This window comes from Cornus florida, unplaced genomic scaffold (genome assembly GCF_030987335.1).
Source record: "Cornus florida cultivar Cherokee Brave unplaced genomic scaffold, ASM3098733v1 CherokeeBrave_3.0.0_Hap2_Chr11, whole genome shotgun sequence".
NCBI lineage: Eukaryota > Viridiplantae > Streptophyta > Magnoliopsida > Cornales > Cornaceae > Cornus > Cornus florida.
In genome coordinates, this window is record NW_026775581.1 from 125,783,798 (window position 1) to 125,853,907 (window position 70,110).

Genomic DNA, 70,110 nt, shown 5'->3' on the forward strand with positions numbered 1-70,110 from the left:
CATACAAGTACATATCACATGCTTCCATTCGACAACAATTCTAGCATAGTAAGCATGCAAAACATGAATTATATTTCATACAAACATACTTGATCACAACATATCAATTAACACATAATCACACATTACATATACAACATTTAAGCCATTTTGCAAGAATTTATACAAATTAAACATACTAGATAACAATTTATACAAGAATAACTCACAAAAGCACCAAAAGTTGTGTATAGAGACTTCTACCTCTTAATTGAAGAAAAACCCCAAAATCTCCAAATCCAAACCCTAATTTCAAAAATTCCAAGGTTGGCCAAATGGAGATTGGCTTTGATCAAAACAAAGATCTCAACGAGCTTTCCAACTTTGCCTAAAGTGATGCTAGCAATTTTTCAAAGATGAGAGAAAAATCAAAACTTAAAGCTTTGTAGAAAAAGAAAAGAAAAAAAAAAAAAAGAAAAAAAAAGAGGGAGAGAAAGAGAGAGCTTAACGTGAGGGAGAGGAGAAATGAGAGTTGATAAGCCAAGAATGGCTTTAAGGCCACAAAAATCCAAACATGTGGGTCCCACTACAAAAATCCCACTTTCTTTTTAATGTAAATATATGTACTCAAAATAAATCACCACCACATCATTAATCATTTAATTAAATAAATATACACAATGGAATAATGCATGATATGTAATGAACTCGTGACACAACTCTCATGTACAACAATCCCGGTAGCGGGTCCCACCTGGGACCTCTGGGCCTGAAAAATAGAAAAATGCTAAAATAGCAACCAATATATTTTCGAGAGTCCTGAACTCAGGGAAATATCCCGCGTAACTCCCTGACATATCCGGTGCACCTCACGGTGTCCGGTACACAAAACGAGAAAAGACGAAAATACCTTCGTAAAATCAGAAAATTTCAAAAAATGAAAAATGACAAAAATCAGGAACATTACAACGCCGCACTGTTCGGAGATGACACCACAATTGCGACGGCGTCAAGTTCACGTCAAAGCCCATCGCCCCCATGTTTCCTGATAAGCCCCCATCTGAACTCCCTATTGCTAACCCACAAAAAAATTAATTTAAACCCAGTTGTCTCGAGCTACCACACATCCGTAAAGCTATTCACTGGATCCCATCAAACATCCACTAGTCTTACATCAAACGAAGTAACATGATGTGGCTTTAAGGTAAGCTCATTCATAATATCAGTCAGATGTTTCACCCCTCTTTCTTTTAGTATTTACATTAATAATATGTATATGTGTGTGTGTGTGTGTGTGTAGTGAGTGTGTTTTATATGTGTGTGTGTGTGTGTGTGTGTGTGTGTATATATATATATATATATATCTTACGACTATAAGAAGGCCATGGGATGGACTGATGGTGAGAGTAGAGGAGATCTTAAGAGGAGTAGGAAATTCTAGAGATAGGGGAAGTTTGGTATGGGCATTTTTGGAAATTTAAAAGGGTAAAATGGGCATTATAACATTAATTTATTTCAAATTTTTTATTTGGGGTTATTTTTGCACAATGTTTAAAGAATAGGGGTATTTTTTACACACCTTTTTAAGGGGTAAAAATGTTACAAAAAGTATACTTCAGGGATGTTTTTTTGCACTTCACCATTATTACTCTTGAATAGGTAAGTAATCTCTACTAATGTGATTCAGTCACAAATACACTAATTGTAAAATTAGAAAAGTAATAAATAGGAAAACTTTTTTTAAAAGGCTAAATTCCTCTTTATTTTCTTTATTTATTACTTTCCTAATTTTGTAGTTATAATTTTTTATTATTTGTTTAACAGAATTTTGTAGTTATGGAGTAAGTGTGTATTTGTGACTGAACTACAACAACAATCAATAGGGATCTCCTATTCACTGTTAAAAATATTGTAACCAAAAAAAAAAAAATGTATATATATTGCAATTATAAAATATACTTTATAAAATGTGCCACCAAACACAACATGCTTTTTACACACTTATTTTGGTGAAACTCTATTAACAAAAAGTTTTTATTCATTAAGGCCCATTTTGTTTTTGTGTGATGACTGTGTCATTTTTTTTTTTTTTTCTTTTTTCGAGTTTATTTTATTTTATTTTCCTTTCTTTTTGCCTTAGGGTTGTGTGGACCCAAAGTAGGGCTAAATGTTCGGGAATAGCTCCCGACACTTCATGCATTACATTCTAGTACATTTTATCCTCACAACATGATTTAATTGTGTAGCACTTCCATGCTTCTTTTATTGCATTTTGTGGGGTTATTTGTGCTACTTCATTTTGGGAGCATTTTCATTTTTGGGGTCCTTTGTGTGATAAACTTTTTAAGAAATTTTTTTTGGAGCATTAGTGCGAATATCTTTTGAAGATATTTTGTGGAGGGACCTTTTTGCAAGTTGGAAAAGTTAGGACAAATGTTGTTTGTTGATTGAACTAAGTGTTGGAAGCTGGTTGGTGACACGTGGGAGGCTATAGGATGGTGACAAGTGGAAGGGTTAGATGGTGGTGTGTGAGAGAGGTAGTGCTAGGATATGTGCTATTGATATTGTCTAAGGTGAAACTCTAAGCATGATTTGATTATTGTACCTTGACATGTCAATTGCTCATGGAGACTATTATATTGAAAAACAAGTCATGACTAGTATTGAAGACTATAGTGCATAATGTGTGTGAACATTGAAACTTAAGTGTGCTTGTGAGGTGCATCATTTGGGTTGAAAGGTATATTTTATTTCGTGGATTTGGTTGACGATTTTTGGGAGATGCTTGGGACTATGGTACTGTGAGAATATGAGGGTTTGGCTCTCACGGGTGAGCACGGGCTCCCCAATTTATAGTGGCCACTTGGTTAGTTCCCGGCCGGTTAGTAAGCCAAAAATAACTATTATATTTTTCGGTGTGCATTTGTGTATAATATGGGGGGTGTGTGAGTCCAAGTCTTCCCATTGTTTGATTTTGAATTATATTTGCATGTTGACATACATGGTAGTGTAATTTGGGGTGAATTATATTGAGTACATATTTCTTGTCTTGCATATTTCGGAATGGATTCAATTGTTAGATTAGAAGGACTTGTAGAGATCCCCTTGGACTAAACGTTAGGTAGTATATTCTGTATTTGTGTGACTTGCATTATATTTGCGAGACCAAAGAAACTTAGTTTAACTTTATAATGCATCATCATATGGAGTAATGACAATTACTCACTCTTGTCGATTATTGTTTTTTAAGAAATGACGTGTTCTACTCGGATATAACACCCTTTTAGTGGATGCTACTTGCCTTATTTTGGGATATCTTATATGTAATGAGGTGTATAGGACCTTATGTAACCTTTGACATGTTGTCTATGTTTTATGTATAATTTTCCTTTTGAAGAGAGGAAATGGACCGAGAACTTGTTGATCTCTTTCATGAGTTCTCAAGTCATTCTCACTCTAGTGTTTTCTTTTGAATACTTATAAAGACATGTAATGAGGCCAAGAGCCACTTCCTTTCAATGTATGATCAAGGAACTTTTGTAACCTAATGGATGTTTGGGATTTATTTATGAAAATTTAGGGTGTTTTTATACATTTCCATGCTTTATTATTGCTTGGGATAGCCATTGAAGACCTCGGGATCATTTTGAGCAAGAGGGGAAAAATACCAAAAAATCCATTTTTTTAAAACTTGGCTCAAGTACTGTTCACAAGTAGCAAAACTTTATTACCAAGCGCTCGCAGGTCCATCTGAGCACTCGGACCTTACCAAGCCATGCAGGCGGCACTTCATTTGTGCGCACGGAAGGATGTTAGGACAATGTGCGAGTGCTCGCACAGTGTCCTTCAAGTGCTCGCTACCCTTGGGAAGGGTACACTTGGTTTCTTCATTTTATAACCCAATTTTGACCCATTTATTAACCTAGCATGCCTAGACTTGAGCAATGAGACTACAATACACCTCTTTAACGACATTGTCACATCTATACGACCATTTTATCCTTAGTTTCCTCTTCACGACCATATTAATCTTAATTCTTTATTTTGTCCGTTTATAATCTCAGCTTCCGCATTTTTAACTCGTTATCAAGTTGGCTTTCGGACCATTTCAGTTGATGAATTGAATAAGGGGATTTGGGGCGTCAAATTTTGGCATTTTGTTTTTACTAGAAACAGAACAAGTGTTTTGGTGTAGAGTGATTTTAATAGTAATCGGAAGTATGTTTAGTAATGTTCATTTGTTGCAAGATTTATTGAAGCAAAAATATGAAAACATGTCTCGTAAAAAAGTATTGAAAGTTTGAAAAATATAATGATAAGTTTAAAAATGTCATTTAAGATTTTTTACTGTTCATCACTACTGTACCCGTTACTACTATTATGAAACATGTAAAAACACCAAATTGGTGTTTTGATTTTGGACCACTATTCACAAAACATTTTAGCACTATGCAAAACAAAATATTTTTTACCAAATACGTTTTTTTTCCACGGTTCACTGCTATAGTTCCCGACAAAAACAAAAACACAAAAACACAAAAAAAATAAAATAAATAAACAACAACGTGTACCAAACAAATCCTAAACATCTAATATTTTCAAGAGATCTCCAGTAACAAGCATCACGAGTCTCTCCATAATTAACCACTTTTCTAATAGTAGATATTCGGTGTGCCCGATGCACCGAGCACATCAGAGCCTTTCGTGCACATGTGCAGACTTGTTTATTTTTTTTATTTCTATTTTGGAATGTCCTAAAAAAATATGTCCCATCCCAAAATTAGATATACTATTTTTTATAAAAATTTTCAAACTATCTTTTTAACTAAATAAATACACTAATTAGGAAATATTATTTTGTCTTTTAACAAGGGCATTTGAAATTTCCCTCTCATTAATATAATAAAGAATTATTAAAACTCTATTATTATAAAAGTTAAATTCTCACCAAACATGTATTTTAAGACTGAGAGAGCACATATTTTAATCATAGTTAAATATGGAGTGCGGATGCCCAGAGCTGTTGAGTTCCCAAGTAGATTATCTTCATAGCATTGCCTTACTTTTTAATTAAAACTCTCGTTAGAATAACAAAGTGGATTGTTGGTCTCAAAACTACTAACCTACACACTTACTCACACAAGCACTTCTCAGCTTGCGAATTCATCGCTATAAAACTCCTCATCCCCCGCAAAAAACAGAGAGAAAAGATGACGAGCCTTTCTCGCCGGAGAAGCGATGAGAATACATCCCGGTCGAGTTTTCCAGCGAAAGGGGCACATTTTTTCAAGATAATAGTTGACGATCAAAAAATGGTAAGCATAATTTCAATCTTCCTTCAGATATAAATTATACACAAATTCCATGTTCACATCACATCTGTATATAATTTTTTAGTCAGTGCTGTGCTGTTAACCGTACAGGATAAAAAGTTTGTAGTTTCAAAAAAGGGTTTAACTCCTTCATTTTTAATGTTTTACTAATTGTTAAAGGGGTTCATAACAAATTCAAAGTTAAAATCCAGCCCTACCATTTCATTTAAATGGTTTGATGTGTTTCACAGTATTAATCCAGATTTACTTTGTCGTTTTAAAGACTATTTCACAAAAAAAATTTTAATTTTTATTTATTTATTTAATTTTTACTATTTTACAAATCTTTCTGCTACTAGCGGTATTGGGGGGACTTTGCCCCCACCTACATTCCAGTGCAAAGCTCTCCCTCCACACGGATCAGATAAAGCTCGGGCTTTGACCTACGATTTTATGGAATTGTTTGCAATAAGGGGGTCAAACTTTAGACCTAATGCCCAACCAATTTGTCATAGCCCACATATAAATTGAGCTGAGAAGTGGGTTCTATACTTCTATTTGCTCAAATAATTAGCAAGCTCCAAAATGACCCACGATTTTGACTCTTTTATTTTCAAGGCAATCTCAAGCCAAGTTTGAGTAGTTTTGTTTTTGTATGTAGTTATCTGATGGTCTGGAACTTGCTAGTTGAATTCGAGCCTACAAATTTGAATTTATGTTCAACCTTTTCTTGTTCATCTCACAAGTGAGACAAATCAAGGTCAAGTAGCTTGATAATTTGTTTTAGTACCTTAACATTAATTGCGGATGATATATGTTTTCTTCATTAACCTTGTATAGTGATTAGAAGGAACAATGGTAATCCAAGGAATAAGCAAATGTAGTCTGCAATTATGTTCATGGCACTTTAATTAGCAGCATTTAGTGAAAGTACTTAATTTGATGTCACAATGATAGTGTAATACTTAATCTTTCTTTCTTTTATTTTTTTCTTTTTTTTTTCAATCCTTTTGCGGATGATATAATCAAGAACATATAACATTTTCATCATTTTTGTATCTTAGATTAATGGTAGGAGTGAGTTGCATGACGCTTTATCTTGGATTTATTTGTAGGATAATTTGTTTTAGGACATTAACATTAATTGCGGATGATATATGTTTAAAGTACCTTTCTTCATAGAACGAACAATGGTAATCCAAGGAATAAGCAAATGTAGTCTGCAATTATGTTCGTGGCACTTTAGCAGCATTTAGTGAAAGTACTTAATTTAATGTCACAATAATGTGTAATACTTATTTATTTTTTATTTTTCAATCCTTTTTATCTATCAATTATGTTCAAATTTAATTTGAGGTTTATTGCAGAGGATTCCGAAGAACTTTATAAGAAAAAATGGAAACAATCTGTCAAACCCTGTATTCCTCAAGGTTCCAGGTGGTGCTGTATGGACAGTATAATTGGTACATTCCGACGGGGATGTTTGGCTACAAAATGGTTGGCAAGAATTCAAAGTGTATTATTCTATAGGTCATGGACACTTATTGGTATTTAGGTACGATGGAAATTCTCACTTTCATGTTCTTATATTTGATCTGAGTGGGACGGAGATAGAATACCCATTTAGTGATATTCATGTTGAACAAACCAACAACAATGCGGGATACGAAATGCCCAATACAGATGGTATCGAGGTTGATGATTCTGATGAAATTTTGAATGATTTTCCAGCATGCCAGACAAGAGAAATTATAAGTAAGACATTTATTTCTAGTGTTGCTATATAATTTTTTCTTTACGATAAAATTATTATTTAATTTATCTTGATTGTCCTGCAGAAGAATGCATTGGAGGCATGGCTACCACACCAAGGCACCTCCATTCTAAAGCTCCTGAAGGAAGGCGAAGAGGCGGAAGAGCTTCTGCCGAAAAAGATATAGCCTTTCAAAGAGCCAAAGCTTATATCGGAAGATCCTTTCTTCATGGTCTTTATGCAACCATCTTATGTTAGAGCCAGATTCATTCTGGTAAGTCATCAATTGAGAATTTCATGAGCTACATCGTATATAATATGTTATCTTTAATAGACGTATGACATACCTTAGAAGAGAAAGTATGCTTCCAATTAAGAGTTAACATTGAACCTTTTCTTATCAAGACTAGAAAAGAGTTTGTATAAATTTAAATTTTTTTGCAGTGTGTACCATTGGTATTTGCCAGGAAATATTTTGCTGATAAGCAGGACATCGTGCTTCGAGTTTCTGATGGGAGAACATGGTCCGTTAAGTGCAATTTCAGTAAAACAAATGCAAAAATCTCTGGTGGTTGGCAATCATTTGTGGAGGACAACAATCTAAAAGTAGGTGATGTTTGTGTCTTTCAGCTGATTAACGGCATAGAACCTTCGCTGAAAGTCATCATATTTTGAGCAGTCGAATGTGGGAATTGTTGGCTGCTGCTGCAGGATTTGGTAATGTATTGACTTATAGAAGTCCATTTTGTGTTCATGAGATTGAGGAAGACAGCAACATTTTGTTTTGGCAAACTCGTTTGGTCTTTTTCCTGCTAGGTTTTGATCAAAATATGAATGTTTTGTTATTTCAATTCATTCGTTGTGAACTGGGATTGTTCAATTTCTAGTTAAATGATGATTGAACATCGACTAAACTTTTTTCCCTTCTTTAATCTCAAGATAATAAAGTCAAACATATGAAAATTTATGTCAAATTGACTAATATAGCAAGAAAGTAGGTAAAGCCTAGAATTTTGTTCAAGTTTTATATCCCTACATTTGGGATAACGACTTTAAAAGGCCTTATAACCAAAAAAAAAAATTTAAAATTAAATTATTTTTTTTTAATTTTTTTTTTTTAGTTTTGCAGGTCCATCTTCTAATAATTGTACAAGTACTTCTACAAGATATTAAAATCCAACAAAGGGAGGAATAATCATGTTGACGCAACTTATGTATTCAAAAGATAAAAACTCAACAAATACAATTATAAATTTATTGAATAGAAATATTATTGGTTCAAAAACAAATTCAAGTTTATTAGTATTATTCAAATTCGCCCCCACTAAATTAAATTTATCGTTGTGACCCGTTATCTAACATTGTGAAGCTAGAATGTAATGCTAAACCGGATTAGCCAAGATAAACCGGAGGAGGTAGCTGAAAAGCTGACCGAAATTGCCATCAGACATAAATGTTATTAATTAATAACTAATGAATATGAAGCACCAAAGATTAACGCTTCTGATCTCAATCTCACTCACTTATGGCGAGCAGTTCCCGCAGGCGAATTGACGACGGTTCACGCCGGTCAAGTGTTGGATCGAACGGACCACAGTTCTTCAAAATAATTCACAATGGCATAGCTGATGATCGAAAGTTGGTAAGCATAAATTCGATCTCCCTTTTATGTTGTACGTTAAATTTGTACAAAGATGGACATATATCTGTATATTTGTAGTAGTGTACATGAATCACATAATACAAGTAGGAGATTTCGATAAATGGGTTATATTCTTATTTTTTAATATTTATTTTTGGTTCCATAAAAAACTCATTCAAGGTTAACAAACTCATTCCAGTTAATTAACTGATTCGATGTGTTCTGCAATATTAATCCACTTCAGGGTTTATTTTGTAGTCTCAATTTTGGCTTAATTCCAAGCCAATCTTGTGCCAAGTTTGAGTAGGGTATTCTTTTCGGGTTGAATTTGAGCTTTATCTTATTTAATTTAACAAGATGGTGGGACTTGGTCCAAGGGTAAGGTTGCTCCATTGTAAACCAAGCTACTCGATCTTGGTTTACGAAAGGCTAGGTAAAGACTCACTTGTGTGATGAACAACCTTAACATTAATGGTGGGTGATCATAATTAGCCTTGTAAAATGAGTAAACGAATAATGGTAAGCTAAGGAATGAGCTAATGTAGTTTGAAATGATGTCCTTGGCGCTTCAACAGCACCAACTGAAACTCTTTAATTTGATGGCACAACGATGGGTAATCCTTAAAGTTTCTTTTATTTCCATCCTTATTATCTGCCAATTATGTTCAAATTTAATTTGAGGGTTCGTCGCAGAGGATTCCAAGAGAGTTCACAAAAAAGTATGGAAAACATCTGTCGAACCTTGTGTTCCTCAAGGTTCCGACTGGTGCAGTATGGAAAGTAGAATTGGTAGATTCAGATGGTGCTGTTTGGCTACAGAATGGTTGGCAAGAATTCAGGGAGTATTATTCTATAGGTTATGGACACTTTTTGGTGTTTAGGTATGTTGGAAATTCTCATTTTCATGTTCTTATATTTGATATGAGTGCATCAGAGATAGAATACCCTGTAAGTGCTACCCATGGTGAACAAACCAACAATACACGACACAAAGTGCGCAGAACAGATGCTCTTGAGGTAGATGATTCTCTCGAAATCTTGGATGGTACATGTAAAACAGAGAACACTTCTATAGGCATTCAAACTTGTGGCATGAAGCTTGCCAAATCAAATGCAGATTGGGGTTCAAACTGTTTGACCAGAGAGATTAAAAGTAAAAATCTACTTCTACTGTTATATTGTTTCGGTTGGTGTTCTTGTTTTTAATCACTTGCATTAAAAATTAAAATTTATCTTAATTTTCCAGCAGAAGAATGCACTGGGGACACGGTCACTGAAACGAGAGACCTGCATACTAAGAATCCTAAAAGAAGGCGATCAATAAGTGACGACGAAAAATTTAGTGCCCTTCAAAGAGCCAAAGATTATAAATCCGAAGATCCTTTTATTGTGATTTTTATGCAACCATCTTATGTCACAGCCAGAACCAATCTGGTAAGCTATGTTATCTTCAATGAGTGTATGACATATTCCTTTAAAGGCAATTAATAGATTTTGAACCTCCTAATTTTATTTTTCAGTTGAACAATTTTTTTATCAACACAAGAAAAAAGTAATATTTTTTTAAAAAAATTGTTTTTGCAGAGTTTACCATTAGTCTTTGCACAGAAATATTTTGCTCACAAGCAGAACATCATACTTCGTGTTTCCGATGGGAGAACATGGTCTGTTAAGTGCAGTTTGGGAGAAACAAATGCAAAACTCAATTCTGGTTGGAAATCATTTGTGCAGGACAATCATCTTAAAGTAGGTGATGTTTGTGTCTTTCAACTGATTAAGGGCGTAGAACCTTCGCTAAAAGTCATCATATTTTGAGCAGCAGTCGAATGTGCCAAGTGTCGCGTGCTGCTGCAGGATTTTGTAATGTACTTAGAAGTCCATTTTGTGTTCATGAGATTGAGGAAGACAGCAACATCTAGGATTGATGACTTTATTTTGGACCGTTTCTGCTAATGTGTTTAATCCATCTATTAGCTGTTTGTTGTTTCCAACTTTTTTTGCAATGAACTGAATGTATCAGCATTTGGAATTTGTGAATTGAAGTCTTAGTTTTGAATTTGCTTTCCTGTTGTTGGATTATGTAATTTTGTTTCTTATAATGTTTTGGTTTTCTTTTTGCTGGGTCATCTGGTATTGATCAGTAAATTCTCAAGTCCCCATTTTGTCTATCATTTGAAAAGGCACCAACACATTGGCAATATTGGATGTACAAATGTTCATAGGATGTTGAAAATGAAAATTTCCTGCTTCAGAGATAACTTAGCCAAGAAACTAATATGAAACAGGCTTTTGTTGAACATTTGAACCTCTTTATGTGAGTTCTGTTTTATAGTTTTTCTCTCAGAGCTTTTTTAATTCAATTTTCAGCCGTTAAAAATATGTCAAGTCATATTTTATGTGATGACCAAGTTTATTTTTATTTTTAGTCTCCTTTTATATATTTTTTTAATTTCATTTTGTTATGTTGTGGGGCCTAGGTTGACTAGTGGGTGAGATATGTGTGGATGAGAATGTGTGTGACATGTATATGTGTGTGTATAGAGAGATAAAGTGTAAGATAGACCAAAAACCCTCTCATTTCTCTCACTCCACTCTCTCTTCTCTCTCCCATTCTTTTATTTTTCATTTTACTTCAACCATTTCTCCACCATTTCACCTCCAACCTTTGAGATTTTGAGCTTGCATAGAAGGGAAGTTGACGGGGCTACGGGAGGAACAAAACCCCTCAATCAATTTTGGATTTGGAGCACATTTTTCTTTTGGAGTAGCTAGGGTTTGCTCCTAGCTTGAGGTGGGGGTGTATTGTGCTTATAACCTAGGAGTTCTTGGAATTTTATGATCATTGTGTGAGTTATGCATATACTTGTGTGTGTGGGTTTAATTAGAGAGCTTATAATGATTTAATTACATGTCCATAATATTTTATTGAATTTTTATATCAATTTTCATGTGTAATATGTTATTTGTTCCATTGTTGATATTATGGATGTTAATTAAAGTCCTAGATCTTAATGTGTACAATTTCTTATAATTAAAGTGCCTTATGTTTTGTGTTTATTCATGGAATTATCATGTATTTGTTATTTTATGAAGGTTAATTTTGAAGATGTATATTTCTATGATGACGTTATACTTTTACACACTTGAAATTTGATATAATGATAACATGAATTTAAATGACTTTAAAATACCCAATTTGTTGACATTGTATCAAAGAGTATGCCATTATAGTGATTTGGACCATAGGACATGGATTGTGTGATTAGTATAATTTATGTGCGCATGTGAAGTGCAATTTGGGCATATCATGGTATATGGATTATTTTGTGGACTTGTTTGTTAATTTTGGGAAATACTCGGGGGTTATTACTTTGAGAATGTGAGGGCTCGGCACTCGCCGGTGAAACATGAGTTTCCCCACTTTATATTGGCCAATTGGTTAGTTTCCGACGGACTAGTAATCCGAAAATGACTATTTTATTTAGGCGCATAGCATGGCTATGTGACCGAGAGTGTGGGTGTGTTCCGAGTTATCCCGTTAATTGATTTCGACTTTTATTTTCAAGTTGGCATTTATGTGCTATTGCAACTTGTGAATTTATGTACATTACACTATATTATTTATGTTTGTCTTGATGAATGAATTAATATTATTTTTGCTAAACTAGGATGATCCTATTTAGGTTCCCCTTGAGACTAGACATTAGAGAGCATGTTCCTTGTATTGTATGACCATGCAATGTTTGTAGAATTTTGAGAAATCTAGTTTATATTCATGAGACATTCATACGGAGCAATTCGTTGCTTACCCCGTTGATTCTTATATTTTTCAGGAAAGGGCATTGCCCAAGAGGAGGTTCCTCATCCCTAGCTTGATTGGGATCTTGACAACATTTTTGAGCGACCTGTGATAATTGTGACATTCATTGTGTAGCTTACTTTTGGACTTGTATTTTGACACATGGTGTATTTTGGATATTATATTTGATGACATGTTTGTAATATTCTTTTGGAGGAGGAAAATGACGTAGGAACTCACCCATCTATCTTTTAGAGTTCCTATATAATTTCCTCTCTTATCTTTACTCATGTAATCCCTTAACATTATTTCTTACCTTATGGATTGTAATGAGGCCATGGTGGCCATGACTTATATAGTGGGATTGAACAATTATTGTTTAAGTTGTGTACATGTGGGTTCATTTGGATAGTCTAATATAAATGGTTAATTAATCATGCTATTATTTATTTTATGAAACTATTATTATTATTATTATTATTATTATTATTATTTATGTGGTGAATGACACCGGTTTTCTCCAATTAATTATTTATTTACTCAAGTAAATCTAAGTAATTAATTATTTATTTAATTATCTATTATTATTATTATTATTATTATTATTATTATTCATCTATTTTTATTATTATTATTTTTTCTTCGCGACCCGAGTCGTGGAATTCGGGGCGTGACAACGTGGTATCAGAGCATTCGGGTTCGGAAACCTAAGGACGATGGGTTGGGTTTATTTCATGTTCCATGTTTACATAATAATTATTTATTACGTGCTTATGTGCTTAATTGTTTAACACATTTTGTTTTATGACTTAACATGATTTATATGTAGGCTCGCATTATCATGCATTGCGTTTCATGCTTCTATTGAGTGAATTGCATGGGATTGTGAGCACTTCTATTTAATTATTGACTTACATCTATATTCATCCATTTCCATTGTACTTATAGAACCATGCCGCCTAGACGTGAGACTGGAGAGATTTCGTATCCTAACCTTGGGGAGCATGTGGATGAGACACAACTTCTTAGGGATATGGTTCACCCCATGAGGGATAGGAGCAGAGGCGTGGGTGTTGACCTACCACCTACTTCTTTTGATGGCACACAAGTGATGATGGTGATGACACGTGGATTCACAGTGGCCATGGAGGAGATGGTTCGGAGAGTTACCGCAGGATTGAGGCCTCCAGAGCCGATAGTGGCTAACCCGGCTATAGATTACCTTGTGACGTTTCAGAGGCTCAAGCTTGAGCCATTTGCAGGGGGATTTGATCCACTAGTGGCAGAGTTTTGGCTTGACCAGGCGGTCAAGAAACTTGACGGTATAGCGGTGCCCACAGATCGGTTGAGGATTTCACTAATATCCTTCTCATTCACAGGTGATGCCGAGGTTTGGTAGAGATCTATCACCAACACTCATGATATTGAGACGATGACGTGAGAAGTCTTCCAGGGGCTCTTTTATGAAAAATATTTCCCAAGGACCGCAATGAGGGAAATGAGAAAGAAGTTCGATGGCCTCTACCAAGGGAGTATGAGTGTCATGGAGTATGAGAACAAGTTGACGTTTCTTTCTCGCTATGCACCGAACTTGGTGCAGACCGATGAGGATAGGGCCTTGAAGTTTTAAGATGGCCTATACCTTGACATTAGGCCCCCTATTTTAGTTTTGGATTTGAAGGTTTATTCTGAAGTGGTGAGGCGGGCATTGCTTGTGGAGTCAGAGGACAAGGATTCACAGTGGATTAGGGAGTCCAAAAAGCATTTCAGGGGTGAGGCTTCATCTTCAGGGAGTCAATCGAAGAAGTTTAGAAGAGGAGGGGGCAGTTCATACTCACAGGGGTCTCAGCAGCAGGCACGTCCTGCACCCACAGTTCCCTTATCTTTGGGATCCACACGTGAGGTAGTCTGCCACCATTGTCATCAGTCAGGACACATTAAGCCATGTTGCCCACAGCTTCAGACACCTACCACACAGTCTTTTACTGCTTCGACCGGACTTCTGAATACTTGCTTCAGTTGTGGTCAGACAGGACATTTCAAGAAGGAGTGCCCACAGAGGGGGAGTGGATCACGTGGTGGTACGGGATCACAGTACAGGCAGTCACAGTTATCCGTTGTCCAGTCTGGATCTAGAGTTCCACAGACACCACAGCCTGCAGCTTCAGTTCAGGGCCCACGACCTGCTAGGGGCTCTACACCTAGTATGTTTTCATAGCAGTCAGGGTATAAGGGTGGTGGACAGTAGGGTTCAGGAGAGCAGGGTAGAGTTTTTGCTCTTCCTTAAACGGGTACTTCAGTGGGACCTTCAGTTGTTCGAGGTATATTTCTTATGTTCAGTTCTTGGGCTAGAGTTTTGATTGACTCAGGTACATCACATTCATTTATTTCATCATCATTTGCACATTCATTGGGGTTGGAGATCACATCCTTGGATGGGGTTCTTTGTGTTGACACAGCAGTTGGGGGACCAGTTACGTTAAATAGGATTTGTCGGGGTTGTGCTATTGAGTTAGCAGGGCGGACATTGTGGTTCGACTTCATTCCTCTTGAGATGACGGGTTTTGACGTCATTCTTGGGATGGATTGGTTGTTTTTTTTTCAAGCCACCATTGATTGTTTTCGAGGGAGGGTAACCATATGTACTCCCAATAGAGATTGTTTTTACTTTGTGGGAGATCGGAGCGATTCACACACTTTGACCGTTTATGGTATTGGTGATTAGGGTCGTCACAGGTTCTACTTGGCCAGCCTTTTAGTCGAGGAAGAATGGAGTCTGGGTGATAGTTTTCCAGCAGTGGTTGGTGAGTTCGTTGATGTCTTTCCGGAGGAATTGACAGAGTTGCCTCCCATACGGGATGTTGTGTTCGCCATTGACGTCATACCCGGTACTGCGCCCATCTCTATGGCGTCGTATCGCATGGCACCTGCGGAGTTGAATGAGTTGAAGAGTCAGTTGGATGATTTGAAAGCAAAGGGCTTCATTCGCCCTAATGCTTCACCGTGGGGAGCACCGGTTTTTTTTGCGAAGAAGAATGATGGGTCTTTAAGACTTTGCATCGACTATCGCAAGTTGAACCATGCTACGATCAAGAACAAGTATCCTTTGCCAAGGATAGATGACTTGTTTGATCAATTGAAGGGAGCTAAGTGTTTTTCAAAAATAGACTTGAGGTCGGGCTACTATCAGTTGAGAGTCAGGGATGAGGATATCCCTAAGACCGCTTTTCGCACACGGTATGACCATTATGAGTTCCTTATGATGCCATTTGGTTTGACCAATGCTCCAGTAGCTTTTACGGACTTGATGAACCGTGTGTTTAGTACCTATCTTGATGAGTTTGTGGTGGTATTTGTTGATGACATACTCTTGTACTTATCTTCGGAGGAGGAACATGAGTCTCACTTGAGAACAATGTTGCAGACCCTTAGGGATAACTGGTTGTATACCAAGTACGAGAAGTGCGAGTTTTGGCTACCAGAAGTGAAGTTCCTTGGACATGTTGTCTCAGGAGGAGGAGTTTCAGTTAATCCTTCGAAAATTGAAGCAGTAATGGATTGGGAACGTCCGAAGAGTGTATTTGAGATTCGGAGTTTCCTTGGCCTAGCTGGCTATTATCGAAGATTTGCTCAGGATTTCTCTCGTTTAGCGGCACCTATAACTCAACTTACTCGCAAGGGAATCAAGTTTGTATGGAATGAGGCTTGTGAGCTAGCCTTTCAGGAGTTGAAGACTAGATTAACTACGGCTCCAATTTTGGTGATTCTTGAACGTGGTTTGGGTTATGTGATCTATTGTGACGTTTCACGAAATGGTTTGGGTTGCGTCTTAATGCTGACGGAACGGGTGGTTGCTTATGGGTCTAGACAGTTGAAGACTCATAAGCAGAATTATTCGACTCATGATTTGGAGTTGGCGGTAGTGATTTCGCATTGAAAGGATGGAGATATTACTTGTACGGGGAGAAGTTTGAGATTTTCTCCGACCATAAGAGTCTCAAGTATCTTTTCTCATAAAAAGACTTGAACATGAAGCAACGACGATAGGTGGAGTATATGGAGGACTATAATTTTGATTTGCAGTATCAACTAACGTTATGGCAGATGCATTGAGTAGGAAGTCATATGGAAACTTGGCTAGCATTGCCATCCGGGAATGGAAAATAATGGGGGATTTTGCAGAGATGGGTCTGTATTTCAGTGATGATGATGCACCGGCTACTTTGTTTAGTCTTGTAGCTCAACCAACCCTTGTTAACGGGGTAATTGAGGCACAAAAGCAGAATAACGAGGTGGAGTTCATTCGCACACGGATTTCAAGTGGCGAGTTTGTAGATGGTTGGACATTACGTTCAGATGGAGGTCTTAGGTTTAAGGGAAAGATATATGTCCCTTTGCCTTGTCGTGATAGTGTCCTTCAGGACTTTCACCATTCTCGACTTATTGTTCATCCAGGTGATACCAAGATGTATCACAATTTAAGACGTCAGTTTTGGTGGAAGGGTATGAAACAGGATGTTGCACAGTTTGTGGCCAAGTGTCTTACTTGTCAACAAGTGAAGGCCGAGCATCAGAGGCCAGCGGGTTTGTTGCAACCATTGCCATTAGCAGAGTGGAAATGGGAGCACATTACCATGGATTTTGTGATGGGACTTTCGAGGTCAAAGAAGTGGAATGATGCCATTTGGGTCATAGTTAATAGGTTGACAGAGACAGCTCACTTTTTGCCTATGCAAGTATCTGATGATGCAGAGAAGCTCAGTAAGCAGTATGTGGGGTAGATTGTCAGGCTCCATGGGGTTCCGGTGTCTATTGTTTCGAATAGGGATCCACGATTCACTTCACATTTTTGGTAGGGTTTTCAAGAGGCTCTTGACACAGGACTTCATTTTAGCACGGCATTCTATCCTCAAATTGATGGTCAGTCAGAACGTACCATTCAAACATTGGAAGATATGTGACGAACTTGCATCTTAGATTTTGGAGGCAGTTGGGAAGATCACTTGCCTTTGGTGGAGTTTGCCTACAACAACAGTTATCAGGCCAGCACTGAGATGGCACCTTTTGAGCCATTATATGGCAGACCTTGTAGATCTCCAGTTTGTTGGGTCGAGGTGGGAGAGACAGCTGTCTTGGGTCCCGACATTGTTATTGAGACCACGGAGAAAATCAAGTTGATTCGACTGCGGTTGGTCACCGCTCAAAGTAGGCAGAAAAGCTATGCTAACAAGAGGAGAAGACCTTTGTCCTTCGAGGTGGGAGACCATGTTTTTCTCAAGATCGCTCCACGCAAGGGATTAATTCGTTTTGGGCGAAGTGAAAAGTTGTCTCCTAGGTTCATTGGGCCATTCGAGATCTTGGATTGCGTTGGTGAGGTTGCGTATTGCTTGGCGTTACCCCCACATTTGGATAAGGTTCACAATGTATTCCATGTTTCTATGTTAAGGAAGTATGAGCCAGATCCGTCATACATTTTGAGATGGGCCGACATTGAGGTTGACACTAGGGAGCAAGTGTTGAGAAACAAAACCATTCCATTGGTCAATGTTTTATGGAGGCATCACGGAGTTGAGGAGGCTACCTGGGAACGGGAGGAGGAGGTTCGCTCCAAGTACCCGGATTTGTTTACAACTTGAGGTATGACCTGATTTCGGGGACGAAATCCCTTTAAGTTGGGGAGGTTGTGATGACCAAGTTTATTTTTATTTTTATTTTCCTTTTATATTTTTTTTAATTGCATTTTGTTATGTTGTGGGGCCTAGGTTGACTAGTGGGTGAGATATGTGTGGATGAGAATGTGTGTGACATGTATATGTGTGTGTATAGAGAGATAAAGTGTAAGATAGACCAAAAATCCTCTCATTTCTCTCACTCCACCGACACTCTCTCTTCTCTCTCCCATTCTTTTATTTTTCATTTTACTTCAACCATTTCTCCACCATTTCACCTCCAACCTTTGAGATTTTGAGCTTGCATAGAAGGGAAGTTGACGAGGACTATGAGAGGAACAAAACCCCTCAATCAATTTTGGATTTGGAGCACATTTTTCTTTTGGAGTAGCTAAGGTTTGCTCTTAACTTGAGGTAGGGGTGTATTGTGCTTATAACCTAGGAGTTTTTGGAATTTTATGACCATTGTGTGAGTTATGCATATACTTGTGTGTGTGGGTTTAATTAGAGAGCTTATATAATGATTTAATTGCATGTCCAAAATGTTTTATTGAATTTTTATATCAATTTTCATGTGTAATATGTTATTTGTTCCATTGTTGATATTATGGATGTTAATTAAAGTCCTAGATCTTAATGTGTACAATTTCTTGTAATTAAAGTGCCTTATATTTTGTGTTTATTCATGAAATTATCATGTATTTGTTATTTTATGAAGGTTAATTTTGAAGATATATATTTCTATGATGACGTTAAACTTTTACACACTTGAAATTTGATATAATGATAACATGAATTTAAATGACTTTAAAATACCCAATTTGTTGACATTGTATCAAAGAGTATGCCATTATAATGATTTGGACCATAGGACATGGATTGTGTGATTCGTATAATTTATGTGCGCATATAAAGTGCAATTTGGGCATATCATGGTATATGGATTATTTTGTGGACTTGTTTGTTGATTTTGGGAGATACTCGGGGGTTGTTACTTTGAGAATGCGAGGGTTCGGCGCTCGCGGGTGAAACATGAGTTTCCTCACTTTATATTGGCCAATTGGTTAGTTTCCGGCGGACTAGTAATCCGAAAACGACTATTTTATTTAGGTGCATAGCATGGCTATGTGACCGGGAGTGTGGGTGTGTTCCGAGTTATCCCGTTAATTGATTTCGACTTTTATTTTCAAGTTGGCATTTATGTGTTATTGCAACTTGTGAATTTATGTACATTACACTATAATATTTATGTTTGTCTTGATGAATGAATTAATATTATTTTTGCTAGACTAGGATGATCCTATTTAGGTTCCCCATGAGACTAGACATTAGGGAGCATGTTCCTTGTATTGTATGACCATGCAATGTTTGTAGAATTTTGAGAAACCTAGTTTATATTCATGAGACATTCATACGGAACAATTCGTTGCTCACCTCGTTGATTCTTATATTTTTCAGGAAAGGGCATTGCCCAAAAGGAGGTTCCTCATCCCTACCTTGATTGGGATCTTGAAAACATTTTTGAGCTACCTATGATAATTGTGACATCCATTATGTAGCTTACTTTTGGATTTGTATTTTGACACATGGTGTATTTTGAATATTATATTTGATGACATGTTTGTAATATTCTTTTGGAGGAGGGAAATGACGTAGGAACTCACCCATTTATCTTTTGGACTTCTTATGGAATTTTCTCTCTTATCTTTACTCATGTAATCCCTTAACATTATTTCTCACCTTATGGATTGTAATGAAACCATGGTGGCCATGACTTATATAGTGGGATTGAACAATTATTGTTTAAGTTGTGTACATGTGAGTTTATTTGAATAATCTAATATAAATGGTTAATTAATCATGCTATTATTTATTTTATGAAACTATTATTATTATTATTATTTATGTGGTGAATGACACCGATTTTCTCCAATTAATTAATTATTTACTCAAGTGAATCTAATTAATTAATCAATTATCTATTATTATTCATTTATTTTTATTTTTATTTCTTCGCGACCCGAATCGTGGAATTCGGGGCGTGACAAATTAAATTTTGCATAAGGAGTTAATAGAACAGGCGATCATTTTTTTAGAATGTCATTCTCATCCTGTCATCCTCCATGATTAGTTTTTGATTTTTAAAGTGAAAAAAGACTTCATGCACATTTAATATTTTATTATATGTGTAATTAACTAATTATATTATGTCATATAAATAAAAATATTTTATTTTAATAGATATTATCACTATATATCGATTTTTAATAAAATAGCATAACATGTTATCACTACAATCAACGAATCAAATTTTTCCTTTAAAGTGGTGCGCGGAGTTAGGGAGTGGCCCACACAAAATAAAAATTGGCGCACTGTCAGCCATGGCCATGCTAAATGAGTAAATGTGGGAGGCACACATTTATTTTTTTATTTTTATTTATATTTTTTCTCTTCCTTTGGCTGTCTCATAAATAAATTCAAATCTTCTACAGTCCATGCTATCCCAATGCAATTGTTATATTTGTGCAGAGTCATGTCTGCTCCCATTAAACACCGATGTGGCTCTCCATATGCGCGAATATAACCCTTAAAATAATTTTTAAAAAAACTATATTGCCCTAAAAATAGGCTACTTATGGCGTACTCGCTGACTAGTGACTACGACTCTTTTCTTTTGAGAGTTGACATTAATAGTTGCCGAATTTCTAAAATGATGGAGATTTTGTCAAACAAATTTTCTAAGGAAGTGAGTACGCCTTCCAGAGATAATACGCTCATGGGTCACATAATAATTAAAAAATTTTAATCGAATTACAAAACACTCAATTGGTGTCACATCAAAAATTTGACTCGAAGAAGTGTAGATGTACAGGTAAACAGGACGACGCAATCACAATAAGAGCGAGCGTTCTCTCTACCTAGATGCACAGATGAATTACGAAAGAAGTAAACCAAATTTTACCATTAAATTATTGTTATTTTTTAATTTTACATAAAAGAATATTAAAATGGACTAGTTTATTAATATGTAAATTATATATATATATATATATATATATATATATATATATATTTTTCCTGTTTTCACATATAAATGTTCTTAATCGTAGCAATTACAAAAGAATTAAACTAAAAATTACTATTAGATTATTATTAAAATTGACTAGTTTATTAATATATATATATATATATATATATATTATTAATTATAATTGTTATTAATTGGCGTCGTAATGTGACTGATGTATCGGGAGGTGCTTGTTTAGTACCGTATTAATGAGTGTGGAGTGTGATTGATGCATCGGGAGATGCGTGTCCAATACCGTGATTTGTAAGCGTTGTGCCATTAAAATAGCACAAACCACAATTACAATGAGTTATATTACCAATTCTTTCATTGACTTATCAGTGATTGGCTAGTAAACGGTTAGAGCCAGGAGTCATAATATACCTCACAGGAGTCTCATATCCCTTTGATTATCAGTCATTGTTACACAAAGAAACGATGGCGAGTTCTTCCCACTGCAAAAGTGATGATAAGAATTCACTCGAATTGAGTTTTCCAACTAGAGGGCCAAGATTTTTCAAGATAATACATGATGGTATTGTTCACGATCCAAAGTTGGTAAGAATATAATTCACCACCTTACATTATATGAATGAAAATAATACAATATGCAATATATGCATGATAAATAATATACTTATTTATAACCCAAAAAATGATATTTCAACAAACATTATGCCCTTTCTAAGACCTTCTAGTAAAGTTGTGTCTTTTCTGAAAAGAAATGTTTTCAAATTTGAATACCAACATATTCCAACAGTACAAAACTTTCATAAATGAATTTGATTTGATTTTTATATTTATACACAATATACATACATGTATTTTTGTAATCAGTATTGTGCATGCATGATACAAAGTTGGAGTATATACAAAAGTTTGGTCTACTTTAACCAGGATCGTTATCAAGTTGAACAGAGATAGCTGAAAGCGGGTTATATTTGCTCAAAAAATTAGCAAGCTCCAAACTAAATGACCCATGATTCGACTCATTTATTTTAATGCCAATTTCAAGCCAAGTATGAGTTATTTGGTGTATATATAGATTTATATGGATGGTCTTGAAATCACAAGTTCATGAATACCTATATAATCTTACAAATTTGAATTTATGTTCCAACCTTTAATTTCTTGTTCATCTCACAAGTGAGACGTACAAATCAAGCTCAAGTTGCTTGGTAATGTGTCTTAGTTTATTAACATTAAATGCTTATGATATATGTTTAAACTACTTTTCTTCATTAACCTTGTATACTAATTAAAATGAATAATGGTAAGCCAAGTATAAGCAAATGTAGTTTGCAATTATGTTCATGGCACTTTTACTGAAAGTACTTAATTTGATGTCACAATAATGTGTAACCCTTATACTTTCTTTCCTTTCCATTCTTCTTATTTCGAATTTAATTTGAGATTTATTGCAGAGGATTCCAGGAGTGTTTATGAAAAATTATGGAAAAAATCTATCGAACCCTGTATTCCTCAATGTTCCAAGTGGTGCTGAATGGAAAGTAGAACTGGTACATTCTGACGGGAAGGTTTGGCTCCAAAATGGCTGGCAAGAATTCAAAGAGTACTATTCTATAGGTTCTGGACACGTTTTGGTGTTTAGGTATGATGGAAATTCCCATTTTCATGTTCTTATATTTGATATGAGTGCGTCAGAGATAGAATACCCAATTAGTGATACTCATGTTGAACAAACCAACAATAACGAGGGATTCAACATTGAGGTTGATGATTCTGTCGAAATCTTGAACGATTTTCCAACATGCCAGACAAGTGAGCAAATTCATGAATATGAACAAATTGACGAAGATGTCTTTGTTAGAATATCTGATGATTTTCCAACAAGGCGGACCACAAGCAAGTGTTTGAAAACAAAAATAAAAGGTAAGAAATTTACTTCTACTGTTGTTATATTGTATCTTTACGGTAAACCAAAAAATATTTTTGTGCATGCATGCATTATAACTTAATTTATGTTGATTGTCCTGCAGAAGAATGCAGCGGAAGGAAGGCTACAACATCAAGGCACCTGCATACTATGGCTCCTGAAAAAAGGCCTAGAGTGTCTGCTGATGAAAAAGAGAGTGCCGAAGCTTATCAATCAAAAGATCCCTTCTTCCTGGTTTTTATGCAACCATCTTATGTTGGAGGCAGATTCAATTTGGTAAGCCATCAATTGAAATTTTCGTGGGCGACATCATATATATATGTGTGTGTGTGTGTGTTTGATGTTCAATAAATGTATGATATTACCTTAGAAGTGAAATTATTGAAGATGCTCCATTCAAGAGTAAACTTAATTTGGACCTTATAATTTCATTAAAACATTTTATTGTTATTATTATTTTTTGCAGTGTATACCATTTGAATTTGCCAACAAATATTTCACTCATAAGCAGAAAGTGATACTTGGGGTTTCCAGTGGGAGAACATGGTCAGTTGTGTGCGAGTTGGCGTCAGGAGTAGCAAGACTCGATTATGGTTGGAAATCATTTGTGGAGGACAATCATCTCAAAGCAGGTGATGTTTGTGTCTTTCACCTCATTAAGGAGGGCACCGAACCTTCGCTTAAAGTCGTCATATTTTGAGCAGTCGGAGATGCAAGATGTTGCCTACCTCTAACAAGCTGTAGGAACTGAGAGGCGCTTTGCACTAAATCTTCCTTCATGAACCGCATTTGGAAGTAGTTTTTTTTTTTATTTTATGGGAAACTCTTTTAGAAGTTGATGGGACTGTATTTTGGTCTGTTTCCTGCTTGTGGTTTGATCTACTTATGCATGTTTTGGTGTTTGATCTACTCTTTTACTATGAATTGGGCTTATGCATGTTATGGTGTTTTAGCTCTTTCACTATGAACTGAGATCATTCAATTAAAATGACCTTAGGAATAGGTTTTATTTCACAATGTTCTTCTGTTTTATAAAGATTTCAATTTCCTAGAACTCCATAATGAAGTTTTCACTAACACCATTCAATTATATATGTTAACTTGGCAGACTAGGGGACTCGAACAGGCACCGGCTAGGGCCACTGGATAATGCCCTTTCACTTTTAAAAATACTTGGCCCATTATAATGAATTAAGGTGACTTTTGGAATAGGTTTTGTGATTTTGTGCTCCAAAAACTACAATTGCGCTCCAAATCTTGTTCTACTAGAAGGAAATGACGTTGCTGCCCTTTAGAATATTTTTGGGACAAAATCCAGAAATGAGGATGTACTTCATGCATGTACTCTCTTCAACCCTCATCTTCTATGATTTTATAATTTTTCCAAGTTTTATATGCTCTATACTCCTAAATCAATAAACATTAATTAAACCCAAATGAATACTGTACCTTAAAAAGAGGATTTATCCTCAATATTTGTTTTCAAAGGTATATAGATTTTATTGTGAACAAAAAAAAAAATAAAAGAAATAAAAAAAATCAAGTCCTCGGCCACGGTGACAGATTCGGGTTTTGATATTTCAAAAAATCATGGAAGTGTACTATTTCAATTAAAAGATAAACATGGTGCAAAAGAAATATATATATATATATATATATATATATATATATATATCAACATAGAGTTTGAGGATGTTATTCATTTTTTCATGAAGTAACCTTCCTAAGTAAACCAAAGGTGTTTCCCTGAAAACCAGGGCAGGCCGGTATGAATGTAGCTTATTTTTTATTGGTTTTCCACGAACGCTAAATATAAAATAAAAAAGTAGCGATACTTACACTGAAGACTCTAACTTATTTTCTTAGCCGAATCTATATGAGTGTCATGTCATCAAGATTCACACTTATCTTTATTTTTTTATCAAAATTTATGCATTTCTCGATAAATTAATTAAAACAATTACTAGACACGTGGGTCGTCTCTCCCAAAATACGAACAACCCCCATTATCCAAGCATGACAACCATTACTGCTCATAACCCTGCAAATTTATCTTCAAAATATCACAAATTAAACCTTTTTTTCATTAGAAAAACATTTTTTTTTCCTTATTTTTCTTTTCCTTTCCTTTGTTTTTTTTTTTTTAATTCGTACTTGTATTGTATGGAATGGAAAGAGATCTGAGCTGTTCTCATAAGAATCCCACGATTGTAGAAGAAAACACAGTAATAGAGGAGGAGGTCCAGGTAGGTTTTTGTCATCCATTTTGGAAACTCCACATAAATATTTTTTTAATGAGTGTTACTGTGTTAGGTGAGTGTTCACTTTGTTTTGTAAGATTGTACATTAATAAGGTTTGACTGGTTTGGTAGACATCATTCAATCCATCCAATTCCTTTGTCATTATTAAAACACCAGGACAGTAAGTCTCAATCAATTTTGGAAGTTCATTGCACGACAAAGAAAAAGATGGTTAGCACTCGGCAAAGTGATGAGAATTTCGCACAACAAATATGGATGCGCGGGGTGTGCGAGTTTGCACTGAAGTCACTAGAGCATTTTAATGTAAGGATTGACTTTGAATAAAAATAAAGATTTGTTCTCTCAGCCCCAAAAAGAGGATTTATCCTCAATATTTGTTTTCAAAGGTATATAGATTTTATTGTGAACAAAAAAAAAATAAAAGAAAAAAAAAAATCAAGTCATCGGCCACGATGACAGATTCGGGTTTTGATATTTTAAAAAAGAGAAGTGATAGTTCTTTCGACCTCAATTGTCGACTCTTTCTCCGAATATAACGTGATTGGGAATGAGTCGAAAATTAAGAGATGTTTACGAGAATTTTTTTAAGAGTTCCAACAGGATTCAACCACGTTGTATTCGTGGGATAAGTCGGCGATTAAGGTCGGAAGACCTATCATTTCTCTTCAAAAAATCATGGAAGTGTACTATTTTAATTTAAAGATAAACATGATGCAAAAGAAATATATATATATATCAACATAGAGTTTGAGGATGTTACCCAATTTTTCATGAAGTAACCTTCCTAAGTATACAGAGGTGTTTCCCTGAAAATTGGGGCAGGCCGGTATGAATGTAGCTTATTTTTTATTGGTTTTCCATGAACGCTAAATATAAAATAAAAGAGTAGTGATACTTACACTAAAGACTCTAACCTATTTTTTTAACCTAATCTACATGGGTGCTATGTCATCAAGATTCACACTTATCTTTATTTATTTATCAAAATTTACACATTTCTCGATAAATTAATTAAAACAATTACTGAGACACGTGGGTCGTCTCTTCCAAAATATGAACAACCACCATCATCCAAGCATGGTAACCATCACTGCTCATAATGTAATACCCCTAATTTTAAAAGGACAGTTCTGAAATTTAATTATTATATTTAATTGCATTTTATTTTATTATGTGTCATTTTATTGGATTATTTGTTTGATAATTGATTATCTGCTTGTTTGTCCTTTTATTTGAATTAATTGTTTTCTTTTATTAATATTATTGTTTTTGTTATTGGATTATTTTGAATTGGGTTAAGTTAAATGTTAATTTATTTTAGATTAGGATTATATTTCTGTGGAAGTTATTTAAACGTTAAATTATATAATCAAGTTGATTTACGTATATGTCAGTTAGGGTTGGAGTTACTATAGCCGACCTAGGTTGTATTAAGTCGCCGTGTATTATAACTTGGACAATTGCATGGGCCGACTAAGGGTTTGCATTAGGGCTCTAGCTATATACGGATTAGGATTGGAGAATTAAGCCTATAAATATATCTCTTCATGTGGGTTTAGGGTTTAGCAAACAAACATCACACAACCTGCATTCACGTATCAGGTTTTCAGAGAGGGAAAAACAGAGAGTTGTAGAGAGTTTCAGACAGAACCTTTGGGGATTGAAGGAAGAATTCAAGGAGAAGGTTGGGGATTGAATTAGGAGCAGCAGAGGGAGTTGAGACAACCATCGTTGCCGAAGTTGACAGAGGTCTGCAGTTCCACAGTCTGAAACTGAAGGCAAGTTCTGTTTCCACTCTATCTCTTTAATCTGTGTTCTGTACAGGCTTAGAAAGACTCTAAGGATTAAACCAAGATTAAAAACAGATTAATGATTAAATTTATCTTGTATGCATGTTCAAACGGAAATAAATCTCGTGAATCAAACTGTGCAAATTTTTAAAGAACTGTGAACTGATGCATGCTGTGTCTTGGGTTCAAGCTTGGTTAATTGGGATTATTGATTCATGTTGGGGGGTTTCTCATGTAATCTAGAATAGTGTATAAACACTGGAACAAGGTTTTAAAATTCTAAATAGGTTTTGAACTTAGCCGGAGGCGAGGAAGACAACCAGAGAAGGAATTATGGCTCTCCCTTTGAGAGCCGGCTCACCAAAGGAGGGAGCCGGCTCTAGGGGTGTGAGAGCCGGCTCCACAAGGGATTGGAGCCCGCTCCACAAGGGTAGAGCCGGCTCCAATAAGGGAGGAGCTGGCTCCACCAAGAAGGGAGGCGGCTCCAGCTTCTTTTCTTACTTCTGCGTGATTTTGGGTTATTTCTGGACCTATGGAAGATGACTGGGTTGTTTCAGTGGGTAAAATTGGGATGTATAATAGTTCTAGGGATGTAAAAATGGTTGGAAGTATTGTTAATGGTATTGGGTTGAACCTTGAAGCAACCTAAGGTTAAATGAAGAAACTGCATATGTGAAGTTGTCTTTGAAATCTTTGTAAACTGTTTACTGCTTTGAGCAAAGTTTTGGGTTCTTTTGCATGTTTAAATTTATCAAGCATGTTCAAATATGTTATAAGCATATGTTTATCTATCTAGAAGATTAAGTATGCTTAAATGGAATTAATGGATGTTTTAAATTTATCAACTATTGCATCTGATATGGTTGTGCAGGAGGAGTGGTAGGTTTCAGTCTTACTTAATAAAATGGGATTGCAAAAGGGATTTCTAAACCTTATGTAGGATGATTAATGTGTTGTACACATGTTAAATTGTTTATATGCAAATCTTGAAGTATGGTGGATTGGTATTTATTACTGTTCCGTCAACTATATTAACTGGAGGAACTACATGTACAGTTTTATCATATATATATAAAGCACTGTAATGTGATATTTAAATGGTATATTGGATGCATGAATTGGTTGAAAATATGTTAAACTATATTTATGTTTCTTTTGGAAATTAGTTGATACATGTTTATGCTGTGTTATTAACTATGGAACTGGAGGATTGTATGCACCGGTATGGGACGGTGGCATACTAGGTATGGATTAGTACAAACACTAAGTCCTACCTAATTTGGAATGAGTTGGATTAACCATAAAGAGGTTAAGTCCTACTTATATGGATGTATATGAACCGGTATGGGATGGTGTCATATTAGGGATGGCTTAGTTCAAAACTCTAAGACCTACCTATATTGGGAAGGGATTAGTTCAAAACACTAAGTCTGACCCAATTTGGATTAAGGTATGGATTAACCATAAATGTTAAGTCCATCACCTATTTGTGTCATGTCAATCAAATAAAGTGATTGACCTACTATGGTTTCAGGATGAATTTGTGCTACATATATCAGACCACTATACAGATGAATGATATTTTGTATTAGGAGTACGGACTTTATATATTTATTTTATGTGCCATGGTATGAGCTTGAGTCTCAAGACCATGGTTAGGGTGCGTATATCACTTGGGATGGATAACTGAACATAGGTATTATTCCCTAGTAGGTCTAGGTACTCATGCCCACCTTAGGGTGCGTATTTGCATGTTGCCTTCTATTCAGGCTGAGACAAACCTATTGGACTAGCGAGCGTCCTATTAGTGTGCACTATATACATATATGGACTACTCTAGATATGGTTGAGTCTTCCTAGGATGTATCTGCATATCGGATTACTGTTTGGATTGTGTAGATCAGGACTTGCATGTGGGCTTGACCCACTTCTTTATTTTTCAGGTGTTCGTCAGTTTCAGGGTTAGAGCTTGGACGTGCAGAGCAGATACAGATATTCATTCGTCCGACTATGTAGGATTCTTCTCTATGTTAGCTATAGAATTTATTTCTATGATTTAAACTCCTATTTGAGAAATTTTATAAGGGGTCCAATAGATTGATTCCCGAGTTGTAAACTTACAGAGATTTTGAAGCTTGGATTTTTATAATTATATTTGGAAGATATTTATTTCTAGTTCCTTTCAACTTTTAAATTTTTATTTCTTAAATCAAATCAATTTTGTATTCCGTGTTCGATTTAAAATATTAATTGTCTGATATCCCTCGGGTTTGGGCCTGGGCTTGATCAACCCGTGTCTCGGATCCGAGGGGTATCACAGTTGGTATCAGAGCACTCCAGGTTCAAGTGTCTCTAGGGTGTTTCGTATTAAGTCTTCCACGTAGCGTTTTCTCTTGATTAGAGCTTAAGTTTAGGATTCGGTGAATTCCTTTACGGTTCGTTTAGAAGGTACTGATGTCAAGTTTATTCTGTAATTTTAGAATGGTTGGCACTAGGAAGAGGATAGGGTCCGTGATGAAAGCAAAGACGGGCCCAAGGCCGAGGAAGGTTACTCCGGCGATTCCCCTGAGAAGGTCGATCAAGAAGGAAGAATTGGAAAATAAGGAATTGATTCCAATGGGTGTTGCTTCGGAGTACACGTTAAGGAAGGTTTCTGGTGTGCGAGATTGGCCACCATACTGTGGACCTAACACAACTTCGGTGGTGCTCAAAGCTGAGCCAAGCGGAGAGGAAGACCCCGAAGAAGATCCAGATGGAGAAGACACCGGAGCATCCACGAAGGAGAGCACCGGAGTTCAAGGATAAATGCTCTTTTAAGAGTACTATGATTTTATCTACTAGTAGGAGTATAAGTATTGTTTAAAGAATAGTACTGTTTACACTAGTTTTGGTTTTAAAGAATTTAAGACAATTATTCTTTTGGAGGTTTATGGATTTGAAAATGTTTTAATAATGTAAACTAGTGGTTTTGGTTATCTTCATTGTGTTTTACGATAGTATTTTTGGGATATAAATATACATGTGGGTTTGTTAAACTATATTGGTATGTGTATAGTACGATAATGGAGGATTCTTACAATGGAGTGATTGGTTTTGGACAAACAAACAAATATTTGTTTACGTGTATGATGTGTTAAGACAGGACGATTACCAAGGAGTTTATAAATGAACTAGTGTAAGTCGATAGGGTAATTTTGTTTCCGAATGTTGAATCCCCAGGATAGTATGATGGTTTAAAAGGGAATAGCGGCAGTTTTGGTGGGCAAGTATAGAGAGAGACATTGCTCTTTTCGTTTTTCAGTATAGTACTTGTCAGATGGTCAAGATTGATCATCAGAGGTCGCCAGGAACTCTACAGCCACTGCCGATACCGGAGTGAAATTTAGCGAGAGCAGATTCTTGGGTCTTGAGTTCATCAAGGATACTTCTGAGAGGATAGTTTTTCTTAGGGATCGCTTGCGTCCGCCCAGGGTAGGCAGACGAGTTGTGCAGATCATTGCACACGTGCTTTGGAAATTTCAGGTTGGGGATCAGGTTTTACTTAGAGTGTAGCCTATGAAAGGTGTCATGCACTTTGGGAAGAAAGGGAAGTTGTCACCGTAATTTATCGGTTCATAAATTACGGATCACGTTGGAGCTGTCGCTTATAAGTTGGCACTTCCAGATAATTTAGATCACGTCCACAATGTGTCCCATGTTTTCATGTTGTGGAATTATCAGCGAGATGAGAGGCGGTATCAACATATCAATGTTGGGAAGTTTGAGTTGTAGCCGGATGCAACTTATGTGGAGCCACCGTGTCGTATTGTCGACCGTCGGGATCAGATCCTTCGTAATAAGGTTATTCCTTTAGTTCGTGTGCAGTGGAGTCATCACAATGAGGCTGAATCCACTTGGGAACGGGAGGATGTCATTCGCTCGCAGTTTCCTGGATTACTGGAAGAAAGTAAGAGTGAATTCCGAGGACGGAATTCCTTTTGTTAGGGGGAAAGAATGTAATACCCCTAATTTTAAAAGGACAGTTCTGGAATTTAATTATTGTATTTAATTGCATTTTATTTTATTATGTGTCATTTTATTGGATTATTTGTTTGATAATTGATTATCTGCTTGTTTGTCCTTTTATTTGAATTAATTGTTTTCTTTTATTAATATTATTGTTTTTGTTATTGGATTATTTTGAATTGGGTTAAGTTAAATGTTAATTTAATTTAGATTAGGATTATATTCTGTGGAAGTTATTTAAACGTTAAATTATATAATCAAGTTGATTTACGTATATGTCAGTTAGGGTTGGAGTTACTGTAGCTGACCTAGGTTGTATTAAGTCGCCGTGTATTATAACTTGGACAATTGCATGGGCCGACTAAGGGTTTGCATTAGGGCTCTAGCTATATACGGATTAGGGTTGGAGAATTAAGCCTATAAATATATTTCTTCATGTGGGTTTAGGGTTTAGCAAACAAACATCACACAACCTGCATTCACGTATCAGGTTTTCAGAGAGGGAAAAACAGAGAGTTGTAGAGAGTTTCAGAGAGAACCTTTGGGGATTGAAGGAAGAATTCAAGGAGAAGGTCGGGGATTGAATTAGGAGCAGCAGAGGGAGTTGAGACAACCATCGTTGCCGGAGTTGACAGAGGTCTGCAGTTCCACAGTCTGAAACTGAAGGCAAGTTCTGTTTCCACTCTATCTCTTTAATCTGTGTTCTGTACAGGCTTAGAAAGACTCTAAAGATTAAACCAAGATTAAAAACAGATTAATGATTAAATTTATCTTGTATGCATGTTCAAACGAAAATAAATCTCGTGAATCAAACTGTGCAAATTTTTAAAGAACTGTGAACTGATGCATGCTGTGTCTTGGGTTCAAGCTTGGTTAATTGGGATTATTGATGCATGTTGGGGGGATTCTCATGTAATCTAGGATAGTGTATAAACACTGGAACAAGGTTTTAAAATTCTAAATAGGTTTTGAACTTAGCCGGAGGCGAGGAAGACAACCAGAGAAGGAATTACGGCTCTCAAAGGAGGAGAGCCGGCTCACCAAAGGAGGGAGCCTGCTCTAGGGGTGTGAGAGCCGGCTCCACAAGGGATTGGAGCCGGCTCCACAAGGGTAGAGCCGGCTCCAATAAGGGAGGAGCGTAGGGCTCTAGCTATATACGGATTAGGGTTGGAGAATTAAGCCTATAAATATATTTCTTCATGTGGGTTTAGGGTTTAGCAAACAAACATCACACAACCTGCATTCACGTATCAGGTTTTCAGAGAGGGAAAAACAGAGAGTTGTAGAGAGTTTCAGAGAGAACCTTTGGGGATTGAAGGAAGAATTCAAGGAGAAGGTTGGGGATTGAATTAGGAGCAGCAGAGGGAGTTGAGACAACCATCGTTGCCGGAGTTGACAGAGGTCTGCAGTTCCACAGTCTGAAACTGAAGGCAAGTTCTGTTTCCACTCTATCTCTTTAATCTGTGTTCTGTACAGGCTTAGAAAGACTCTAAGGATTAAACCAAGATTAAAAACAGATTAATGATTAAATTTATCTTGTATGCATGTTCAAACGGAAATAAATCTCGTGAATCAAACTGTGCAAATTTTTAAAGAACTGTGAACTGATGCATGCTGTGTCTTGGGTTCAAGCTTGGTTAATTGGGATTATTGATGCATGTTGGGGGGTTTCTCATGTAATCTAGGATAGTGTATAAACACTGGAACAAGGTTTTAAAATTCTAAATAGGTTTTGAACTTAGTCGGAGGCGAGGAAGACAACCAGAGAAGGAATTACGGCTCTCAAAGGAGGAGAACCGGCTCACCAAAGGAGGGAGCCGGCTCTAGGGGTGTGAGAGCCGGCTCCACAAGGGTAGAGCCGACTCCAATAAGGGAGGAGCCGGCTCCACCAAGAAGGGAGGCGGCTCCAGCTTCTTTTCTTGCTTCTGCGTGATTTTGGGTTGTTTCTGGACCTATGGAAGATGACTGGGTTGTTTCAGTGGGTAAAATTGGGATGTATAATAGTTCTAGGGATATAAAAATGGTTGGAAGTATTGTTAATGGTATTGGGTTGAACCTTGAAGCAACCTAAGGTTAAACGAAGAAACTGCATATGTGAAGTTGTCTTTGAAATCTTTGTAAACTGTTTACTGCTTTGAGCAAAGTTTTGGGTTCTTTTGCATGTTTAAATTTATCAAGTATGTTCAAATATGTTATAAGCATATGTTTATCTATCTAGAAGATTAAGTATGCTTAAATGGAATTAATGGATGTTTTAAATTTATCAACTATTGCATCAGATATGGTTGTGCAGGAGGAGTGGTAGGTTTCAGTCTTACTTAATAAAATGGGACTGGAAAGGGATTTCTAAACCTTATGTAGGATGATTAATGTGTTGTACACATGTTAAACTGTTTATATGCAAATCTTGAAGTATGGTGGATTGGTATTTATTACTGTTCCGTCAACTATATTAATTGGAGGAACTACATGTACAGTCTTTTCATATATATATAAAGCACTGTAATGTGATATTTAAATGGTATATTGGATGCATGAATTGGTTGTAAATATGTTAAACTATATTTATGTTTCTTTTGGAAATTAGTTGATACATGTTTATGCTGTGTTATTAACTATGGAACTGGAGGATTGTATGCACCGGTATGGGACGGTGGCATACTAGGTATGGATTAGTACAAACACTAAGTCCTACCAAATTTGGAATGAGTTGGATTAACCATAAAGAGGTTAAGTCATACTTATATGGATGTATATGAACCGGTATGGGACGGTGTCATATTAGGGATGGCTTAGTTCAAAACACTAAGACCTACCTATATTGTGAAGGGATTAGTTCAAAACACTAAGTCCGACCCAATTTGAATTAAGGTATGGATTAACCATAAATGTTAAGTCCATCACCTACTTGTGTCATGTCAATCAAATAAAGTGAATGACCTACTATGGTTTCAGGATGAATTTGTGCTACATATATCAGACCACTATACAGATGGATAATATTTTGTATTAGGAGTACGGACTTTATATATTTATTTTATGTGCCATGGTATGAGCTTGAGTCTCAGGACCATGGTTAGGGCGCGTATATCGCTTGGGATGGATAACTGGACATAGGTATTGTTCCCTGGTAGGTCTAGGTACTCATGCCCACCTTAGGGTGCGTATTTGCATGTTGCCTTTTATTCAGGCTGAGACAAACCTATTAGACTAGCGAGCGTCCTATTAGTGTGCACTATATATATATATGGACTACTCTAGATATGGTTGAGTCTTCCTAGTATGTATCTGCGTATCGGATTACTGTTTGGATTGTGTAGATCAGGACTTGCATGTGGGCCTGACCCACTCCTTTATTTTCCAGGTGTTCGTCAGTTTCAGGGTTAGAGCTTGGACGTGCAGAGCAGATACAAATATTCATTCCTCCGACTATGTAGGAATCTTCTCTATGTTAGCTGTAGAATTTATTTCTATGATTTAAACTCCTATTTGAGAAATTTTATAAAGGGTCCAATAGATGGATTCCCGAGTTGTAAACTTACATAGGTTTTGAAGTTTGGATTTTTATAATTATATTTGGAAGATATTTATTTCCAGTTCCTTTCAGCTTTTAAATTTTTATTTCTTAAATCAAATCAATTTTGTATTCCGTGTTTGATTTAAAATATTAATTATCTGATATCTTTCGGGTTTGGGCCTGGGCCTGGGCCTGATCAACCTGTGTCTCGGATCCAAGGGGTATCACACATAACCATGCAAATTTATCCTCAAAATATCACAAATTAAACCTTTTTTTCATTAGAAAAACCTTCTTTTTTTTATTCCTTATTTTTCTTTTCCTTTCCTTTGTTTTTTTTTTTTTTAATTCGTACTTGTATTGTATGGAATGGAAAAGAGATCTGAGCTGTTCTCATAAGAATCCCACGATTGTAGAAGAAAACACAGTAACAGAGGAGGAGGTCCTGGTAGGTTTTTGTCATCCATTTTGGAAACTCGACATAAATATTTTATTAATGAGTGTTACTGTGTTAGGTGAGTGTTCACTTTGTTTTGTAAGATTGTACATTAATAAGGTTTGACTGGTTTGGTAGACATCATTCAATCCATCCAATTCATTTGTCATTATTAAAACACTAGGACAGTAAGTCTCAATCAATTTTGGAAGTTCATTGCACAACAAAGAAAAAGATGGTTAGCACTAGGCAAAGTGATGAGAATTTCGCCCAGGGGCTGGCCAAGCAACCAAAGTTTTTCAAGATCATCATTCACGATCAAAAGTTGGTAAGAATATATTCAATCTCCTTTATGTTATATTGTAAAATATGCATTATAGAGATAATAAAAAATATCTTGAATCACCTCTACATTATATTGTTGAAACAAGGTAGACAAAATTAGTAGTTAAAGAAAAATGTGTTTTCAATGCAACAATAATATTCAGAATAATAGGAAACAACATAAACAAAATGAGTTATTAAGGAAAAGAGAGTTTTAGAAGAAGAAGTAATCTCTTACATAATAGGGACTTGGATGAATAACACATGCAACTAGGTTATTTATAACCTAAAAGATGATATTTCTATAAAACATGCATTATGTCTTTTCTAGAAAGATATAAATCTTCCGGTAAAGTTATGTCTGTTTTTGAAAGGAGTCCTTTCAAATTTAAACACTAACATATTAAGTACAAAAACTTTTAAAAGTTAATTTGATTTTGTATATTTCCAACATGTATTTATACACATGTATCTATCTTTATAATCTGTTGGTGCATCTATACACCATACATATACAAAGTTGTGGTTTTAAAAAATGGCCGGGTTTAACTTCTTAATGTTTAATATTTATTGGGTTCCGTTTAAATGAATTGATGTTTTTCAGGGACTATTTCTCAAACCTCTACTAGTACATAGAGTTCTGTTCGTACTCTCGAAAATCAATTTTCTCATTTAAAATTTCATTAGACAATTTAAGATTGTAAAATGAAGATTGTTAAAAAGTTTTTAACTGCTTGTATTTGCTATAAAAATAAAAATAAAAAATGGAAAGCTACTAAATGACTCATGATTTTGAGTCTGTTATTTTAAAACCAATTTCAAGCCAAGTTTGAGTTGTTTGGTGTGTGTGTGTGTGTGTGTATATATAGTTATATGGATGGTCCTGAACTTACAAGTTGAATTTAAACCTGCATGCCTAAATAATCTTAAAAATTTAAATTTATGTTCCAACCTTTTCTTGTTCATCTCAAGACGAATCAAGCTCAAGTCACTTGGTGATTTGTGTTGGAACCGGCCTTAACATTAATTGGAGAGGATATATGTTTAAAGTACCTTTCTTCATTAATTTGTATGGTGATTAACACGAATAATGATAAGCTAAGGAATAAGCAGATGTGGTTTGCAATTATTATGTTCATGGCACTTAACTACTTAAGCAGCATTTGATGAAAGTACTTAATTTGATGTCCCAATGATTTGTAGTAATACTTTTTCTTTCTCAAATGCTTCTTATCTGTCAATCCTGTTCAAATTTAACTCGAGGTTTATTGTAGAGGATTCCAAAAAAGTTTATTACAAGTCATGGAAACAATCTGTCAAATCCTGTATTCCTCAAGGTTCCAACTGGTGCTGTATGGACAATAGAGTTGGTACATTCTGATGGGGATGTTTGGCTGCAAAATGGCTGGAAAGAATTCAAAGAGTACTATTCTATAGATTATGGACACATGTTGGTATTTAAGTACGATGGAAATTCCCATTTTCATGTTCATATATTTGATACGAGTGCATCAGAGATAGAATACCCAAGTGATGCTTATGTTGAACAAACCAACAACAACATGGGATGCCAAATGCCCAATACGGATGCTATTGAGGTTGGTGATTCTGTCGAAATCTTGAATCATTTTCCAACATACCAGACAAGGGAGGAAATTAATGGGGTGAAGTCTGGTAAGTCAAATATTGAAGATGGTGATTCCAACTCTTCGAAAAGAGAAATTAAAAGTAAGAAATTAAGACTTCTTTGTAAACCAAGAAATACTTCTTCTTCTTTTTTCGATAATTAACCAAGAAATACTTTGTGCAAGCATCCTAACTCAATTTGTCTCGATTGTCCTGCAGACGAATGCAGCGGAAGCATGGCTACTATATCAAGGAACCTGCATAACAAGTCTCCTGAAAGAAGGCCTAAAGTGTCTGCTGATGAAAAAAAGAGAGCCCTTGGAAAAGCCAAAGCTTATAAATCGAAAGATCCCTTTTTCGTGGTTGTCATGCAACCATCTTATGTTGAAGGCAGATGCAATTTGGTAAGCCATCAATCGATATTCTCGTGATCGAGCAACTAATTTTTAGTTGATACTTTATTTATTTATTATTTTTTTGCAGAATATACCGGTTGCCTTTGCCAGGAAATATTTGTCTCATAACCAGAGAATCATACTTGGGGATTCCAATGGGACAACATGGTCTGCTGAGTGCTGTTTTGTGTCAGGATGGGCAAAACTCAGTTCTGGTTGGAAATCATTCGCATCGGACAATCATCTTCAAGTAGGTGATGTTTGTGTCTTTCAGCTCACTGAGGGCATCCAAACTACGCTGAAAGTCATCATATTTTGAGATGCAAGGCGCTGCCTGCCGCTAACATTAATATGTGTAGGATTGGTGACTGAAAGGAGCTTTACAGTACTAAATCTTCCTTCATCATGAACTACTCTCTTTCAAGTTTATTTTTATCGTTTGTTTGACAAACTCTTTTGGATGTTGACATAAATGTGGAAGGTCAGGGGTTCGAACCTCAGTGGAGCCAGTATGTGTGAGCACCAACTAAGAAAAAAAAAAAAAAAAAAAATGTGCTTTGGTCTGTTTCCTGCTAGTACTGGTTTGATCAATTTATGCATGTCTTGTCGTTTCACTTATTCTTTCACTATGAACTGGGATCTTTGAATTTGTGGTTAATTATATGATGATGAAACTACTACATTGGTGCCAAATTGCCATATTTTCTGCATTCTTGTCTACCTTTCACAAATTGCCCATATGGTGTTGATTAGAACAAGTTTTGCAATAGGTATTATTTCACACTGTTCTAATATGTTGCAAGATTTCAGTTTCCAAGAATTGCATAATGAAGTTTTCGTTTTTAAAATTACTTGGCAACATTAAAAACCGAAAGGAAAATGATTATTTACAAGATTTTTTTAGGAGAGGTTAACTGTGGTGGAGAAGAGAGAGAAAATAATATAAGAGAGATGAGATAGAATGATTGATTTTTTAATTTATTTTAGAGTATATTTTGTATTATAAAAATATATTAGTATAATTGATTTTTTATAATCTCAAGAGGGGTTGGAGTAATAAATTTCAAATGCTCTATTCATGTGAAATTTGTCCAAATTTTAGGGAAAGTAAGTGCAATTTAAGCGCGGATCATTCCATGCAATTAAAATTAATGTTCATACTTTTTCATAATTTTTTTTTTTTTTTAATAATATCTTGTTACATTTTGTGAATTCAATTTTTTTTTCAAGAGAGTGTTGATTAGAATGACGTGTGACCCAACCACTCGTGCAATCAGTTAATAAGAGGGTCGTAATTCCCGGTCATTTAAAAATTTCTCCAATATTTCGCTGCTGGTGACGTGGCATTCTTATCACAATTACATAAATGGCCTCATACCAAAACATTTCTTATTTGGTTTACTTGCGAAAAATAGGGACTCACCTACTAATTCTTGAATTATGATGTTGACCTGCAAATGCTGCAATGTTCCAAAAATTAATCCAGAGCAAACAAAATTAGGGTTAAGGCATTTACTTTGCCGGCTTTTTGGCTTAAGATCAAACAATGGTGAAGCCTGCCAAAAAGTTCTCTTTCTCTGATAAGTCCCCACAGTTCTTCAAAGTTTATATCCCGGAACAGAGCTCTCAACGACTGGTAAATCTTGCCCTCTTTGCTATATGATTAACAACTTTTTGTTGGGTTTGGGAGCACAAAATACAAATCACGCCTTAAAATTGAAATCTAAGAAATTTTTTTTTTTAAGTTTAAACTAATATTTATTCAATTTCAATCAATACATGTAACTTTTATATATATTTTGCTCTCTCAAGTACAATGCTACCTATATATATCAATCTGTCTTCTACAATCTACCGTGACCAATTGTATTGAATGTTTCAAATTTTGTATTCTTATAGCGAATTCCACCAGCATTCCTTAAGCATTTTGATGGAGTTTTACCTTCCAAGTCTATAATTAGGAGTCATGCAAGCAGATCGTGGCGGGTTGAAGTGAGAAAGGTTGATAACAATCTGTATTTTGAAAAGGGTTGGCATGAATTTGTGGAAGACAATTCATTAGAGTTCGGAGATTTCCTAGTATTTTGTTATGGTGGTGATTCAATCTTTTTTGTTAAAGTATTTGGTAAAAATGGCTGTCACAAGGAGGTTTGCATTCTCACTATGGAAGAAAATCAGATAACTGAAACCGGTGAGTAACTGAGTAATTTAAGTTGTTTGTTCTATTCATCATAAAATTTTACAACTTGTGTCTACTTATCATATATATTTGACACACACACACACACATATATATATATATAATGCAGTGAAGGATGAACAGTTGATTCTTGAAAACGATGGCAAGCTGCAAAAAATTAATAGAACTTCACATCGGAGGGGTTTCATGGCTGTTCAAGAGAATGATAAATCTCTGAAACCTCCTGGGAAGTCTCTCTCTTCATACCCTTCCTTCCAAGTTGTAATGCAGAAAGCTTATGTGGACAAGAGTTTTCTGGTAAGCTTATATATATATATATATATATATATATATATATATATATATATATATATTCTTACTCCATGAGATGTTGATAGAATAAACTTAGTAACAAAGAAGTGAGATGAGGGACTTCCTCTGGCATTAGGTCACAGATAATTAGTCAGATTTTATATTAGTATTTTTCTAAATGGTATTATTAGATACCAAGCATTAGAAACCAGAATACTTATATGCAGCATTTACCAATTGTGATATGGTGCACTAACAAACATGCCTCAAAACTGATAACTGTACATAGAGACTTGCGAATAAAATTTATCATCATGATGTCAATAATCAGGTTTTATGATCATACAAATATAAATTTCAACATTGTGCGAACTTACTGAAAAAGAACTTATACATTGTGCAGCATATACCATTGAGCTTCGTCATGAGCTACATCAAAAAGGGTAGACAGGATGCTATTCTTCGCGTTTCAGCAAAGTCATGGGATGTGAAATTGATTCGTCTTATGAATGGCGTATACAGGATTGGTAGAGGTTGGCGCGCATTTTGTAAGGATAACACACTGCAAGTGGGAGATGTTTGTGTCTTTGAGCTAATTGAGAGAGATGATTTTGTGCTAAAAGTCTCTGTTTCGAGATCTAGTAATTGAGTGATAGTTTGTTACTGCTTTGTTAATTTCATGAGGACACAATAATATCATGAATTGCATGATGGAGATAGCTAATTTTCAGGAGGTGGGTGAAGCTACTCTCTATGCATATGCTTCTGTATCTGAAATTTCTCTGGTCGTAGTGATGTGTTTGATGTTCATTCATTGACAAAGGCTAAAACTGTATATTGTATAATCATTGCCCCCACCCTTAGTCGAGCAATTTTTTTAAACGGTTGCTACTCTTACAGTCTCACTCTCATGCTTGCCCACCCCATATTTAAATTTTGTCGTTCTCCCATTCCTGTGTGACTTAGCACACCGCAGAGAAGGTGATTAGAGTAATTTTGAATAGTTTAAATGAGTTTGGATACCTTTTACTTAAGTAAAGAAGGAAGGGGGAGAATTTTTTAAGACATGCTTGTGCTCATTTGGTAACCATCGAGAGAACTCAGCTGAATCAACAATTGTTACACAGCCCCAGGGTTATTTGTGTATATTATAATTTTTACATGTTGAGCTTTTTGACCAAGGCTATGTTTGGTACGGTGAGAAAGAAAAAAAAAGAATAACATTAATTATGAGGGTAAGGAAAGGAAATGACAGGATAATTTTAATCCTTATCGTATTTAGTTGATTAACGAACAAAAAAAAAGGATAATAATTATCTTTAAAAAAAAGAAAGAAAAGGAAACCGTTTTAATAAATTTATTATTATACCATTTTATATTTTAAAAGATAAATTTATAGGTTTAACGATATAATATAAAAATAAATAATAATTTGATAAAAATATTACTGTTGTTTTGAATTCATGTTATACTTATAGGCAAAAGAAATGTATACTAAATAGGCAAAAGAAATATAACTATTTTAATATAAATGAGTTAAATTAAAAATTATCAATAAAAATAAACAAAAAAGATAAACTAGAGAATTACATGATATTTATGTGACAAATGGATCAAAAATATGAAGAATGCAGAAACATTTCAGCCTCTCCAATCGCCTCCATCTAAAAATTTATAGGCCCATGGATGATGGGCCGCCAGAAATATATATATCTATATATATATATTTAGGGCAAATCATTTCAGCCTCCAAATCGCATCCATCTCTATTCTTGTTCTCAACTCTGAACCTACCCTCTCTCTCTCTCTCTGCAACTGCAAACTACAAAATCAGAAGTTCAAAACCCGCGTCCGTCTCTATTCTCGTTCTCAACTCTGAACCTGCCCTCACTCTCTCTCTCTGCAACTGCAAACTACAAAATCAGAAGTTCCAAACCCGCGTCCGTCTCTATTCTCGTTCTCAACTCTGAACTTGCCCTCTCTCTCTCTCTCTCTCTCTCTCTCTGCAACTGCAAACTACAAAATCAGAAGTTCAAAACCCATATATTTCAGTTTATCTATCTGTCTGCAAGAATCAAAAGTTCAAAACCTATTACCGGCATATCATGTCAGATTGTTCAAAAAATCAAAACCTATATCTTTCAGTTTCCATCCCCCGCTGTTCTAGTTCGGGTTCGCCGTTCGCAAGCTTCAGCCGCTGTCTCTCAACTCTCAAGCTTGCCCGCCTCTCTCTCTCTGCAACTGCTAACTTGTATGTATGGGTTTTCTTTTAATTTTTTTTTTGTCTAAATCAATTAATCAAGGTCTGTAATTCTTGTTTTGCAAACTAAATCCTGTTTGGTGAAATTTTTTATGATCTTTTTTATATAATTTTTTTTTTATTTTATGAATTTTAGTTATAAATATTAGTGAAGATAATGACTGAAACAGGATCTCCCTTTACAGGATTTGAAAGACTAATTGGTAAATTTGGGTAGAACGTGAGACTTGAACAAGCTGAAGGCCCTTATCGTGGATTATAATTTTTACAATTACAGCATCCTACGGTCCTACCATCTTTTAGAGGGCTTTAGTCACTTCAGACTGGTAAGTTATTTCTTCAATTATTCAATATATATATATATATATATATATATATATATATATATATATATATTATTCGAATTTTTTTCATGCTAATAATAAACTGGATGTTAACCGCATAAAGCATAAATCTGTCAATTAATATGGGCGCCCAATTGTATATGAAACAAAGTAGTAACAAAATTTATTAATATATAAACAACAAAATTTATTAATTCTTGTTTTGCAAACTAAAATAAGTGTAATCTTGATCTTGTGTAAGGTAAATTTGGCATCAGAAATAATATATCAAGCCTCTCTTTTCTTTCCCTTCATTTCCTCCCATTTTTGATAAGAAAGTTACTATTTAACCCCTGTGATATCCTTTCAAAATCATCCCTTTCCTTTCTTTTCCTTTCCTTTCCTTCCAACCATTTATGCCAAGCACAATTTTTTAATCACCCTCCATCACATCACCTTTCCTTTCCTCCCTTTTCCATTGCACCAAACTGACCCTAAAGACACCTTAGAGCACGCATGATATATTCAATTTGACATTTTTGGCAATAATCAGAGTTGTTAGGTGGATAATTACAGAGCTCAATCCATATAAAATTTTGCCAATTCAATTTTACCATATTTGAGAAATGCCACTCAAGCTAACAAAGTAGGCCAACTAAACAATGAAATATAACCAATAGGCAAATTCATTTAGGTTTTACATGATATATATATATATATATATATATATATATATATATATATATTCATGGGTGCAGTTTGTGCAGATGTAACCTGCAGAGAGATCACGTACTGTCGGAGAGATAGAGAGGAGATACGGTGAGAGATATCTGTACGAAAGAAGACAAAGGCTTTTTTTGTCTCTCAGTTTTTATTTATTTTTAGTTTTTGGTAGGAATAGAATGGCTATTCACAGCTCAAGAAGACCAATGGTCATTTCAATTTTTTCTTGGAATGAGTGAATTCCTTGAAAGGGTCATTTCAATAATGCTCAATGATGATGTTTTCCACTTCATAAGTGGATGCAATAATGCAATACCTTGCCTTCGGGGGCTTGGATGAGTTGGTAAGGGCTTGGCATTGGCTCCCACTTGGCCAGTGTTTGAACCTTGCTAGCCTCCATTATCACCCCCGACTTACCCGGTGTATCCTTGGGGTAAGGCTCTGCACCACCAGGTTTGTAACCTATGATGGGTCCCGAAGGGGCCCTGCCTAGGGGAGTTCCTGATGCTAACTAAAAAATAATAATAATAATGCAATACCTTGAAATTGCCATTCTACCCTTAAAAAGTAACAAGGTGGAATGACTTTTCCATTCCATTCCAATTTGCCAAACTAGGGGTAAGTACAAAATACTCAAGACTCATCTATTTATTCTTAGACCTATATAACATTGACGTCCACAAAGTAATCAAGCGCTATCCAAAGTGGTGTAGGTATTTTGGAATAAGATCAAACAATGGTGAAACCTCCCAAAAAGTTCTCTTTCTCTGACTCAGTTCTTCAAAGTTTTTATCCCAGAACAGAGCTCTCAACGACTGGTAATTCTCCTCTTTGCTCTATAACTAGTAACTCTTTTGTTGGGTGTGGGAGCATTTAATCAGGATCTTGAAATTGAAATATATTACCATAACCAATTTAATCAGGATCTTGAATGTTTCAATTTTTGTATTCTTATAGCGAATTCCACCAGCGTTCCTTAAGCATTTTGATGGAGTTATACCCTCCAAGTCTATAATTAGGAGCCATGCAAGCAGATCGTGGCAGGTTGAAATGAGAGAAGTTGATAACAATCTGTATTTTGAAAAGTGTTGGCATGAATTTGTGGAAGACAGTTCACTAGAGTTTGGAGATTTCCTAGTATTTTGTTATGGTGGCGATTCAATCTTTTTTGTTCAAGTATATGGGAAAAATGGCTGTCACAAGGAGGTTTGCTTCCCCACTAGGAAGACTGAAAAATCATTTGCATTTGTGCAAGAAAATCAGAAAAAAGAACCCGGTTAGTAATTTACATAAAATTTATGTTCATCATAAAAGTTTTCAACGGTGTGCCTGCTTATCATATATGTTGACACACACACACACATATATATATAATGCAGTGAAGGAAAAACATTTGATGCTTGAAGACAATGGCACGCAGCAAAAAACTAATAGGACTTTACGTCGGAGGGGTCTCATGGCTGTTCAAGAGAATGATGAAGCTCTGAAACCTCCTGGGAAGTTTCTGTCGAAGTTTCTGTCTTCATACCCTTCCTTTGAAGTTGTTATGAAGCCAGCTTATCTGGAAAATAGATATATGGTAAGCTTATGATTGCTCAAATTCAACAATGTATATGTTGGATTGTACTCCTTCAGATGTTGGTAGATTAAAATGAGTAACAAAAGAAGTGAGATGAGGGACTTCCTCGGCATTATTTGGATATGGTACACTGACAAATATGCCTCAAAACTAATAACTGTATGTAGAAAGACTTGTGCATTAAATTTGTTGGAATCATTGTCAATAATCAGGTTTCATAATTTCTGCATTGTGCGAACTTACCAATAGTAAACTGGTACATTGTGCAGTATGTACCAACGAGCTTTGTCAAGAGCTACATGAAACAGGGTACACAGGATGTTATTCTTCGTGTTTCAGCAAAGTCGTGGGATGTGAAATATATTAGCTATATGAATACTCACATGTTCAGTAAAGGTTGGAGCTTATTTTGCAAGGACAACACACTGCAAGTCGGAGATTCTTGTGTCTTTGAGCTGGTTGAGATGGAGGATTTTGTGCTGAAAGTTTCTGTTTTTAGATATGGTAATTGAGTGATAGCACTTGATATCACCAAGTGAATGATGGAGATTTGATAACTAATGTTCAAGAGGTTGGTCAAGCTACTTTCTATGTATATGCTTTTGTATCTGAAAATTATCTAGTCCTTGTGATGTGTTTGAAGAATGTGAAAAGGGTAATTTTGAATATATTGGTATGTTTGGACACATTTTTACTCATTCAAGTAAAAGAAGGAATGGAGATCATTCTTGAAGCATTGCAATTCTGACAGGCTAACCATTGAGATGGAAAAACTGTGAACTCAGTTGATCAACAATTGTCAGAGCAGCAAGAAAACAGAGCTTAAGGGCTTAAGTTGGCCTGTGCCCCTTCTTTGGCCCTTTGAAGGGGTTGTCATGAGCCTTCTTCGCCCATCCGTACCCCGTACTGTCTCTCTCAACTGAACCTCGACCTTTTGTGATGGGGGAGGATAATTCGATTTTTAGATCTCATGGTTCGGTGATGGTTTAGAAAAATAATAATTCGCTATTCGCAGTTCAATTAACGGATTGGACCGTGGAAAAATTGATCCGATCCAATTCGATCTGTTATCTTAATTATATATTAATATATTATATATATAACTATATTTATTATATTTATATATATTTTTTATTCATTATTTAAGACTCTTCACTTTTGGATGATTTATAACTCTATTTTGTTTTTAAAAAGTTAGTTACAGGTTTTTAATTATTAATTTAAGATTTTGATAGGTCATAAAGTGTAATTATATTGGGCTGTTTGAAAAGCCCAATTCGTGGAAGCCGAACCGATTCGTTATTTTACAGATCGGTTTGGTTCGGATTGAAGGTCTCCACAGATCGGTTCGGTTTCAAATTTCACAAATCCGTAATAATCGAATTGGATTGAACTTTATTTCCAAATCGAATCGATCAGTCCTATTTTTTGATGGATGGATTTCTGCCTATGGATTTCTACATTCAGGCTCCATCTTACATGATGGATTCGACCTACCCTCTTTGTCAAATACCAAAAATTAAAAAAATATTTTATTTGAAAAAGAAAATAGAGAGCAAGCTGTTTTTTATTTGTCTTGGATGCATTATAGAGAGCCCAATTGGCCAACCAAATAAATTTAGTGATAAATAGAACAAAATCAAGGAACGGAATCAGGAGCCGAATTGGCCAACCAAATAAATTTAGTGATAAATAGAACAAAATCAAGGAACGGAATCAGGAGCCGAATTGGCCAACCAAATAAATTTAGTGATAAATAGAACAAAATCAAGGAACGGAATCAGGGCTGATATCAAACGATTCACGTGGCTACTGTTTTGGTTACTACATGTTGAATAGTTAATAGTTAATGTGCATTTGGTGTTATTCTTTTTTATTGTTATATATATATATATATATATATGTTTTGGTTACTACTTGTTGAATAGTTAATAGTTAATGTGCATTTGGTGATATATGTTTTGGTTACTACTTGTTGAATAGTTAATAGTTAATGTGCATTTGGTGTTATTCTTTTTTATTGTTATATATATATATATATATATATATATATATATATATGTTTTGGTTACTACATGTTGAATAGTTAATAGTTAATGTGCATTTGGTGTTTTGGTTACTACATGTTGAATAGTTAATAGTTAATGTGCATTTGGTGTTATTCTTTTTTATTGTGTTATATATATATATATATATATATATAAACTATCTTTGATATATTGATAATTCTTCTATTATACAGTGGTCAAGAAAAACAAATATATATATATTAGTACCCTTCTTAAATTCAGTGCTGCGACTTCGTTGATCAGCTAGAAGATATGGAGGTGGCCGTTCCAAGACACAACCCTCGCAAGCTTCAATGTTGCTGTTGTATTCCATGTAGTCAACACCTGCAATTGCTAGAGAGCTTCAATCGACATAGCTTATTTTAACAAATATGTCTGGTACTTGTGATTCTATATAAAAAAAAGTATTGCAAAAGTGACGATTCCGAAGAACTCATCAAAGGGGTATTTATATATGAATGCTTTTTATCTTCTCTTCTATTGATTTACGTTCAGAAAAGAGGAAAGCACAGGGGTGTTGCATGAACAAAATTTACATTGTCATACCCGTGATCTTCTTGACGCCATTGTTTTCCCTTTCTAATGAAATTACTCAGAAAGATTCAAAGATCAATGTCTAGGATTTAATGTTAGTCACAAGTGTAACATGCAATACATGTACAATTGAAGAAATATATATTGTATATGTCATGGAGGATATCATAAATCTGGTTGCTGGAATTGAATTGGTAGCTGAAGATGGCAGGAAAAGAAGTTACTTTTGACAATGCATATGTAGTGTATTACGGCATGATTAAACCACTGATCTAACCTTCACCCTCACAACCATCACGATTAGCTCATTACCCACAATAAAATCAAAAACAAAACCCTCACTTGTCATCATTGTCCGTCGCTTACAACCTCATCGGCGGTGACTATGGGATCCATGATTCAGGCGACCATGGAGGAACGGATTGATTGCGCGGGCTTTTTGTGGCGGCGAGGTTGAAAGATTAGCAAGTGTGGATGTGATTGATGTGCGCCGTACGCAGCGGAAATTACTTAGAAAGTTTTTATTTGTTTTAGAAAACAGATCTATGTCCTTAACAACTTTGCTTATTTTATGTTTTAATAATTAAACAGTTAATCACATGCAAATAAAATAATATAGAGTATAAAGTTAGAGATGACACCAGGATTTTAGCGAGGAAACCCCAGTCGATAAAATACGTCAACTGTGATGGGAAAAACCTCGTAGACTGTGCAGTCCAAAGTAAACCAATCCACTATGCTTGAAACAAAGTATACTAAACTTTGACTCTGGCTCACACCCTATCGTTCTACACCACACCAACCACTGAAGATCCTCTGACTTTGCGACTCCTCGTCCAACAGCAACTTGATCTCAGACTGACACTTGATATTTGTAGAAGAGTAGCAGGTAGATCAGACAACACTCTACGAATGCTCCAACCCATTCAAAAGTGTGATTGCATTTACCTTGTATGATCATAATCAGGATTCGAATTCCACAACTCTAACCTAACTAGGTGAATTTGTGTATGTTCTAGGTAGACATTAGAAAAATCAACTTTGATTTTCTGAAAGGGATTTTCTTCCTAAGGCTTTAAAAATAATGAATCTGTATATCAAAAGCCGTGTCATAAACCTTATGTATGACATGGTTTATATAGAGGTTTGCAAAGTCCTATTCCTCTTGAAAATAAAGGAAATTTCGTATATATGACTTAGAAGGATGTTGGATTAAAAAGGTAACAATTAGAACAGGAAACTAAAAGTTCGAATGCTGTCAGGACTTTTGCTACCGGTTCCCACTAGACAGAATCCAACTGAAACTTGAATTTTCTGTAATTTGGTAACTCTGAACATATACCATATAGGTAATTGTGTCCTAAGTGGGAAATGATGTCCTAATGTGTTATTCTTTCCTTTTTGATGATCAATAGTACTTTCCTCTTCTGTTCAATCTCTGAATCTCGCAGTCGATGTCAAGTCTGATATGGTAACTGAAATTACAACTCGACTAGAACTTGTTTTGTTACCGAAATATGCCAATTTACAAAAATATATCTCACAATTGAGCCTCTCTCTATACAGACACATAAATATAGTTCTTCACTGCCAATTTTTATTTTTATTTTTTTGAGAAGCTCATATATATATGTTTGTAGATAGAAAAAGATTGGTAAAGATTTTAGACATAGAAGTAAAGTAAAAATATACCTGGAGGACTGGAAGAGTTTTGTTTCTCTTTGTATTAAGGTTATATAAGTAATTTTGTATCAAAAAGTGAGGGTGCAATGTCTTTGCAACCTATATATCTAAGGGCAATATGACATTTCACTCTAAAAAAAAAACTGACACCAACAAAAACCGGGGGCTAAATGGTATGACAGAGCTAACTTTGAGGGAGGTCGATGTAATATTTGAAACCATGAGGGTATCGAGTGTAATTAGGTCTAACCTAGAAAGAGGTAAGTGATATTATCCCAATTAAAATTTAAAAGTAAAATAAAATAATTTGTAACAATTTTTATTTCCGTGCATTTTAGTGGTAGTATTATTATTATTATATTTATTATTACCTGAGGTCAGCGCATATTTTCGTCATACGAAGATTTTGATTTTAATTTTTACTTACACTCTAATTTACTTTTTGCCTACGAATTGATTCTTTTGTCCTTAATTTTTTAATACAAAATATATATAATTTTAAATAACAAAAAGACCCCTATGTGTGTGTATATATACTATTTGTATACATAGTCCCCGAGACCACCACGTCATTTATGGCCCACCCTAGCAATTCCAAACGCACGCATCAGCACCCTCTCTCTATTCTCCCTGTAAACCAATCCTCGAGGTCAATGATTTCCCCCCACATTGGCGATTAGAATGTTGGCAAAATTCAATCAACAATTATACAAACATATAATTAAATCTATTTTTGTGAGAAAGGATAATACTTGGGTCCAACCTAAGTGAGATGAAGATCATGCAACTTGATGATGTGGCCCATTTAAATTGTGACATATAAAATTAAATTGGGCATTGCCCAATATAACCCATTCTTTTTTTCCTTTTCCTTCTCATCTCTCTTCTAATCTGTGGACTGGGCGGCCAAAGGGGAGGTTGGGTAGTAGAGGACGTGGGAGAGGTCGTCGTGGCTAGAAATTGAGAGGTTTGAGGATAGTAGCGGAACTGACCCTTTGCCGCCACCGGAATTGACCCAAGAGCCCACGAATAGCAGCTCACCGCCCACTCGCCGGCAGGGAAGTTTGGATCCACCAGTCACACGCAACAGCGGCCACCATCTCCGCCGGACTGAACTTCAAGCACAGACCACCATCGCCAGACTAAACTTCGCTGCCCACTCGCCAACACGCGCTCATGCGAATAGATCTAACGCGTTTTCCACGCGCACATGAGCCCCTTCTTCTCCGACGATTGCAATTCAGGCTCCGAGCTTCGATCGTGATCTTCTTCACGCCCTCTGCCCTAAACTCTTTGCCGTCGTCTAGTGCCGGAACTGGTCTGGCCTCCATTGTACAACTGCCGTCGGAGTGGGTGAATATGTTTATGTATGTGATATGTGTTAGTTTTGGTGACCAATGATGGGGAAATGGGTCAGATAATGGCGTGGTGAAATTTGGATTTGCTTAACTTATCTGAGCGAGTATGTTGACAGACCAAGTGAGCAGGCAGAAAGATACGAGGCAGTCGAAAATGGAGGAGTTGAGAGACTGATAAATTGGGGATGAAGAGATGCGAGGCAACGGGTTATACCCGAAAATTGATGGGCAATGCCCAACTTAAATTTATACACGTGTTGTAATGTGATTGAAACACATAGATGAAGTTCATCTAACCAGGTTGGACCAAATATTATCCTTCCTAGGCAGGGAAGGGGGCTAGTTGGCGGGGGCCATGGTCCCCTTAATTTTTTGGAATTTTTTTTAGTATAGGTAAAAATAAAATAGTATAAACATATATAATATAAAATCTATAATTACACCCTTAAGAAAAAAATATATATTTCTTTAATTAACATTTAATAAAAGATAGTTTATATATAATTTAAAAGAAAGTGATTTAATTGACTATTATAAAACCCGATAAAAATTTAATGTGGCTGTCTTAAATTTTCAATTCAAACATCGTTCTTTCCATAACGTGACTATCTTAAAATCCTTCCAATTCAAGCACGTTCCATAATCTTATTATCATAAAATTCCATCTTATACATTATTCTTTCCATCACTTTTTTTTTTCTTTGTTAAATTTTCAATTGTTACTTTTTTTAAAAAAAAGTTATTTTTGTTTTTGTTTTCTCTTCAGTAAATAAAGAGAGTTATTTAATTGAATTTTTTTATAATTTTGGCATAAATCTTATTTGTGTTTGTTCAGAAAGTTTGATAAAATATTTCTTTGAATAACTAGTTTTTTAATTTAAATAAATTAGGAAAAATTTAGATAAATATATTTTTGTATCAATGTAATAAATAGTAAAATATTTTTGCCTATATAATAATTTTTTTTTCCAAAAGTTTCTAACTAGGCAATGTTGTTTTACATGATTCTTTCCATCACTTTTTTTTTTCTTTATTAAATTTTCAATTGTTACTTTTTTTAAAAAAAAAAAAAACAAAAAGTTATTTTTGTTTTTTTTTTTCTTTTCAGTAGATAAATAGAGTTATTTAATTGAATTTTTTTATAATTTTGGCATAAATCTTATTTGTGTTTGTTCAAAAAGTTTGATAAAATATTTCTTTGAATAACTAGTTTTTTTTTTTAATTTAAATAAATTAGAAAAAATTTAGATAAATATATTTTTGTATCAATATAATAAATAGTAAAATATTTTTGCCTATATAATAATTTTTTTTTTCAAAAGTTTCTAGCTAGGTAATGTTGTTTTACATGATTCTTTCCATCACTTTTTTTTTTTCCTTTGTTAAATTTTCAATTGTTACTTTTTGACAAAAAAAAAGTTATTTTTGTTTTTTTTTTTCTTTTCAGTAAGTAAATAAAGAGAGTTATTTAATTGAATTTTTTTATAATTTTAGCATAAATCTTATTTGTGTTTGTTCAGAAAGTTTGATAAAATATTTTTTTGAATAACTAGTTTTTTTAATTTAAATAAATTAGGAAAAATTTAGATAGATATATTTTTGTATCAATATAATAAATAGTAAAATATTTTTGCCTATTTAATAATTTTTTTTTTCAAAAGTTTCTAACCAGTTAATGTTGTTTATAATTTCCCTCCCCCCAATCCCAACCTCAATATCCTGGCTGTGCCCATGGTCTTAGGTAACGCTGGTTAGGATGATAGAGCTAGGGAGTATGGGTTGTTGTTGTTGATGCGGGTATATTGGATTTGTGGTTGTTGTCTCTGGTTTGCTAGGCTAGAGGTGAAGAAATTGGTGCCTATCATGACGTTGATGGTGACAAAGGGTGATCGGCATCAGCGAGATGGGTCTGTGCAGAGGGGAGTGAACATCGCTGATGTGTGAAGTATTTGGCAGTGGATATTCATTTCTCTTCCCGGTATGCTAAGTAGTTTGGTTACAAAAATAATCAATACATCGTCAAAGGGTAACATAGTCATTTAACACTTCAAAAGTATCTTGACCCTACCAAAAATTGACATTAAGAGTGTAAATGAAATGTCAAATCACTAATTCAAATATAAGTAAAATTTAAAACTAAAATCTTTATTTAGTTGAAATATGGCCTAATCTCAGAAAGTGTGAGTGTAATTTCTTCTTCTTCTTCTTCTTATTATTATTATTATTATTATATTAAAATTTTTAAAAGCTAGATTAAACACTTTGACGGGTCTTAAGTAATTTCTTTAATCTTTGAACTCAAATCGGAATTTTTTTAAATAAAATTGGAGGCTAGCTTTAATTTTCTTATAAAAAATCATCATTTATAGTGACGTCAAACTTTAATTTTCCTATACAAAATTGTCTGTAATACGTACTAAATCACGGAGGATAAGTAATTACTGTTAGTGGATTTTTTATATAGAAAAAATATATAAGTAGAATTGATCGGGATCCGGAACAACGCGCCGTATAATAAGGATGCCGTCACTTCGGTTGAGGACTACCCCGGTGATGATTGATGAGTAAGTGATCTATGGGAGTTATAGAATACTGTATATTAAATAACAATGGCATTTTCACTTGCCTCATTTAAATAACAATGGCTTATCTTTCGTTGAATGCAGGGATCATTGATGCTCACCTAGATTAGGTCATAACTATTTCCATCTTCTCAAAGTTAGGCAACTGGTGTTCGCTTCCAAAATTATAGACTTTGGATGGCAACCTCTTGAAGTGTGCAGTTCAAAATTATCTATACACTTTATTATTATTTTACTATAAAACAGAAGGTCAGAGAGATAAAAATGTTCACAAAAATAAAAAGCAAACGTTTTAATGATTCCACACATCATTGACCATACGTTAATATTATGACAGAGAATTTGAAGTGGAGCCTGATCTATTGCACTTTATTTATATATTATTCATTGCAAGTTATAAATTAATACTCCATCAAAACATATATGTATCAAATTTTTGGTTCAATTGTGCGTCCACTGTATTTTGGTGGAGTCTTTTTAACTGTGAGACATCTCATAAACGAATTTCTCTCTTATCCTAAGCCTCAAATCTGTGTGAAGAATGAGCAGATATTGAATGTGTCAGGCACATCATGTTATTAGTGTACCAATTCAATGACAATGCACTATTTAAAAAAAAGTTGGTCCACTTATTTATAAAATTGCTGATAACAAATAATATATGTTATATTTCATTGGTTGAATACACTAATAACATAACTTCTCTGACGCGCCCAATATCTATTTGTAAAGAAACCACCAATAACCGGTAATGAAAAATTGCCTGCATACATAGGAAATATTGCCAACCTTTCACTTGGCTTCATCTCAACTCCAACAAACCATTCATACAATATTCAATGGGATTATTACAGATGAACAGAGGCGCATCCCTAGTTTTAAAATACACTGTATTATTGACTGTATAGCAACTACCTAAACCCAACAGATCATTGCGTAACCATCAAAAACTATACTTCCTATAGATTTTAGATTGGAATAAAAAATCAAATTAGAAAACTTATTTTATTTTTTCTGCAAGTAAATAAGAAAACTTAATTGAAGATTAGATGAGCAATAACACAAAAAATTGTATTTAATCTCTTAGATATTTTAAAATTTAAAAAGATAATTATAAAAAAAAATAGTATATATATAATTTTATTTATTTTTTATTTTTTTATTTTACAAGGTAAGAAGTGTTAGAAGTAGATAAAAAATGTTAGAAGTTAGATTAATAGATTTAGAAAATCGAAGCATGTGATGTTTTCGATAGGAAGAAAGGAGGAGGTGTGGAGAGAAAATAGGATAGATAGAATAAAATTGCTTTATTCGGTTGAGATGATATAAGAAAAGAAAGAAAAATAAGAAGGATAACAAATTTTCATCCGTAAAAAAATGGACGGAAAAAATGACGGAAGACAAGTGAATAATATATAAAAAAAATTAAATTAAATACTATTCTAAATTAAACAAGTTTTAAATTATAATAATATCCTTTAGAAATTACCATATTATATATATTATTTGATATAATAATAATTATAAATTTATTTTTTTCAACAAAAAAAATAAAATACATAATCTCTTCTCCTCTCCCTCTATTCAATTTTTATGAATCTCCAAAATTTGCATCCAATTATTTTGAGATAGCATAAAATGAAATAGTAATCATGAATATAGCTGGGGCTATCACTCTGTATGCTAGCAGAATCTGTAAATACTTTATTATTAGAACATCCGAGTGATTTCACAATGCGAAGCCACGTCATCCTTTAGGAGGTGCCCTCGGTTCTTACAATATAGGAACTTACCTCCACAAATTAATCTCAGAGCTGTCCAAATTAGGGTTAGGGCTTTAACCTTGTAAGGCTCTTTGGAGTAGTAAGATCAAACAATGGTGAAGCCTCGCAAAAAGTTATCTTTATCTGATAAGTGCCCTCAGTTCTTCAAAGTTTTTCTCCCGGGACGGAGCTCTCAACGACTGGTAATTCTTGCCCTCTTTTTCTTTCTTTTCTTTTTTTTTTCGGTGAAAAATCTTGTCCTCTATAACTTACAACTCTTTTGTTGAGTTCTTCAAATTTAGTTTTTAAGGTTGAACTAATTTCAATTTCAATTTGAATGTGCCAATTCAGTACTAAAAAATGTAGTATTTGTTTTTTTTAATTTATTTAGCCTCTGTAGTAGATATTGATCTAGACATATTTTGCTCTGACAAGTACAATGCTACCTTATATCAATCTGTATATCAATCTTCTACCAATTGATAAATTGTATTGCATGTTTCAATTTTTGTATACTTACAGCGAATTCCACCAGCATTCCTTAAGCATTTTGATGGAGTTTTACCTTCCAAGTCTATAATTAGGAGTCTTGCAAGCAGATCGTGGCGGGTTGAAGTGAAAGAAGTTGATAACAATCTGTATTTTGAAAAGGGTTGGCATGAATTTGTGAAAGACAATTCACTAGAGTTCGGAGATTTCCTAGTATTTTGTTATGGTGGTGATTCAATCTTTTTTGTTAAAGTATTTGGTAAAAATGGCTGTCACAAGGAGGATTGCATTCCCACTATGGAAGAAAATCAGATTACTGAAACCGGTGAGTAATTTAAGTTGTTTGTTCTGTTCATCATAAAATTTTACAACCTGTGCCTACTTATCATATATATTTGACATGTATCTCTCTCTCTCTCTCTCTATATATATATATATAATGCAGTGAAGGATGAACATTTGATGCTTGAAAACAATGGCAAGCAGCCAAAAACTAATAGAACTTTACATCGGAGGGGTCTCATGGCTGTTCAAGAGACTGATAAATCTCTGAAACCTCCTGGGAAGTTTCTCTCTTCATTCCCTTCCTTCCAAGTTGTTATGAAGAAAGCTTATGTGGACAAGAGTTTTATGGTAAGCTTATGACTGCTCAAATTCAATATATATATATATATATTCTTAATTTCTTACTACATGAGATGTTGATAGAACAAACTTAGTAACAAAGAAGGGAGATGAGGGACTTCCTCTTGCATTAGGTCACAGATAATTAGTCAGATTTTATATTAGTATTTTTCTAAATGGTATTATTATTAGATACTGATAGCATTAGAAACCAGAATACTTGTATGCAGCATTTACCAATTGGTAAAGTTTTGTGTAACTATCCCTCGGCCATTATTTGGATATGGTGCACTAACAAACATGCCTCAAAACTGGTAACTGTACTACTTGTGAATAAAATTTGTTATCATCATCGTCAATAATCAGGTTTTGATTATACAAATACAAATTTCTACGTTGTGCAAACTTACTTAAAAAAAACCACCTACATTGTGCAGCATATACCATTGAGCTTCGTCATGAGCTACATAAAAAATGGTAGACAGGATGCTATTCTTCGCGTTTCAGCAAAGTCATGGGATGTGAAATTGATTCGTCTTACGAATGGCGTATACAGGATTAGTAAAGGTTGGCGCAGATTTTGTAACGATAACGCACTGCAAGTGGGAGATGTTTGTGTCTTTGAGCTAATTGAGAGAGATGATTTTGTACTGAAAGTCTCTGTTTCGAGATCTATTAATTGAGTGATAGTTTGTTAATTCTATATGTTAATTTCATGAGAACACAATAATATCATCAATTGCATGATGGAGATAGCTAATTTTCAAGAGGTGGGTGAAGCTTCTCTCTATGTATATGCTTCTGTATCAGAAATTTATATGTTCGTTGTGATGTGTTTGATGATCATTCATTGACAGAGGCTAAACTGAAAATTGTATAATCATTGCCCCCACCCTAAGTCAAACAATTTTTTTCAACGGTTGCTGCTCTCACTCTCATGCTTGCCCACTCCCGCATTTAAATTTTGTTGTTTTCTCACTCCCGCTATGTGTGACGTAGCCCACTGCAAGAAGGTGATTAACATAATTTTGAATAGTTTCAGTGAGTTTGGATGCCTTTTACTCATTCAAGTAAAGAAGGAAAGGAGAGAATTTTTGAAGACATGCTTGTGCTCTTTTGGTAACCATAGATAGAACTCAGCTGAATCAACAATTGTTACACAGCCCCAGGGTTGTGTGTGTATATTATAATTTATACAGGTGTGTTAAGCTTTTTGAGCATAGACACCTTAGAACACGCATGATATATTCCATATTCAATTTGGCATCTTTGGCAAAAATCAGAGTAGTTAGGTGGATAATTGCAGAGGTTAATCCACATAAAATTTTGCCAATTCAATTTTACTATATTTGAGTAATGCCACTCAAGCTAACAAAGTAGGCCAACTAAACAATGAAATACTATAACCAATAGGCAAATTCATGCATGTTTTACATGATATATATACTCGTATTTATATAGGCATGTGATATATATAATCACGGGTGCAGATGTAAACTGCAGAGAGATCACGTACTGTCAGAGAAATAGAGAGGAGATACGGTGAGAGAGATCTGTCCGGAAAGAAGCAAAGGGTTTTTTTGTCTCTTAGTTTTTATTTATTTTTAGTTGTTGGTAGGAAAAGAATGGCTATTCCAAGAAGATGAATTGTCATTTCAACTTCTTCTTGGAATGACTGAATTCCTTGAAATGGCCATTTCGCATTTAAAAAGTACACCAAACAAGGTGGAATGACTTTTCCATTCCAGTCCAGCTTGCCAAACTAGGGATAAGTACAAAATACTCAAAACTTAACTATTTATTCTTAGAGCTATATGACCTTGACGTCCACAAAGTAATGAGGCAGTATCCAAATTAGTGTAGGTATTTTGGAGTAAGATCAAACAATGGTGAAACCTCCCAAAAAGTTCTCTTTCTCTGACAAGTCCCCTCAGTTCTTCAAAGTTTTTATCCCAGAACAGAGCTCTCAACGACTGGTAATTCTCCTCTTTGCTCTATAACTAGTAACTCTTTTGTTGGGTTTGGGATCTTAAAATTGAAATATATTCCCATGACCAATTGTATTGAATGTTTCAATTTTTGTATTCTTATAGCAAATTCCACCAGCGTTCCTTAAGCATTTCGATGGAGTTTTACCCTCCAAGTCTATAATTAGAAGTCATGCAAGCAGATCGTGGCCGGTTGAAATGAGAGAGGTTGATAACAATCTGTATTTTGAAAAGGGTTGGCATGAATTTGTGGAAGACAGTTCACTAGAGTTTGGAGATTTCCTAGTATTTTGTTATGGTGGTGATTCAATCTTTTTTGTTCAAGCATATGGGAAAAATGGCTGTCACAAGGAGGTTTGCATTCCCACTAGGAAGAAATCAATTGCATTTGTGCAAAAAAATCAGAAAAAAGAACCCAGTGAGTAATTTACATAAAATTTATGTTCATCATAAAATTTTACAACGTGTCTGCTTATCATATATAATTGACATATATATATGTGTGTGTGTGTGTGTGTGTGTGTGTGTGTGTGTGTAATGCAGTGAAGGAAGAACAGTTGATGGTTGAAGACAATGGCAAGCAGCAAAAAACTAGTAGGACTTCACGTGGGAGGGGTCTCTTGACTGTTCAAGAGAATGATAAAGCTCTGAAACCTCCTGGGAAGTTTGTGTCTTCATACCCTTCCTTTGAAGTTGTTATAATGTCAGCTTATCTGGAAAATAGATATATGGTAAGCTTATGATTGCTCAAATTCAACAATGTATATGTTGGATTATACTCCTTCAGATGTTGGTAGATTAAAATGAGTAACAAAAGAAGTGAGATGAGGGACTTCCTCTGCATTATTTGGATATGGTACACTGACAAATATGCCTCAAAACTAATAACTGTATGTACAAAGACTTGTGCATTAAATTTGTTGTAATCATTGTCAATAATCAGGTTTCATAATTTCTGCATTGTGCGAACTTACCAAAAGTAAACTTGTACATTGTGCAGCATGTACCAACGAGGTTTGTCAAGAGCTACATGAAACAGGGTAGACGGGATGTTATTCTTCGTGTTTCGGCAAAGTCGTGGGATGTGAAATTTATTAGCTATATGAATAGTCACAAGTTCAGTAAAGGTTGGGGCGAATTTTGCAAGGACAACACACTGCAAGTCGGAGATTCTTGTGTCTTCGAGCTGGTTGAGAGAGAGGATTTTGTGCTGAAAGTTTCCGTTTTTAGATATCTTAATTGAGTGAAGAAGATTTGATAACTAATGTTCAAGAGGCTGGTCAAGCTTCTCTCTATGTATATGCTTTTGTATCTGAAAGTTCTCTGGTCTTTATGTATGATGTGTTTGAAGAATGTGAAAAGGGTAATTTTGATTAGATTGGGTAAGTTTGGACACTTTTTTATTCATTCAACTACAAGAAGGAATGGAGATCATTCTTGAAGCATTGCAATTTGGCATATGTTTCAGCTCATTTGCTAACCCCTGAGATGGAAAAACTCTGAATTCAGTTGATCAAATTGCTTCACAATCCCTGGTTTGTGTGTGTATTTATACAGGGCAGAGCCAGAAATTTTCAATTGGGGGCTGAAGTAGTAATTTAAAATTTAAATTTAAAAATAAAATAAAATAATTTGAAACAATTTTTATTTCGGTGCATTTTTTGATGTACATTTTAAAAGCATATATTTTTATGTCATGAGAAAATTAAGTGGGGGGAATATTAGTTAACCTCCAATAAATGAGGTTGCAAATTGTCAGATATATATATATATTTTTTCTCACTTTAAATCATAACAAATAATATACATATATATATATATAAACACACACACAGATTATCTAATTTGTTTTGCAAGGATTATATAACACTTTATTATTATTATTATTATTATTATTATTATATTTGAATTTTTAAAGGCAAGACTAAAGACTCTGAAGGGTCTTCAGTAATTTCTTTAATCTTTTAACACAAATGCGAATTATACAAAATTGGAGACTAGCTTTAATTCTCTTATAAAAAATCTTCATTTATAGTGGTGTCAAACTTCAACTTTCCTATACAAAATAGTCATTAATAATTATACGTAGTAAGTAATAAAAAAATAAAAATAAAAAAAATAAAAAAAAAATAAAAAATGATCGGGATCCGGAGCGACGTGCCGTGTAACAAGGATGCGATCGCTTCGGTTGAGGACACCCGGATGATGAGTTATAGAATACTGTGTGTATATAGATGTGCAGCTCAATATTTTATTATAAAACAGAAGGTAAGAGAGAAAATTGTTGGCAAAAATAAAAAGCAAAGATTTTAAGGATTTTAATTAATTATAAATTATAAATACTCCATCAAAATATATATATCAACTTTTTGATTATATTGTAGGTTTACTGCATTTTGGTGGTGGAATCTTTATAACTATCAGTTGTAGGGTGAACTACATTAAATCCCCTTTTTCTATCTGTGTTTTTCACTAAACTTTCCTTTTTTATTTTTTTTTTTATCAAAAAACACCCCTCAACTATTAGAGGGAGTGATTTAACTAACTTCCATTAAGTAACTATTAGAGGGGGGTGATTTAATTCTTATATATATATATACACCAAATAAATTTCAAGAAAAAAAAATCTAGATTTATATTGGCAAAAAAAAAAAAAAAAATTAGGCATTATTTCTGGTAGTGTCCCTTTAATAAATCTATATAAAATGAAAATCAATAAAAACCAAATAAATGAATGCGCAATATAATTCTCAAATATATATATATATATAGCAAATAAATTTCAAGAAAAAAAAAACCTAGATTTATATTGAAAAAAAAACCAATGCAACAACATGTACTATTCTTCTTGTTCAACTTCTTTTATTAACCCATCATTATAATATTATATATAATTTGTATCATAATATAATGCTATATATAATATGTATTATTAAATATTATTTAAATATATTTTCATTTCCATCTAGCCTTCGTACCAATATAAATTTTGGTTTTTTATTTTTTTATTTAGGAAAAAAATCTAGGTTTTTTTTTTTTTTTTTGAAATTTATTTGCTATATATATATATATATATATATATATATATATATATATATATATATATATTTGAGAATTATATTGTACATTCATTTATTTGGTTTTTATTAATTTTTAATAATGCCTAATTTTTTTTTTCCAATATAAATCTATGTTTTTTTTTCTTGAAATTTATTTGATATATGTGTGTGTGTGTATATATATATATACACAGTAGTGTTCAATTGCTCCTTGGGAGGAAGAAATTATATACTCACTTTTAATTATAACCTTAGGATCTAATCCAATGGCAATTAGTTAATTTACTTTTATTATCTTTATTTTAAGAAACTTATATTTTCTTTTCAAACCATTATATATCATAAAAGAAAAATGACAGAATTAGACAATTTATTAAAGGAAACAAGAATAAAATAATTTGGTTACTTTTTGCCCAATTCACAAGCAACCACTAAGATGAAGTAAAATTAATCTAAAATTAAAAGTCATCATTTTTTGTTTTTTTCCATACTTTATCAATTCTATTGATAAATTATGAAAAAACTTAGGATTTGCAATGATATTATACATATTTTGAATGCTTTTACCGATCATATATATATATATATATATATATATATATTTGAGAATTAAATCACTTCTCTCTAATAGTTAGTTAAATCACCCCCTTCTAATAGTTGAGGGAATTTTTTTGACAAAAAAATAGAAAAGGGGGGTTTAGTGAAAAACACAAATAGAAAATAGGGGTTTAATGTAATTCACCCTCAGTTGTATTACGTCATCATTGCAACTATTGTAATGAATAATTTCTTTCGAGGGACATTTATATGAATAATTTCTTTCAAGGGACATTTATATATATACATGTGTTTTAAACTTTTTGAGCAGGGACACCAAAGATTAGACACTTCGTGGACGAATTAATGTTTTATTCTAAGCCTCAAATCTGTGTGAAGGAGGAATAGATATTGGATGTGCCAGGCCCGCCATGTTTATTAATGTACCAATCTAATGACAATGCATTATTTAAAAAAAAAAATTGATTCACTTACTTATAAAATTGATGATAATAGATAATATGTTATATTTTATTAAAAAGATACACTAACATAGACCACCTGGCTAACGCACCCAATATCTATTTGTAAAGAAACAAACCAACAACTGCCAATGAAAAATTGCCTCAATACATAGAAAACATTGCCAAGCTTTCACTTGGCTTCGGCTCAACTCCAGCAAACTTTCAGAACCCATTAATACAATATTCAACGGGATTATTACAGATGAACAGAGGCGCATCACTGGTGTTACAATACTCACTGTAAAACAACCACCTAAACCCAACAGAGCATTGCGGAACCATCAAATAAACTTTCTATATAGATTTTAAATTGGAATAAAAAATCAAATTAGAAAACTTATTTTATTTTTTCTGCAAGTAAATTAGAAAACTTAATCGAAGGTTATACAAGCAAAAACATAAAAAAAAAAATGTATTTAGTCTCTTAGATATTTTAAAATTTAAAAGAGTAATTATGAAAAAATAAAATATTTTTTTATTATTTTGACTTGTCGACAATTAATTTGAGATACTATAAAATAAAATAGTAAATTATTATTATAGACCATAACAACAAAATATTAGTGGCCGGGACTATCACTCTGAAAATACTTTATTATTAGAACATTCGAGTGATTTCACGATACGAACCACGTCATCCTTTTGGAGGTGCCCTTGGTTCTTACAAAATAGGAACTTACCTCCACTAATTAATCTAAGAGCTGTCCAAATTAGGGTTAAGGGCTTTAACCTTGTAAGGAGTAAGATCAAACAATGGTGAAACCTCGCAAAAAGTTATCTTTATCTGATAAGTGCCCTCAGTTCTTCAAAGTTTTTCTCCCGGAACGGAGCTCTCAACGACTGGTAATTCTTGCCCTTTTTTTTTTTTTTTTTCGGTGAAAAAGTCTTGCCCTCTATACTTACAACTCTTTTGTTGAGCTCTTCAAATTTAGTTTTTAAGTTTGAACTAATTTCAATTTCAATTTGAATGTGCCAATTCAGTACTCAAAAATGCAGTATTTGTTTTTTTTTTTTAATTTATTTAGCCTCTGTAGTAGATATTGATCTAGTCATATTTTGCTCTGACAAGTACAATGCTAACTTATATCAATCCTCTACCGTGACCAATTGTATTGAAGGTTTCAATTTGTGTATTCTTATAGCAAATTCCACCAGCGTTCGTTGAGCATTTTAATGGAGTTTTACCCTCCAAGTCTATAATTAGGAGTCATGCAAGAAGATCGTGGAGGGTTGAAGTGAGAGAGGTTGATAAGAATGTGTATTTTGGAAAGGGTTGGCATGAATTTGTGGAAGACAATTCACTAGAGTTTGGAGATTTCCTAGTATTTTGTTATGGTGGAGATTCAATCTTTTTTGTTAAAGTATATGGTATAAATGGCTGTCAAAAGGAGGTTTGCATTCCCACCAGGAAGAATCGAAAATCATTTCCAATTGTGCATGAAAATCAGAAAAATGAACCCAGTGAGTAATTTAAGTTGTTTGTTTCTGTTCATCATAAAATTTTACAACTTGTGCCTACTTATCATATATATTTGACATATATATCTATCTATCTATATATATATATAATGCAGTGAAGGATGAACAGTTGATACTTGAAGACAATGGCAAGCAGCAAGAAACTAATAAGACTTTACGTCCGAGAGGTCTCAAGGCTGTTCAAGAGAATGATAAATCTCTGAAACCTCCTGGGAAGTTTCTCTCTTCATACCCTTTCTTCCAAGTTGTTACGACGAAAGCTTATGTGGAATGGAGTTATATGGTAAAGCTTCTGACTGCTCAAATTCAACAAATATATATTTATATAAATACACACACTACCCAAAAAAAAAAGAGAAAATTACATATTCATGGAGTCAAAGTTCCATATTTACTTAGAGACTGAGTCAAAGTTTCATATTTCTCTAAAATGGATTGCTGAGGTGGCACATGGTTTTTTACTGTTTAGAAAATTGTGGTGCCTAAAATGCCCTTCCCTAACAAAAAAGTAGTACCTTCAGTGCAAAAAAGTAGTACCTTCAGTTCAAAAAAGTAGTACCTTCGGAGAAAAAGTAGTACCTTCGCGGGTGTTTAAAAAACATGGTACCTGGACGCCAAAAAGTAGTACCTTCAGTTCAAAAAAGTAGTACCTTCGAAGAAAAAGTAGTACCTTCGTGGAAGGGTATTTTAGGCACCACAATTTCTAAACAGTAAAAAATCATGTGCCACCTCAGCAATCCATTTTAGAGAAATATGGAACTTTGACTCAGTCTCTAAGTAAATATGAAACTTTGACTCCATTTATATGTAATTTTCCCAAAAAAAAAAGTGCAATAAACACTCTGCTATTTTTTTTTTTTAATAAAAACTTCAAAACCCCCTTAATAAAATTTGTGCATTTAAGTTTTTTTTTTTTTTTTTTTTTTTTTAAACTTTGTTTTGAGGGCATTCTATGTATTCCAGTCTTAAAATTGAGAAAATGTATTTATTTGCTCAATTTGTCTGTACACTTGGATTAGGCCACATATAATTAGTCAGATTTTCGTTTTCTTAATGGGTAGGATTTGCAAACTGTGATCGGCTTGCTTAATAATTATATTAGTGTGACATTATTTTTCTAAATGATATTATTAGATACTGACAGCATAAAAACCAGAAGACATATATGCATTTACCAATTGGTAAAGTTTGTTTAACTATCCCTCGGCAAACATGCCTCAAAACTGAAAACTTGTACATAACACTTGTGCATAAAATTTGTTATCATCATCATTGTCAACAATCAGGTTTCATGGTTATACTACTACAAACTTGTACATTGTGCAGCATATACCGAGGAGCTTCGTCAAAAGCTACATGAAAAAGGGTGGACGGAAAGCTACTCTTCGTGCTTCAGCAAAGTCATGGAATGTGAAATTGATTGGCTATACGAAGCGCGAATACAGGCTTGGTGACGGTTGGCGCACATTTTGCAAGGATAACGCACTGCAAGTCGGAGACTCTTGTGTGTTTGAGCTAATTGAGAGAGATGGTCTTGTGCTGAAAGTTTCTGTTTTTAGGTCTCTTAAATGAGTGTTCATCTCTTACTGAGGCCGGTCAAGCTTCTCTCTGTGTATATGCTTTTGTATCTGAAGGTCCATATAATGTGTTCATTGACAAAGGCTGAAGTGTAATCATGCCCCTACCATAATGAACGTGACAAAGGGTAATTTTGAATAGCTTCAGGGAGTTTGGACACCTTTTGCTGATTCAGGTAAAGAAAGGAAGGGAGAGATTTCCTGATGCATTGCAATTCTGACATGCTTGACCTCATTTTGTAACCACTGAGATGGAAAAACTGTGGACTCAGTTGATGAACAATTGTAAGTTGTAACACAGCCCCAGGTTTGTGTTTGTGTTTTGTGTGTGAATAAATATATATATGTGTGTGTGTGTGTGTCAAGCTTTTTGAGCAGACACCTTAGAACACTTGTGAAATATTCCATATCAATTTGACGTCTGTGGCAAAAATGAGAGCAAAATTACTTACGGAATTGAAGCAGTCTAATTAGGTGGATAATAGCAGAGGTCAATCCGTATAGCATTTTGCTAATTCAATTATAATTGAGTAACGCTACCCAAGCCTACATGGTACGCCGACTAAACAATGAAATATAACCCATAGACAAATTCAAGTAGATTCCATATTACAACTTTGTTTTCACATTGATAAGCGGTCGAGTTTTTCAGCATTTTCCATTATATTTTATCAAACTAATTGAAAATTGTTACAGGGATCTAAAAGCTGGAAAGCATTTTTTTTGGGACTTTTAGAGCATCTGAGACCCATTCTAGCGAGAATGGGCAAATTTTGATTTTTCAATTAAAAAAAAAAAAAAAACCGCCACTAACTGATTTTTCAAAAACAAAAGGGGGCAACAGTCCTAAGGCCCTGTTTGATTGACCAGTTGCCCTCAAAACCCCTTTTTTCACTTTGTGTCTGTGTGTGTATGTTTTTTAAAAAATAAAAATAAAAAATCAGTAAATAAATAATATAGTCCTTAGGCACTGTTTGGGTTATACCAACAGTGCCTAAGGACTATATTGGCCTACAAAAATAAAAAAACCTTTTCTTTTTTTTTAATACCTAAAAAACAGTTTTTTTTTCACTTTTTTTTTCTTCTTTTTGTTTCTCCACATTGTTGTTTTTTTTTTTTTTTTTTACACAAAATCAATAAATAAATAATATTGTCATTAGGCATTGTTTGGCTGACCCAAATAGTGCCTAAGGACTATACTGGTATTCAAAATAATTTTTTTTTTTTTTTATTTTTTTACCTAAAAACAATTATTTTTCACTTTTTTTTCCCTTCATTTAAATATGCCTATGTAGCTGACGATGGCTTCCCTCCCAGTAACGATGAATGTATTGCTTCTTACAGACTTGAAAGACTTCTTCTATTATCTCTGGCCTCACACAATGCAAAAGTTGCTGAGCATAATCGAGATTCCATTGAATCAACGCGTTAATAGAGCCATTTGATGAGATGGATGATGAAGAAGATGAAGATTTTGAGCCTAGTAAGGAAAAGTTTGTGATGACGAAGTCATTGAAATTTCAAGATTGAAAAAATTTGATAATGATATTTTGCTACAATGAAATAGATGAATGTAACAATGATTCTCAAATAATGAGCAAATAAGTTATTATATAAGATAAAAAAAATATAGTCGTTACAATACAGTCGTTATAAATATAGCCATTAGTGATATATATATATATATATATATATATATATATATATATTAAAAAAATATCATTTCTAGAGAGCGAAAATTCGGAGAGGCTGCTACAGCGCCAAAATGTAGAGAGCAGAAGATGCATACGCAGGGTTGGCACTGAGATTCTCAAAATTTTGAGAGGCCCTAGACAAACTTTCAAATGCAAGGCCTTCATATATAAGGTTTCACCCCGCACAAAAAAATTTATAAAAATACGAAATTTTCATTAAAAAGAACAGTAAACACCTAGAGTAGCTCGAAATAATTTGGTGACTTAGGTGAAATTTTTTTTATTGAAGTACAAATTTTTTATGAAAATGAACAATAAGCATCAAGGTTGTCATATTTGAGTAATGCTTCTCAAACCTAAAAATTAGGATTGACTAAACAATGAAACCAATAGACAAATTCATGTAGGTACCACTTTGTTTTCACATTGATAAGTGGCCAAGTTTTTCGAAATTTTCCATTATATTTTATCAAACTAATTGAAAATTATTACAGAAGATCTAGAAACAGAGAATGAATGTTCAATGGTTAATTGGGATTTTTTGGAATAGAATTACCTATAATACCAAGAGATCAAAGGCTGCAGTCCCGATCATGGGTTGCCTTTATACCATCAGACTTTTATTTTTATTTTTCATTTTTTTTTCAACAGTAAAAGTTGTAGTTCTCAAGTGTGATAAATTCAAGTTGGAATATATTTGATGGTAGACATTTTTGCCTTATTTTATTTTAGGATTTATAATAATATTAAGAGTTAAATGTTATTGAGTCCGAAAATATTTTGATCTTATCTAATACATTTAAGAAATAAAAATTTCAAAATATACGCTATCTTAAGTGTCCTCTATCAACAAGTCACTATCTCTTTTGTTCAGGGAGAAGGATTTGAAAGGCCACAACGTAAGTTGAGTGCTATGCTGTCAAAATACTGACCACATAATAATAATACACATGGAAACTCTAATAAGTCTAAGCAGATAAATTACAAGATTGGACATAGTAGTATGTGATAATGTGTGTGAATGGGTGAAATAATTAAAGTAGATGAAAATTCTTTGTCTATATAATGAATTCACTATGCCTTTATACCACCACCTACTAATATGGTGAGTACGTGCAGTTCAAAAAATTAATTGAAAAGTGGATCAATATTTTCAACAAAATTATCTTTTTGGTATACCTAACGTCTTTCATTGCTTTGCTTTGTGCAACATGTATATATTTATGTACCGTATATATTTATATATGTATGTATGTATATATCAGCATTTTTCATGATTATATAGTCTAGTGATCTCATTCTCTCTATTCTTCAAAAGGCATATTTTGAAATCTAGCAGCTGAGATCAAGGGCGAGCCTAATTCCATTATTTTTTGAGTTGGTTCAAATAATATTTAATTAATTGTCCTTCATATTTTTTGTTTTTTTCTTTGATCAATTCAACCAAACAGGACCTAATCATTCTTTCCACTTGTCACCACCCCCCTTTGACTACTGTACCATTGCTGATCTCACAAGATTATCAAAAGTCCAAATTACAACATTTCCTTCAACCGTGAAAGCGTTGCTTGAAGTGTCGAATGCACCAAGAAGATTCAATTGAGAGAGGACTTTGTTGATACAAAAACTTTTATACATTTAGTTCGTTTCACATCAGGTAGGTCAGTGTTCATTAAAAATACTACCACGTCATCGTATTTTACCAATTACAAGAACCAAAAATAAATAAATAAATCATTGATCATCTCAAATCTTAGTGTCGATTTTTAAAGTTCAGAAAATATTATTCAGAGGTTCAATTTTTCCACAACATATTATTTCCAAGGACTTTTACGTTTGTTGATTCCAATGATTTTAAAAAAACGAACGTATAGTATTTTTTTTTTTTTTTTATCTCCCTCTCATTTTGGATTTATTTGTTATAGTAACAATTCAAAAAATGTTCTAATTAATTAAGATACTTCATGACAAATATTTTTTTTTGTAGACAGGATGGGTTCTGTACAGGCAGGGGCAGAGGGAAGGGGTTTGAAATTTTTTTTTTAGTATAGGTAAAAATAAAATATATAATATATATAGTATAAAATTTATACTTGGCCCCCTAAGAAAAAAAAATTTATTTCTTTAATTAAAATTTAACAAAAGATAATTTATATAGTGGTTTAATTAACAACTATAGAATCCCGATAAAAATTAATTCACATAAAAATTTAATGTGTCTATCTTAAAGTTTCAACTCAAATATAGTTTTTTCCATAATGTGACAATCACGATTCTTTCCATAACCTTATTATTCTAAAATTTCATCTCATACATGATTCTTTCCATCACTTTTTTTTCTTCTTTTTATTCATTTTTATTGAAATGCTTTTATAAGAATTTTATAAGAAATTAATTTTTACAAAATCAAGAACAAAAATTTCATTTGAAGTTTTAAATATGAACAAAAATCGATGATTTAAGAATCTAAATTTTTATTTTATTAATTTGTTTGTGTTTTTATTTTATTTTATTTTATTTTTTATCATTGTTATTGTTTTGTTAAATTTTCAATTGTTACATTTTTTTTAAAGTTATTTTTGTTTTTTTTTCCTTTTCGGTAAATAAAGAGAGTTATTTAATTGAATTTTTTTATAATTTTGGCATAAATCTTATTTGTGTTTGTTCAGAAAGTTTGATAATTTTTTTTTTTTTAAATAACTAGTTTTTTTTTAATTTAAATAAATTAAAAAAAGTTTAAATAGATATATTTTTATATGAATATAATAAATAATAAAATATTTTTACCTACGTAATATATATATTTTTTTCTAAAGTTCTAGTTAGATAATGTTGTTTATAATTTTGGCCCCCCCATCTCAAAATCCTGACTCCGCCCCTGTGGACAGGAAGGTGGAGATCACTCACTCTACAAGAGTGAGGTTTATATGCTAAAGAATAATTTTCAACATTTTTTTTATGCATGGTATGTCATGTATATATACTTTTTTCGTTCTAATATAATTATTCACTTTGTAAACTGTGACTTTATATATGGAGTAAATCACTTTTGGCATGAGAATTTTGCCATTGATCAAATACAGCGAATGTGTAAATGACCTTAAAAACATATGGAGTGAGGTACGAATATTTAGATTCAAATCGAAGAACTTATGCTGCCAGCCATGAGCCATTCATTTTGAATGGTATAACTACTGGATTGAACGGGCAATGGTTTTCCTCTCTGGCCGAAAGTTTTTTTTTTTTTTTTTTCTATACGTTAAGTAAAAATATAAAATAAAATAAAAAGAAAGGTGACATC

The 70,110-nt window shown here is 34.0% G+C and overlaps 8 protein-coding genes across 15 annotated transcripts; all 8 read left to right on the forward strand.

Annotated features, from left to right (window-relative positions):
• Nucleotides 1–6,760: 6,760 nt before the first annotated feature.
• LOC132282073 (B3 domain-containing transcription factor VRN1-like) lies at nucleotides 6,761–7,803 on the forward strand (the record flags this gene model as incomplete). The annotated part of the gene is made up of 4 exons (XM_059783704.1): nucleotides 6,761–7,046; nucleotides 7,130–7,276; nucleotides 7,397–7,404; nucleotides 7,489–7,803. Coding segments are annotated over 4 exons (672 nt in total), but the record flags the coding sequence as incomplete, so codon positions are not given.
• A 664-nt stretch (nucleotides 7,804–8,467) lies between these two features.
• On the forward strand, nucleotides 8,468–10,701 carry LOC132284932 (B3 domain-containing transcription factor VRN1-like). Its single transcript, XM_059787075.1, has 4 exons — nucleotides 8,468–8,686; nucleotides 9,380–9,839; nucleotides 9,933–10,120; nucleotides 10,271–10,701. The coding sequence occupies exons 1-4, from the start codon at nucleotides 8,570–8,572 to the stop codon at nucleotides 10,499–10,501; spliced, it is 996 nt and encodes a 331-aa protein (XP_059643058.1). The 5' UTR covers nucleotides 8,468–8,569; the 3' UTR covers nucleotides 10,502–10,701.
• Nucleotides 10,702–13,974: 3,273 nt separating this feature from the next.
• On the forward strand, nucleotides 13,975–16,422 carry LOC132282074 (uncharacterized). Its single transcript, XM_059783705.1, has 6 exons — nucleotides 13,975–14,079; nucleotides 14,167–14,689; nucleotides 14,855–15,117; nucleotides 15,211–15,501; nucleotides 15,874–16,062; nucleotides 16,165–16,422. The coding sequence occupies exons 1-6, from the start codon at nucleotides 13,975–13,977 to the stop codon at nucleotides 16,420–16,422; spliced, it is 1,629 nt and encodes a 542-aa protein (XP_059639688.1).
• A 5,237-nt stretch (nucleotides 16,423–21,659) lies between these two features.
• On the forward strand, nucleotides 21,660–23,818 carry LOC132282075 (B3 domain-containing transcription factor VRN1-like). Its single transcript, XM_059783706.1, has 4 exons — nucleotides 21,660–21,779; nucleotides 22,646–23,114; nucleotides 23,222–23,394; nucleotides 23,585–23,818. The coding sequence occupies exons 1-4, from the start codon at nucleotides 21,660–21,662 to the stop codon at nucleotides 23,816–23,818; spliced, it is 996 nt and encodes a 331-aa protein (XP_059639689.1).
• Nucleotides 23,819–29,651: 5,833 nt separating this feature from the next.
• LOC132282076 (putative B3 domain-containing protein Os03g0621600) lies at nucleotides 29,652–40,613 on the forward strand. Its single transcript, XM_059783707.1, has 9 exons — nucleotides 29,652–29,819; nucleotides 36,727–37,126; nucleotides 37,298–37,482; nucleotides 37,562–37,789; nucleotides 39,029–39,109; nucleotides 39,373–39,621; nucleotides 39,821–39,970; nucleotides 40,156–40,245; nucleotides 40,368–40,613. The coding sequence occupies exons 1-9, from the start codon at nucleotides 29,652–29,654 to the stop codon at nucleotides 40,611–40,613; spliced, it is 1,797 nt and encodes a 598-aa protein (XP_059639690.1).
• A 1,034-nt stretch (nucleotides 40,614–41,647) lies between these two features.
• On the forward strand, nucleotides 41,648–45,987 carry LOC132280779 (putative B3 domain-containing protein Os03g0621600). Of its 8 annotated transcripts, XM_059782521.1 has the most exons (7): nucleotides 41,650–42,215; nucleotides 42,410–42,550; nucleotides 43,315–43,366; nucleotides 43,984–44,088; nucleotides 44,228–44,546; nucleotides 44,650–44,849; nucleotides 45,119–45,987. In XM_059782521.1, the coding sequence occupies exons 5-7, from the start codon at nucleotides 44,321–44,323 to the stop codon at nucleotides 45,359–45,361; spliced, it is 669 nt and encodes a 222-aa protein (XP_059638504.1). In that variant the 5' UTR covers nucleotides 41,650–42,215; nucleotides 42,410–42,550; nucleotides 43,315–43,366; nucleotides 43,984–44,088; nucleotides 44,228–44,320; the 3' UTR covers nucleotides 45,362–45,987. The 8 variants fall into 8 exon arrangements, with proteins under 8 accessions (XP_059638507.1, XP_059638506.1, XP_059638504.1 ...); XM_059782522.1 differs by having other exon boundaries at nucleotides 41,650–42,219; nucleotides 43,315–44,088; XM_059782518.1 differs by having other exon boundaries at nucleotides 43,306–44,088.
• An 8,752-nt stretch (nucleotides 45,988–54,739) lies between these two features.
• LOC132280778 (putative B3 domain-containing protein At5g66980) lies at nucleotides 54,740–59,343 on the forward strand. The gene is made up of 6 exons (XM_059782516.1): nucleotides 54,740–55,041; nucleotides 55,361–55,652; nucleotides 55,773–55,960; nucleotides 58,045–58,357; nucleotides 58,483–58,670; nucleotides 58,940–59,343. Exons 1-6 carry the CDS (start codon nucleotides 54,952–54,954, stop codon nucleotides 59,180–59,182), a joined length of 1,314 nt encoding a protein of 437 aa, XP_059638499.1. The 5' UTR covers nucleotides 54,740–54,951; the 3' UTR covers nucleotides 59,183–59,343.
• Nucleotides 59,344–62,812: 3,469 nt separating this feature from the next.
• Nucleotides 62,813–65,204, forward strand: LOC132282078 (putative B3 domain-containing protein Os03g0621600). The gene is made up of 5 exons (XM_059783708.1): nucleotides 62,813–62,902; nucleotides 63,202–63,520; nucleotides 63,634–63,821; nucleotides 64,865–64,994; nucleotides 65,098–65,204. Exons 1-5 carry the CDS (start codon nucleotides 62,813–62,815, stop codon nucleotides 65,202–65,204), a joined length of 834 nt encoding a protein of 277 aa, XP_059639691.1.
• The last annotated feature ends 4,906 nt before the right edge of the window (nucleotides 65,205–70,110 follow it).

What these genes read in the sequence shown, in the direction of transcription:
- LOC132284932 (XM_059787075.1), top strand. Translation starts at nt 8,570, where the DNA reads ATGGCGAGCAGTTCCCGCAGGCGAATTGACGACGGTTCACGCCGGTCA. An exon ending in TAGCTGATGATCGAAAGTTG is followed by an intron (nt 8,687 to 9,379) that starts GTAAGCATAAAT and finishes GGTTCGTCGCAG; the next exon opens with AGGATTCCAAGAGAGTTCAC. An exon ending in TTTGACCAGAGAGATTAAAA is followed by an intron (nt 9,840 to 9,932) that starts GTAAAAATCTAC and finishes TTAATTTTCCAG; the next exon opens with CAGAAGAATGCACTGGGGAC.
- LOC132282074 (XM_059783705.1), top strand. Translation starts at nt 13,975, where the DNA reads ATGAGGGAAATGAGAAAGAAGTTCGATGGCCTCTACCAAGGGAGTATG. An exon ending in CTTCACCGTGGGGAGCACCG is followed by an intron (nt 15,502 to 15,873) that starts GTTTTTTTTGCG and finishes TTATCTTCGGAG; the next exon opens with GAGGAACATGAGTCTCACTT. An exon ending in ATTGGGAACGTCCGAAGAGT is followed by an intron (nt 16,063 to 16,164) that starts GTATTTGAGATT and finishes CTTACTCGCAAG; the next exon opens with GGAATCAAGTTTGTATGGAA.
- LOC132282075 (XM_059783706.1), top strand. Translation starts at nt 21,660, where the DNA reads ATGGCGAGTTCTTCCCACTGCAAAAGTGATGATAAGAATTCACTCGAA. An exon ending in TTGTTCACGATCCAAAGTTG is followed by an intron (nt 21,780 to 22,645) that starts GTAAGAATATAA and finishes GATTTATTGCAG; the next exon opens with AGGATTCCAGGAGTGTTTAT. An exon ending in TTGGAGGCAGATTCAATTTG is followed by an intron (nt 23,395 to 23,584) that starts GTAAGCCATCAA and finishes TATTTTTTGCAG; the next exon opens with TGTATACCATTTGAATTTGC.
- LOC132282076 (XM_059783707.1), top strand. Translation starts at nt 29,652, where the DNA reads ATGGTTGGCACTAGGAAGAGGATAGGGTCCGTGATGAAAGCAAAGACG. An exon ending in AAAATGGCTGTCACAAGGAG is followed by an intron (nt 39,622 to 39,820) that starts GTTTGCATTCTC and finishes AACGATGGCAAG; the next exon opens with CTGCAAAAAATTAATAGAAC. An exon ending in ATGCCTCAAAACTGATAACT is followed by an intron (nt 40,246 to 40,367) that starts GTACATAGAGAC and finishes TACATTGTGCAG; the next exon opens with CATATACCATTGAGCTTCGT.
- LOC132280779 (XM_059782524.1), top strand. Translation starts at nt 44,321, where the DNA reads ATGAGAGAAGTTGATAACAATCTGTATTTTGAAAAGTGTTGGCATGAA. An exon ending in AAATCAGAAAAAAGAACCCG is followed by an intron (nt 44,547 to 44,649) that starts GTTAGTAATTTA and finishes TATATAATGCAG; the next exon opens with TGAAGGAAAAACATTTGATG. An exon ending in ATCTGGAAAATAGATATATG is followed by an intron (nt 44,850 to 45,118) that starts GTAAGCTTATGA and finishes TACATTGTGCAG; the next exon opens with TATGTACCAACGAGCTTTGT.
- LOC132280778 (XM_059782516.1), top strand. Translation starts at nt 54,952, where the DNA reads ATGGTGAAGCCTCGCAAAAAGTTATCTTTATCTGATAAGTGCCCTCAG. An exon ending in AAATCAGAAAAAAGAACCCA is followed by an intron (nt 58,358 to 58,482) that starts GTGAGTAATTTA and finishes TGTGTAATGCAG; the next exon opens with TGAAGGAAGAACAGTTGATG. An exon ending in ATCTGGAAAATAGATATATG is followed by an intron (nt 58,671 to 58,939) that starts GTAAGCTTATGA and finishes TACATTGTGCAG; the next exon opens with CATGTACCAACGAGGTTTGT.
- LOC132282078 (XM_059783708.1), top strand. Translation starts at nt 62,813, where the DNA reads ATGGTGAAACCTCGCAAAAAGTTATCTTTATCTGATAAGTGCCCTCAG. An exon ending in AACGGAGCTCTCAACGACTG is followed by an intron (nt 62,903 to 63,201) that starts GTAATTCTTGCC and finishes GTATTCTTATAG; the next exon opens with CAAATTCCACCAGCGTTCGT. An exon ending in AAATCAGAAAAATGAACCCA is followed by an intron (nt 63,521 to 63,633) that starts GTGAGTAATTTA and finishes TATATAATGCAG; the next exon opens with TGAAGGATGAACAGTTGATA.